The following is a 72,089-nucleotide window of genomic DNA, read 5'->3' as shown; positions in this document are numbered from 1 at the left end:
CAAAATGACCTAATATTTGAAAACAAATGGAAATAAATGAAAAATGGAAGTAACAACAGCCTTTAAAATAGACTCCTGACTGGATTAGGACTCTGGGACAGAGTCCTGATCAGACTGAAACTCTAGAATTTTTTTTTGGTATTTTCTGAAAAACAGATGAAAGAACTTGTGAAAACAGTGAAAACAATAACAAATATTGGAATAAAACAGAGTTCTGATTCAACTGAGACTCTGGGGACAGAGTCCTAATTGAACTAGGACTCTCAGATTTTTGTATTTTCTGAGAAAACAAATAAGAGAATTTTGAAAAACAGTTGAAAACAGGATAAAATTGAAGTTTTGGTTCAGAGTCCTAATCTGATTAGGACTCTAAGAAAGAGTCCTAATTCGATCAAAACTCTAAGAATTTTGGTTTTCTGATAAGCAAATGATGAAATTTAAACAAAGATCTTGAAAACCAGTGAAAATGAAGTGAGAAAACCAATTCGATCAGGACTCTGGGGTAGAGTCCTGATTTGATCAGGACTCTGGGATAAAACCTTAGAATTTTAAAATTCTTTGATAAAGGTGTAACAATTTTGATAGATGGAAAAGAATCTTGAAAGATTCTCTCGAAATTGAAATCAGGATCAGAGTCCTGATCCAACTAGGATTCTCTGAACAGAGTCCTGTTTTGACTAAAACTCTGAGATTTAACTCATTTTGAAAGATTTAGTTAAAAACAGGTAAAAATAATGACAAAAGACAGAGTCCTAACCCGACTGAAACTCTGAAGAAGAGTCTTAATCCGACTAAGATTCTTGAAGAAGAGTCTTAATCCAACTAGGACTCTGGGATTTTGGCCAAAACGGAATATTTTAAAAGGTTTTCTTCAAAAACATGTAGCAAAGATAATAAAAAGTAGAGTTTTGATCTGACTGGGACTCTGGAAAAAGAGTCCTGATCCAACTAGGACTCTAAGATTTTGACCAAAATGAAGAAAATGGACAAGGGATATGACCATAATTGGTTTAAAATCAAAATGGAGTTTTGAAAATGTTCAAAAATATGAAAATACAGAGTCCTGAACCGACTAGGACTCTAAATTTTTTGAGATTTTTTATAAATAAAGGAATCCAGAAGTGACACCACCTAAATGGGCCTCATCTGAGAATTAAAATTAGTTGAAAATTGAGTTTAAAACGAATCCAGATAGTCTTCTGAGAAAACATTTCAAAATATAAGGTCCTGGGGGTTGGCAAATGACAGAATGCTAATTAAAAACCCAGGTTTTAAAATTGATTTCGAAAGAAAAGTTTTTTTAAAACTCAAATCTTGATTAATATTTTGAAAACAGGAGTGTTGGATCTCGAAAATGAGATGTAATGACATGCAATGGTATGCAATGCCACATGAAATATATAAACACTGGATGAGAGTGAAAATTTGGAGTGTTTACAGAATCAAACAAACCCATTCTCTTTACACGTTGAGAATATAATCCTGGTGTTAGCCTTTTAGTAAGAGAAATCACAGTTATTTTCTTCATACCAATTTTATCAATACATACTAAATGATTCACAATCATTTCTTTAACAACAAAGTACTTTAACTTCATGTGTCAACACAAGGTTGAGCTCTTGTTGTTATTCAAGAAGGATATGACAGTTTCATTATCACATAAGATCTTTAATGGTCTCCTAATAGAGTTTACTATACTAAGATCCATAATGAAGCTTCTAATCCATATGGCCTAAGATAAAATCTTGTATAAAATCAATAATTTTTGCCCCAATGGATTTCAAAAAAAAAATCACTATCCTGCAGTGAGAGATGACACCTCGAATATTCTCAGTCACTCATGATTACAAAAACAACAGGCTAAGATTATTCGAACACTCTCACTTCTCCTAGACATCCTTTTAAGCGCTCACACTTCTCATAAACAACCTTCAGAGCAGTTGTTCTATTCTTCGTATGGGTGAGGGATTAATCGCTCTATACGAGATTTATATTGAAAAGGTAAATGTGAGGCCATTTATTATTCACCTTTTCTGAGACAAGCATAATTGGGTCATTATCGTTCTACTTTGATGGAAATGATAATACTCATAGTTGCTTCGTCTTCTCAATTAACAAGGAATTGACTTCAATTGATAAAACTAGCAGATCATATAATCAGAGGCAATTCAGCATTGTACCTTTGGGTATGAACATGCTTCATAGGCTGGTATACACATATACTATTGCACCATGTGTGAATTTTGAATACAATGACTTACCCTTAAGTAGAATCACTGTTTCATAAAGTCACACACAATCATAATATTGAATCTTAAATGGTCCTGAGAATCTTCAATCAATACAACTTAGATCACTTTGGTGATCGCATGAGTCAGTTGATCAAGATCTTTTACCGTAAACATATTTGTATTATAGAGCATGTTCATGCACACATAATAATGCATATATATTCATGATGAAATATGCATTATATCATTAAAAATACAGATTCATGCTTCACCTTATATGCATAAATAAATTTTGATGAAAAGGCATCGCAAATGTCATGAATTTAGTCATAATTCATGCTTAAATATCATACATAACTTAAAATAACATCAAATGTATGTAAAAAGTCATGCGTTTATGACAATAAACACTTATAAAGTATTAAAAAAATGACAAAAACATGCTCTTATGGGTAAAACTCGAGGCCCTCAAGCTGGAACCGGTCCCAAACTCCTCTGAAGCTGCCTCGAACTGATCAACTAAGAGTATGAACCAGTCCCAGAACTTATGAACCGGTCTAAAAAATGAACCAAAGCTCATAAAACCCTAAACCCGAATGAGAAAATCCCTTTTTCTTTCACAGATTCATTAAAACAAGGTTTCTACATCTCGAAATCGGTGAAAAACTGATAGAAACCAGTCAAAAATGACTCTAAATCAGTCTCAAAACATGCTATATCGGTTATAAAATGGGTTCATGTGTAAATCATGCATGGACCCTTTTTCTGATCTAATTTGATCCAATCCAGATCCTTATCCAATCCCAATAGATCTTGGGTTGGATCATCCTTTCCAGACCCAATCTGGATCCATACCCATAATGACCAGGTCCCGAATTAAATCCAATGATCCAAATTTGTTCCATAACAGGATCTGGGTCGATTTAGGAACCTAATCCAGTTCAGACCCGGTCCCAGTCCAAACAGGACCTAAGTTAGATCTGATCCAGTAATCTGGCTCGGTTCATACCCGGACCCGGTCCAAACAAGACACAAGTCGGATCTGGATCTCAACCTGGTCTGTCCGGATTAGACCCAGAACCCAAATGGGTCTGGGTCTATTCCAAGGGTTCGGGTCAAACCCAGATCCACAACCGATCCAGACCTAGTCTAAACAGGACCTGGGTTAGATCTGGATTCGGACCATGCAGGACCCAGATCAGACCTAGTAACCCTGCCAGTTATAGACCCAAACCCGATACAAACGAGACTCGGGTTAGATCTAGGAATTCGACATGGTTCAGAACCAGACTCTGTCCAACTTGACCTGGGTCAGGTTCGGACCATGGTCTGGTCTATCCCGATTTGACTCAGACCCAAAACCTTAAATGGTTCGAATCAGAACCTCCTCCAGGTCCAGAGATAGAACTGATCTACACCTGGACCCAAACCCGTATAGCCCAGTCTGACCCAGATTTAGAACCTCATATGGATTCGATCGGATTGGGATCTGATCCTAAGACGAACCCAATCTGCACCTAGACCCAGACCCGCCCGGTCAGACCCAGACCCAAAACCTTTAATGGGTCCAGGTTGATTCCAGATCCAAATCCCAGTCGAGAGCCAGATCTAATCCATAATGGATCTGGGTTTGGTCTGTTCGGATCAGACCCAAACCTGAAACCTCAAATGGTCTGGGTCAGATTCGGTTGACCGAGTACTAGTCCGACACGATCCAGACATGATACTTAATGGATCCAGTCTGGATTTAGATACTAGGTCCAACTAAAACCATATCAGACCTAGACCCGAAACCCAAATGGGTCTGAGTCTAATCGAGGGCCTTGGGTCCAATCCGGGCAGTGGCTACTGACCCAATCCACCGGATCAAGTCTACACCGGGACGGGTGGAGACACGATCCGCCTGGTTCGTAACAGATCCGGCTTTGTATCGAGTCGCTCAAGCTTAGATCCAATACCTGATCCACATGGATCGCCCACTCTCCAGGTCAGGTTTACATCCGGACCCGACCCGACCGGAATAGATAGTCGTTATCACCCTGCTTTTTGTTTATGGGAAACCAAATTTGGTGTCTCAGAAACCGCAAAGCCTCAGACGACCCACGTCGTCCCACGACGACCAACGGTCATCGGCATCAGACGTCGACCAAAAGGCCCCCGACGATGGCGACCCCCACCACACCAGACGGTCTCCGATGATGGCAACCCCCACCCCGACCGATGGTAGAGGGGAAAACAGAAAGGGGCACAACGCCCTGGATGTCGCACATCATCGGACTTACGATGGTACTTTGGCGAAGGTCAACCCCTTGGTTATTCTCATCATGCAACCGAGCCCCTTCTTATAGGCATCTAAGAGAGGCTTGTAGTGGGAGGAATGTGTGGATACCACTACTAGTGGTTATGGGCCCACTCCATGCTTTCGCTATGCCAGTGTGGGTGTGTCGGCGTTCTCGTGGCACTCGCCGAAATTTCATTTTTTCCCTTACTCTGGGCTGCAGCCAACTTGTTGTTGGCTATTTTTTGTCAGCATTTGGCCAGGAGACCATGACGTAATCGGTTGTGGGACGTCGATAGGTTCCCATTTCTGCAGATAGAGGACAGCATTAAGTTGTTGTCGCCGACGACATACATGATAGTGGCCCCACGACAACATTTGTGCACCCTATTTATAGGGCAGCCAGCAGAGCTGGTGTCGCCGCGGGACTGCGATGGTCACACACATGGCATAGACCGCGGCAAAATCGTGGGTTGCAAATTTGAGTCTACTGGGTACGCAAGCTGACAGTGCAAGGTATGGCAACCCATGATCGCCTTGAGGTCTGCAGGTCCAACGGTTGGTCCATCCACATCGGGATGGACCGCACCATCAACATGGGCCCATAACCCAATGTTGGTGTTCTTCAAAACATAACCGAAATGTAAAACAGGAATATATATCGTTAGATGCCATGGATGAAATGGTGTAAGGGTGTTCAACGTTCTCCTTAGTCTATCGATGCCCACGATGAGCCTAGGCGGTTATATCGATGGTGAGCAGTACCCTGAACCCAAAATGAGAAAGAAGAGGACACCCTTTGGTTGTTCTCATCAAGCAACCCGACCTCTTTTTATAGAGGTCTGAGAGAAGCCGTTACTACAATTCGTGGTTACCTTCAATGGGCAGCTGCAATAACGGTCCTGTAATGGGTCACATCAAGTTGATAGGTGCTCACCGGACGAGTGAAAGATGGATTCCGATGAACGACAACAACATTCCTCGCTCAATAACAGGTTCGTTCCAAGACAACGAGTTAATATGCAATTCACTCCAAATTCGTGCAATGAGGCGGTCTACCTAAGCTGATCTTGCAACTGTGCTCCTCTATCGACTTTGCCAAAAATCGGTGAGTCATCTAACGGCTGGATCGATTCCAATTCTGTAGAAATGCATGCCAGATATGTAAAAATTGTAATCGTATGCATGTTTGATGTTCTGCAATCAATCTATGCCTGTTGTTGCTGTGAAATCGGTTTGGTCTAGCCGATCTACTGAGTTCACAGCGTTAGCCGTGATTTCCGACCGTCCGACGGTAATATAGCTCACGTCAAATTTCGGTGAGCATTGGAACGATCAGACTCTGGATTGTCGATCTGAGTACTTTAGCACTCCGATCAAGCACTTAGAACTCAGATTTGTACGATTTGAGTGTATGCGGTGATTTAGTGGACTGTGCACAGTCTTCCGCACACATCCTGTCGATCATCTCATTTTTTGACCAGTCGCCGGTGAATCTACCAGCAATTTCTGTCAGATCCGTCAACAACCTACCTGCTGACTTTCCATTAGAGGCATTTGCGCCGCCTAGTGGAAGTTCTCCACAGTGAGATCGCCGAAGCTCCCTCTTGAGCAGCGTGCGTCAGGCGCACAACAGGCACTCTGTGCATGCTCAACCCTTGTACGCATGGCACAGCCTTAGGCCACCAGTGGCCTTTGGAAGCCCCAACCCTTGCATGGTCGTTCATCAGAGTAGAATAGCCCGCCAGCAGCGTTGCCACCGGCAGTGATTCCCTCCCTAACATCGTCATCATCGACGCCACAACAACGCACCACATGTGAGAGCAGATCCGGTCAGGCTGACAGCTCAATCAACATGCAACACACTGTTGCAGACTAGGTGACAACAACACTGCATACTGGGTCACACCCCTGGGAGCATCAGAGGGGTACCAAAATGAGGCATGTCACCTCCTCACACAGCAGAGCGCTCCACAACGCGCTCACACGTGAGTGCACAACACAGCAACAGCAGGCGACACAGTGTCTATGTGTGCGCACCTGCACATAGCCCGCCCACAAGCCTAGGCGTGCGGCAGGCCGACAAATCCACATCCTTGTGCGCACTTGTGGAGTTTTCCACAAGCGTTTGGTTTCATTTTTAGTATTCTGTTGGATTACTACATATTGGGTCTGCGTGCTCGTTTTGAGGCCCAAGAGAGGTTTGTAAGTAGGGTTTGAAGGCCTAAACTTTTGTGCTTGTAATCCAGCCCTAGTGTTAGACGGAACCCCCTACCCAGCTTTTGTGATTTGTTTTGGGGAGTGTCAAGCCTTGCAGAAGGTTGAACCTGTTCCCACACATACCCACACACCTAGGACACAAGCCCATGCATGGGAAGCCCTTAGCTAAATCGGCTTTGCTCTTGTAGAGCAGTCCGCTAGTACGCGCTTAAAGGATCACACTCACGAGCGAATGGAAATTCAGAACGATCCTAGCTGGTCCACACCACGGGGCAGCGCGTTCCTATCCCACGTTGTTCCGCTCTTTCCCTTGGAATAGTGTGGACATGGCAAGCGTGGATGTTTTATGAAACAAATATGGTTTTCAGTTTGCACGTCTTGAGCTGTCGACGGACAGGACAGGATAAGACATGAGACACTATCCTTGTCCTCCCCTACCACTAGGGTTGTCAATGGGTCGGGTTTGGTTTTGACCTAGGTTGAACCAAACCCAGACCTGATTTGAGATTATGGTACCGGGTCTGGACTCAGTTTCAATCATACCCATCATAAGAGAAACCATATATACCTGGATCCTATAAGGATTACATGAACCAGACCCTGACCATACCTGATAAAATAATATTTTTTTCTTTTACATTAAAAAATTGCAGATCTTAGTCAAAACTCGGGTTGGGCCCGAGTCTAGTATGAAATTTCACAAATTATACCCAACTCCATAGAACCCTTAGGGTCCAACATGGATCCTAATCGGACCTTCTTATTTATCACCAAACCCTTACCCTATAGGGTATAGTATGGGTCAGGTCTGGGTCAAACCCGACACATTGACACCCCTACCTGCCATAAATCAAACACTCCCTTAAGTGACACTGCTATGAAGATGTACTCTGTTGGCTTTATCGGTCAGTCCTCCTGAGGCATGAGGAAAGGTGGACTACCCAGAGTTTACTTCGCAGGAAAATGGGCACATTAAGTGATGCATGTGTCTAAGAAGATCCCCCAATTATTAAGAGTCTAATAGGACAGCCCGTCCAAGGGACCGGTAGTAATGAGAAAACTTAAATACATAACCAAATATAAATAGAAGTTTAATGTTGAAATATAGTGAATAAGAGGTAAAAAATGAAAACATATAAAATAAAAAATAAAGCACAGAATGCTTTTCTTAAAATCCTCAGGGTAACAACATTTGGATATAGATGAAAATAGAGATCTACGTCTAAATTAGATCAAACCCAAATTAGAACAAGCAATTAAACCCACAACAAAGAAAAAAACAAAGGAAACAACCATTTGTCCAACATTGCATACTTAAGCAACCACATCTAAACCTGTATCTCATACAACACATTGATCCAAACTCAAAAGTCTAAGTCTCACAAGATCCAAAAGGAAAATTTGAATCAGATCTAAATAGCCAAAAATTTATGATTTTTGCATATAACTAGAGAAACTGTCAAATGTGGATCATAAGTCTGATGAACCTATTTGTTACCGCAAGCATGGGGTTTAACAACTGTCAACCTGATTGACGATCATATCAATAGAAGAACAACAAGAACTAATCCTGTATTTCAGAATTTCATTCATTGGAACAAAATTCATCAAAATTTATACAATATTTGGTTTTCATCAAGAATACATTGGTAATCAAGAAAAGTAAAAATTTAAAAATAAAATAAGGCAGAAACAAAAATACAAAAAATATGACAAACAAAACTAATGTGCTAAGCATGTACGTCCATAATCGCCGTGCTAATAGTTGGTCCATTTGAATGGAATAAGGCGTACCTTAGGCTTGCAACATGTGGGATTGAAATTGACAAACAAGGCCTCGAGTTTGGATGAATAAAGGAATGATGGAGGCTTTAAATGGAGTGCATATGGATGTGGATGAGGAGGATGAACCAAATGTTTCAAATGCCAAAACTTGATAATTATATACTATACTAATTATTATTACTTTATCCAGAGAGAGAGAGATGTTGGCTATGATTTATGAAATGAATTGAAGAAAAGATTTATATTGAGAGAGAGATATCATAAAGATATTAGGGGTAGAGAAATGGTGACTTGTCTATTTGTCTTATAAGGAGAAAGAGAGAAAGGTCATGTGACAAGTTGAAGCCCTAGGATTGAATCCACGGTTGGGGCAAGTAAAACTGAGTGGTCGTATCCTTAACCCGGAGTTTACCTTGCAAGGAGGTAGACCTAATTCTTGGTGAGGGTTCCTTCGATATTTAAAAAAAAAAGGTAGGGTGTGCTTATCTGTTTAAACAGTTACTCATGATAAATGGTAACTACTCATTTTTTAAAATTTACTGAGGCGCCATGTAAGTAACACCTTGTTTAAAAGAAAAAAGTACAAATAGCCAAACAAATATTTAATGACATTTTCAAATCACATGGCACGACTGTCATTTAAAAAAAGTGATAAAGAGTTACTTTTTGCATGGTTGGCATTCTCGAAACTCATTATCGGATCCGCCACTTGTAACTTGGTGACCCAGGCGAGTCAACTTAGTGACTCCGGTGCGTCAAGTTTTTATTTATTTATTGAAATTGCATAATAAACATAGAAGTCATAATTCTCTATTATGAAAATTGCATCATCTGACACTGTTCTTCGGCGCTTCCACTGGAAATCTTGACGGTGAGTGTGAGAGGGAAACTGGGAAAGATGGGGCTAGGGTATCAACTATCAAGGGCCAAAATACTTTTCAACGCAAATCATCAACTGAGTCACTCATGACTCGGGTGTAACGTCCCACAAAATCCAACCTTTTAATTTTTTTTCCAAAACCTGAAATTTCAAGAAAATTAAAAAAAAAAATCTTTCGTGTAAAACAAAACATGACTTCCAAAAGGGTAATGAGTCAACAAGATCATCTAGGGCTACATTTCAATCATTTTAAATACTAGATGGCCCACATGAGCGCAAGTATGGGTGTATATTAGCCTTCAAGTATCAGATATAATATGAAACCACCCATGGACAATACTCGATTGAGTTTATTATGGTAAAGAAATCATATAATAAATACGAAAGACGAAAAACTTTTAGGTGAAGACATTAGGGAGTCACACAATAAAGTCGAGATTTATAAGATTTGAAGGGGTGAGATTAATAGCTTCACCTTTGGAATTAAAAGCAAACCAAACATAAAGTAAAAAAGGTTTCATTCCATTCCAAAATAATAGTATAATATTTACTACATAAATTATTTAAAATTCAGAAACTAATGTTTTGATCTCCTAGAGATCAATAGAATGGTAAAAGCAAGACCCTCACAGAAGCTACGACCCATCCTATCGCCTCAATCCTCTAAGATGATATCTGTAATTTATAGGGCATTAATACAATGTGTTCATAGGATACCCAAAACTAAACTTAAAAAATATAATCGAGTTTGTATTGGTACAACCATAATGTGATTCCCATCATTTATAAAATAAGGATCAAGAAAATCTACATTCATACATTTTTATTCAATCATTTATTCATTCTTAGTGAAATCATTTGCATAATGAATAAGCAATCAATCACATCAGATATAATTGCACAAGTAAAATAGGTCAAGTCTCATTGACCATTCCAGCGTGAAACACACTCACATGTTTTTCAAACAATTCAGGACCTATGAGTCCCTCACAATTATATCATATGCATCCGCAGATTGCACATAAATAAGCAGGTCAGATTTCATTTGACCGTTCCAGTGTATATTATATGTGCATGCTTTTGAAGCAAATAAGACATACGAGTCTGTAGCAATTTATGGCATTCATATTCATTCTTTCATAAAAGAATAAATAGGTCAATTCTATGACCAAATCCAATGTGAAACACATACACATGTTTTTTATATAATCCACAACCATTAAATACAAAAATAAGAAAAATAGGTCAATTATCACACCTTTTTCAATGTATATCACACACACATGCATCTTATGTGCATTTAAATCAACTCCTTGACTTGAATCATCTGGTCAATCCCATGACCAATTTTGCATTTTTTTTATTCACATGCATGCTCATGTGCAATGGCATTTGTAAATATTAGTAATTTATATATCATTATGTTTTTGCATATGAAAGAAGTGATTCTAAGAATCTAATGCATTGTTTATCTTAATTGTTTTAGACCCATCTGGTACAAAAAAGGGTATAGCTGCCCAAAAACAATCATCAGGGTGTTCATTATACCATATAGTTTCATTTTTTTCTAATGGCTTAACTAGGTCTATCTCAAGTGATCAATCCTGCAATGCAGTGGTCAAAAGATGGACACAGAGTCCTTGTATCAACCTACGATCAAATACATCACCCAAGATAAAATAAAAAATATTTTTCCTAACTCTGCAGAGATTTTGGCACTATCGCATGGAATCCACGAATAGTCATGTCCTCTAACCTCATGGGATGAAGATAAGGCACATGTAGTTCTCTTAACATTTTGTTTTCATGAGGCTTATATCACATTTCCCTTTCCAAGGAAGAGATGAGATCAGGACGAACCCAGCCATCTTGAAGAGTCTGGATTTACCAATGCCTTATAAGGAAAGTTGAGATCGAGACAAACCCAACAATCTCATTGAGATCGAGATGGACCTAACCATCTCAGAGAGCCCAGGTTTACCGGTGCCTCATAAGGATCATTGAGATCAAGACGGACCTAGACATCTCGAAGAGCCCAAATTTATCAGTACTCCATAATGAGATTGGGATGGACCCAACCACCTCGGAGAGCCCGATTGTACCGACGCCTCATAGGGATCCATAACTCACAATTATCTTTCATTAATGTAATAGCTCACCTCTTGGTGTCATTAATCTATGCAATGATCATATCAAACCCTTATGCATGACCTAATCATCCATGCCTTTACGCATGACTCATTCATGTTCTCATGGTCTACCCATGAGCGTGCAATAAACTCATACATCATGCTTCATGTTTGCAAACATGATATTTAACATGTGCCAATATACTAAAAGAATGCATCATGCACATAACATTCATAGAATGCATTGAACATGACATAAATGCATACATTGCATATGCAACATGCACAAACGAACAACATTTGTAAAAAACACACAAAGCAATATAGTATGCATTAAACAAGATATAATAGCACACATGACATACATATCATCATCACTCATTCATGAGTGCAAGGGCATTTCAACCTATGCATAAGTATACCTGTAGCACACACACTCCTTATTTTCACTAAGTTACATCATGCCTAGCATGACCCCAATTTCATGAAGGAAAAACACTTTTTATGCCCATACATTTAATTTATGCTCAACATTACTCTAAATCCAATAGGATATAGGCACTTCTATTCTCATACATTCAAATCATGCATTTGCATGAACCTCAACTTCTTTCAAGATTTGCATAATTATTTTCATCATGCACACTTACCTAGGGTCATTTACCCAGTTTCATAAACATTGTATTTTTCCAATGCACATAGGCATATTGTCATTTTGATACTTAGCAAAACTATCACTTATTTTGCATAATCTACATGTTATTTTACATAAACAATTAGTGCAAATATTTATGCATTATATACATATCCAAAACGAAGACTTATATGTGCATATAATCATATTCAATATAACACCCCAAAATTTTCAACTTAAAAATTTAGAATTTTTTTTAAAATATGAATCTTTTAAACAGTAGAAATGTTTGAACACAAGTTAGGCAATTCTGGGTGAGTTACAATGAAAAGAGAACTACATGGGACTGGATCCATTTTCTTAGGATTTGGATCTCAATCTCGATCTGAAGCCAAGCAACTCCATACATTCAACTTGATATTCATCCATTAAAATAAAAATGCAATTAATTTACCAACAGAGTATTACATCAATGTATATTGTTAAAATGGTTTTTGTCTAACTGGAACCCCAAAATAATCCTAGGAATAACTACTGTAGTGTTATGGTTTACCGGCCTTTATCCTGCATCACGCCATCGCTCCAACTAGTGTTCCTCACCTGCATTTCCCATAAAATAGGGTAAGTCTCTTTCGATCTAGTAAGATGCAACACAACATCAAGCATGTATGTTCTAAAGTATTTATTTTCTCATAGTGATCACAATTTCAATCAAAGCATTCACCTAACAATAATGTACAAACAACATGATTCATTCAGTGACACATCCATGATATGATAATAATGCAACAATTTGCATAAATCTCACAACTCATCAACTATGTATCTGTAATACAAGATGAATATCAACAATGGATAATAATTCTCAAATTGTATAAATAAGTCATTGTTTCATCTTAATTACTTACACTACAAGAATTTTGTGGATTAGTGACAGACGTTATCCATCGTAAATCCATCACTGAATTGTTTAGCGACCGATTGGTGATGGCTTAGCGATGGATAGTATTCGTCGTAATTTCTTGGTCGCTAATTAGCGACAGAACTGATCTAACGCTAGCTACTTTCATCGGTAATTCATGATGGGTTAGCGAATGTCATGATCTGTCGTTAATCCGTCGCTAAATAAGCACTGATTTGGTTTTGTGACAGATACATATCTGTCGCTAAAATTTAACGATAAATATGTATCCATCTCTAATATCCATCGCCCATTTAGTGACGAATTCATGATGGATTACATTCAATCACAAAACATTGACTGTTTCAGTTTTTTAGACAGATAAATATTTGTCCTTAATCCATTGCTAAATTGGCGATGGATATTATTTATCGCCAAATACTGTCAGCATTTTGTGACTCAATTTCTTTAGAAAATCCATCGCTAAATATTGGCGACGGATAATATACGTCGCTAATTCATCATAAAATTTAAAAAAAAATAAAACAATTTTGTTTAAAATATAAATATCGAGAAAAAAATTCATTATATAATTTATATAACCTGTGTATAAAAAATAAAGTACACATAAAAAATACATATACAAAGTAGGTGAAACAAATTTAACATAAGTTATAAGTGAAACAAATTTAACAACCCACTATAATCCTTGTCAAGTTCTAATTAGTTACAAGTGAACATATACAAAGAGTTTTGTTTAAAACAACAAGTACGTGAAACAAATTCAACACATGAAGCTAATCCTCACCAAGATTCGGAGCATCATCCACTTCATTGTCTCAATCTGCCCCTCCATCCATGCATCCATCACCTCCTCTACGCTGATCATCTCCAGCATCCTACAAGAGAACCAAAATATTAGTATTAATAAATAAAATATAATAAAATAAATTTATAATAAAATAAATTATATGCAATGCACCTAATCTAAGGCAATCAAAGTAACATGGTTGAATGACACAAACTAGCAATAAAGTGAAGGACATTAACAGAATTCAAAGGTTGTCAAAAAAAATTTATAGTGATGAAATCATGCTTATATGTGTTCTAAGGTTGTCAAAAAACTTTCATAGTGATTCAATCATGCATATATGTGTTTTAAGGCAGTCAAAAAAATTTTATAGTGATTCACTCATGCATATATGTGTTCTAAGGTTGTCAAAAAAAAATTTATAGTGATTCAATCATGCATATATGTATTGTAAGGCTATCAAAAAAATTTCATATTGATTCAATCATTTATATATTTTTTCTAAGGCTGACAAAAAAAATCATAGTGATTCAATCATGCAGATATGTGTTCTAAGGTTGTTAAAAAAATGTCATAGTGATTCAAGCATGCATATATGTTTTTTAAGGCTGTCAAATAAATTTCATAGTGACTCAATCATGCATATATGTGTTCTAAGGTTGTCAATAAAAGTTATAGTTATTTGATCATGCATATATGTGTTCTAAAGGTGTCAAAAAAATTTATAGTGATTCAATCATGCATATATGTGTTCTAAGGCTGTCAATAAAAGTTCATACTGATGCGATCGTACATATATATATTATAAGGTTGTCAAAAAAATTATATAGTGATTCAATCATGCATACATGTGTTCTAAGGTTGTCAAAAAAAATCATAGTGATTCAATCATGAATATATATGTTCTAATGCTGTAAAAAAAATTATAGTGATTCAATCATAAATATATGTGTTCTAAGGTTGTCAAAAAAAATTTATAGTGATGAAATCATGCTTATATGTGTTCTAAGGTTGTCAAAAAACTTTCATAGTGATTCAATCATGCATATATGTGTTATAAGGCCGTCAAATAAAATTCATAGTGATTCAATCATGCATATATGTGTTCTAAGGCTGTCATAAAAATGGTACAGTGATTCAATCATGCATATATGTGTTCTAAAGGTATCAAAAAATTTTATAGTGATTCAATCATGCATATATGTGTTCTAAGGTTGTCAAATAAAATTTATAGTAATTCAATCATACATATATGTGGTATAAGGTTGCCAAAAAAAAGTATATTGATTCAATCATGCATATATGTGTTCTAAGGTTGTCAAAAAAAAATCATAGTGATTCAATCATGCATATATGTGTTTTAAGGTTGTCATAAAAATTGTATAGTGATTCAATTATGCATATATGTGTTCTAAAGGTGTCAAAAAAATTTATAGTGATTCAATCATGCATATATGTGTTCTAAGGTTGTCATAAAAATTGTATAGTGATTCAATCATGCATATATGTGTTCTAAAGGTGTCAAAAAATTTTATAGTGATTCAATTATGCATATATGTATTGTAAGGTTGTCAAATAAGATTTATAGTGATTCAATCATACATATATGTGGTCTAAGGTTGTCAAAAAAAAATCATAGTGATTCAATCATGCATATATGTGTTCTAAGGTTATCAAAAAAATTTTATAGTGATTCAATCATGCATATATATGTTCTAATGTTGTCAAAAAAAATTTGTAGTGATTCAATCATGAATATATGTGTTCTAAGGTTGTCAACAAAATTTCATACTGATTCAATCATTTATATATGTGTTCTAAGGCTGTTAAAAAAAATTCATAGTGGATCAATCATGCATATATGTGTTGTAAGGTTGTCAAAAAAATTTTATAGTGAGTTAATCATGCATACATGTGTTCTAATGCTATCAATAAAATTTCATAGTGATTCGATCATACATATACGTATTGAAATCTAATGACATGAAACTAATGACATAAAACTTTAGGTATATATTAAAATAAATGTTATGCATACCTGACGGGCACCGAAGCTCATGTTGAAGGCAGACGGAGTTCCACTGTCCTGAAAAAAGTTGCACAACTCATTATGGACAAGGTTGGGAATGACTTCATGTAAAAAGACATGCATTGTGTCCTAAAGAAGCTGGCGGACACCATCTCAAGAAATAGCAGGGTCAATCAGACGCTGGGAGTTGATGCTGGTGGGAGAATTCTGAGAGCCCTGGTTGTAGGAGGCAACGACTGGTGTGGTGTTCATATTACTTCTAAACCTGAACGCACGACCTTTTTGGGGTTCATCGATTATAGTCACCCATGATGTAGGATCAAAATGTGGATACTGGGTGGAGTCATCGCCATATCGCTCTACCATCTGTTGCTCGTATGACTCCTACAAAGTAATGATTATAGTATGAATTAATAATTAAGAATTATAATGTTTATGATAATGTAATTCATGGTAACTTTTATATTATAATGTTTATTAATACAATAAATGCATATCATTATCGCTCTTGTCTTCTCTAATACAAACTCTTCCGTGCTATTATGTTTATGTGTTTCAACAAACACATCCTTATAAGGCCCATGGCCTCCTTTTTCGGCTTTCTGCATGGTTAAATGATAAAAAAAATCAATTAGAAAGTATGCATAAATACTTATAAATTTAACAATATATATATATATATATATATATATATATATATATATTGATGAGTTACAATTTTCTTCAGGTGGCTCCCAAAACTCCTAGAACCATATGTGCATAGATGGGAATCAAGCATCTTCACTAAGTTTTGTGCAGCCTTTGCTGAGCGGTTTCAAAATTCATGGCTCGCCCACTTGTCACATATTATATCCCAATAATCTGGCCTGATAGTAGAAGGGTCATGGCCCTTCCACTGCAATGGATCATCTATCCTACCAGCTGCTTTTATTCCTGCAGTTTTCATATTATGAAGCATGTCAGCAAATCGACTGATAGCCACCTTCTGCCACACTAGCCTCGAGTTCTGCTCCTCCTTTGCAGTCACAAAGCGATTTGAAGCCTACAAATAATTTCAAAAAGTTAGTACACATGACTACAATAAAAAATTAAATATGAAATACATTAGCTATGATAAACGATTGTATACCATGAATGAGGACCATAATCTATCCAACACCTCCTTTGGGTACTCTTTTTATTGAGCGATCAGTCCTGAAAGATGTTGAACTAGTAACTTCTTAATTTTTCGATTCACTTCTTATGGCTCAAACCTTGCGCTGTATATGAATTGGTACACATTAACAATCGACTATCGATATATACTATTTATAAGATAAGTATTGAACAAGTGACAATAAAATATTTACGATCGACTATCGATATATACTATATGAATGAGTCATTGTGTGTCAGACTGAGAAGACCCAGCATCCGATGTTGTCTCATGATGTGTATGAGTAGCTGGTGTAGGTGGGTCATGTGCAGGCGAAACATCATCTATAGAATAATGAGTTAGAAATTCACATAATGCATATTTAAACTAATCAAGTATATAATTATTTAAATGATATACCTATCGAAGCATTACGTGAAGACGAAGGCTGAGACTGGCTATCACTGAGCTGGGATCCTATAAAGACGATTAACAAGCAACAATTTTTATATCAATATATAAGCAAAAATATAATGAATGCCTATATTTAAATATAACACAAAGACATCTACCTAATGTTGTCCCACGACCTCCACTTGGTCCTCGACCACTAGGTGCTCGACCCCTGTGACCTCTATGAACTATATCCTAACAAATAAAAATGTTATTTGGATCAGTTACATAACTCTTGATCTTAGCACAGACATGATATATGCATGAAATATAAAGATTTAAAGGTCATACATGAATCAGTTTTATAATTATGCATGAACTGTGCATGTACATACTAAGTATGCATGGAATGTTACATGATATGCAATATATACTGTGCATGTAGATGGTGCATATGAGAAAGTAATGTGGTATGTATTATAAGATGTATTTCACTAGCTCGAGTATGCTTCCTCATCACTTGTTTGACTTTCATATTTTTCTTTTTTCTCCTCCTCCTTTTCGTCTTCTTCTTTATTGGGCGGCCATCCACTTTGTATATAATTTGGATCACATTCTTGCATACGTGTGCCATCGGGCAATGGAGATGTGACATGCAAACCATGTGTGACATCGTGACCATAAGAGAAGTCATACATATTATCTGATTGATAGTAATCACCCTCTTCAACAATCTTGTCTTCCTTTAACTGATCATACTCGGGGTATAGTTTAAACTTCACCTTGCAAACCATCCACCATTCATTTCTATTTGACTTCCTTATATTCGGATATGAAGTATAGTAAACTTGTTGAGCTTGTGATGCTAATATGAATGGTTCATATGTTTCAAACCTTGATTTATGATTCACCTCCACAATGTTTGAGGCTTTGTCGACTCTTGTTGTTGTGGGATCAAACCAATTACACTTGAATAAAGTTATTATGTTATTTATGCATAAGTAAGTCAACTCTATTATTTCTTCAATAACATCATAGTAGTCAAGTTCATTTTCACTGTAACTGCTACCCTTGACACACACACCACTATTCATCATTGACTTGTTTACACCGTAGTCTTTTGTATGAAATCGATAACCATTTATGATGTACCCGTTATAACATTGCACAACTTTGGGAGAACCATTTTGTAAATCACATATTCATTAGTCATTAACATCACCATGGCGGACCTACAAGCATAAACAATGACTGTAAACATGACCAATTAAGTAACATATTGTTGTTTACACTGAAAGAATGCATGTCATTGTCCTTACCAACTCTTTCAACCATGCTCCAAACTTATTTTCATGTTCTTTCTGTACTTCTGAATAAGTGAGATATGGAAGTTCTTTTTGCAACTCCAGATCAAATTATCTGCACTTAACAAATAATTATATTACAGAACCATGCACGTAGAGAACTTAGTGTAACATATTATGTATACCTACTCGATGTAGAAGTCGATCTCTAAGCAATTAAAAAAGATATAGATTTGTGTTGTGTCTTGCTCTCGATCTTCCAAGAGTCTTGACCGACAACTGCCAAAGGCATTCCCAAGTAGTTTAAATATCGATAGTTTGTCAGCCATAATAACTTGTTCTCCATCATCATTACAAGGTGGGCAAGTGTAACATGTTGGAATGTGAGGCTCAAAGTACATAGATGAGAAATTTGAAATCTCTTCTAAAGTATACGCCTCACAAATTGAACCCTTCACTCTTGCTTTATTTTGAACCTTTTGTTTTAGATCAAACATGCATCTGTCAACAATATACATCTCGTAATATAATAAATTTCTAATAGCATTAGAGAGAAAAATAAAAATAAAAATATACCTTTCAAATAAGTACATCCACCGATATTGCACAAGACCACCAACCCTAAGTTCATATGGCAAGTGTATGATCACATGTTCCATAACATTGAAAAATGTTGGCGGAAATATCTTCTCTAGCTGACAAATAGTAGTGATGATAGAATCCCCAAAATTCTTTATCTCAGTTACTATAACTTTCGATGTACACAATATTCTAAAAAATCGACTCAACTCGGATAATACCCCTTATATAGGTTTGTCTAACATATCATGGAATGCTAGAGAAATCAATCGTTGGATGATGACATGACAATCATGGCTCTTCAACCCATATAATTGTCCTTCGTCTGTCTTCACAGCCCGAGCAATGTTAGAGACGTATCTATCTGGAAATCTCAACTGTCTCAACCACTGACATACCTATTTTACTTAATCTGGTCTAAGTACGTACCTTGCATTTGGTTTCAGTATTTTGCCATTATACTCTTGGAGTTTTAATTCTGGTCTTTTATATATTACTTTTAAATCCATACGGGCATTTGGATTATCTTTCATTTTCCCTTTGACATTCATTACCGTATTGAACAAATTATCAAACATATTTTTCTTCGCATACATCATATCCAAATTATGTCGTATAAATAAGGTTGGCCAATATGGTAGTTCCCAAAATATAGATTTCTTTGTCCAATTATGATCCTTCTCAAATCCAAGGAAGTGTGTCACACTATGGGCGTCTGTCAGTCCATATGAAAAGTATCACAATCGTCTTAAAATCTTTATGTCAGACAACCGTGTAGGTGGACTTTCTATTTCAGTTGTGTCTGCTCGGAACACATTCTTTATTGTCGAAATGAATGGTCACTGCGTAGAAATCGACGATGACCATCAAACCAACACGACTTCCTTCTATGCGTCAATCTAAAAGATTTTGTATCCTCCATGCAGTACGGACATGTCAACCTCTCATGTGTGCTCCAACCAGATAACATACCATATGCAGGGAAGTCACTAGTTGTCCATAGAACACCAACCTTCATATTGAAGTTTTATTTTTTATGGACACCATACATGAGAACACTGTCATCCCATAATATTTTTAGTTCATCAATCAATAGCCTTAAATATACATCAAGATTTTGGCCCGGAGATGTCGGACCAGGGATCAATAAAAACAAGAAAAGATTTTGACGCTTCATACACAAGCTTGGAGGAAGGTTGTATGGGGTGATAAATACCGGCCAACACGAGTATGGGGTTGATCTACCCCTAAATGAATTAAATCCATCTGTACATAAACCGAGCCTAACATTTTTCACTTCCATTGTGAAGGTCCGATGAGTATGATCAAAGTGCTTTTAAGCTTCCGCGTCAACAGAATGTGTGATCTTGTCTTCATCGTGTTGAACTTTATTTGCATGCCATCTCATGTATTTAGCTGTCCTCGAAGACATATACAGTCATTGCAATCTAGGGGTGAGAGGGAAGTAGTGGAGTGACTTGTACGGCACTTCTTTTGACCTTGTGCTAGCATTGCCCCTTGTCTTTGGCTTGAACCGAGAATGCCCACATGACGGATATGATTTGTTATTTTCTTAATCTTTGAAATACAATATACAGTGATTTGGACAAGCATCTATCTTTTGATACCTCATACCTAGAATGTTGACCATAACCTTCGCACGGTAGAAATTTTGTGATAATTTCTTATCTTTGGGCAACATACTTTTCACAATAGAGCACAGACAATCAAAACATGATTGACTCAAATCATACTCTGACTTCAAATTTAGTAGTTGAAGAACTGCAGACAAGATAATATGACTCTCGCAACCATTCCACAGTGGCTCATCAGCATCTTTAAGTAAGTCATAAAATCTACAACCCGCATTGTCTGTTGCTTCTTCCTCTACCCCAGTTGGTACATCACTAGGACCTATAGCAGAACCCAGTTCTGGTCCTGCGACATCAAATATCAAATCCGCATATGGATTATTGTACACTATATCCACCCGTGTGTCAAAATTGGTTTAAAATTCTTTACCATAAAGCGTCCAATTCTGATAACCACTAACAAAACTCTTCTCGTATAGGTGATGTCTAACGCCATGAGATTCTATAAATTGATTGTTCTTACACATCGTGCAGGGGCATCTGATCCGACCGGTGGGATCCATTGTATTGACACTTGCCATTGCAAATTCAATAAAACTTTCAATACTATCCATATATTCAAGCGACACCTCATTATCAATTATCCTATGGTACATCTATTCACGATTTGCAGTGATTTTGTCTTATAATGTTATGGATATTATCTTAACCAGTTAAAAGAGAATCATAATAATGCTTTGATCAAGAAAATATTTAATTTATCATGCATTGATAGTGGATGTAATGATTTGATATATATATATATATATAGATATATATATATATGATGTCATTCACCTCCAAGAAGACTACTGTCAAGCAAAAGTAGTTTTTTTGTTTCAGTTAATGCATAATTTTTCTTTCCCTCTCTACCACAAACATGCTTAACATAAAATGCAATTCTATGAATTATTATGCATGCATTGATAATTTAATATTTTTGTGTGTAACACCATCACATCATATTTAGACATATCATAAGGATATTTAGAAAGATGAAATCACATTCACAAACACGATACATGCATTTTAAGCATGTTTTCATGATACAATTTCACATAGAATGCATAATCAAATCGAAAATAACTTCATGAAAGCGTGGATAGTCATGTCAAACATTGTAATACATTCAATCATTCATATCACAACAATGTCAAACATGTACATGCAGAAAACACACTCCAATATCCCGCTAATTACAACCATGACTAGCATGGAATCTGAACTATAAAATAAGAGCACTTCTATTCTCATACGTTCAAATCATGCTCAGCATGATCTCCAAACTCCAGCAAAACAGTTTTAGATATCCACAACTAAGTGTGTGTGTGCAGGAAAGTGTTGCATCCAAGAAAGTAAATAACATGTGATGCATCACTTACTCACCACAGGTATTTACCCGATTTGTATGCTTTTGCATTTGCATTTTTCTTGTTTCTTTTCGTATGACATTTTAAGCTGCATGCGATGCTTAGCATTAAACATCGTGCATTTTGCCCTGTTACGCACCTGCAATGCACATTTATATAGGCAATACAATGTAATAGAGAGAGAAAGCGAGGAGGGTGGGCTTGCCTGAGCCCGATCAAGAGCAAACGACGGGGCCTGGAGCTAGGGTGGGCTCGGCAACCTGGCCGAGCCCAACCTGAGCCTGACCCTGCCAAACGGGGGGGGGGGGGGGGGGGGAGAGAGAGAAAAGGGAGGCAGTGACAAAAGAGAGGGAAAACAGGGAGGGGGCTGAGCCCCTCCCCTGTCAAACGAGAAGAGGGAGAAAGCGAGGGGTGTGGGCTTGCTTGAGCCTGACCTAAAGCAAGCGAGGGGGCTTGAAGCTGGGGTGGGCTCGACAACCTGGTCGAGCCCAACCCGAGCCCGACCTTGCCAAATGGGGGGGGGGGGGGGAGAAAAGGGAGGCCAGGGGGGCAATGCCCTCCGGTCGGTGCCAAAGGAGAGGGAAAACAGGGAGGGGCTGAGCCCCTTCCCTGTCAAACGAGAAGAGGGAGAAAAAGAGGGGGGTGGGCTTGCCTGAGCCTGACCCAGAGCAAGCGAGGGGAGCCGGAGCTAGGGTGGGCTCGGCAACCTGGCTGAGCCTGACCCTGCCAAACGGGGGGGAGAAAAGGGAGGTCAGAGGGCCAATGACCTTCGGTCGGTGCCAAAGGAGAGGGAAAATAGGGAGGGGCCGAGCCCCTTCCCTATCAAACGAGAAGAGGGAGAAAGTGAGGGGGGTGGGCAGCGATGCCCTCCCCTTTGCCGCAAATGATCGGAGAAGGAGAAGAGAGACGAGAAGAAAGAAGATGAAGAAGAAGACAACAGAGATGGGGGAAGAGTTCACCTGAGAGGGCCGAACGCGGAATGGGGGTCGCCTACGTTGGGTGGCTGGAATACGGCGAGTGGGAGAGAGGGCTCACCCGAGGGAAAGGGGCGATAGAGGGGGGAACGAGCGAGGGAGGAGAACGGGAGGTGGCCGGTGAGGTCTCTAGAGGGAGCTATCTAATGGTGGGTCGTCGGAGAGTGGGGGTGGAGAAGGCGAGCAAAAATGGGGGCGATCGACGGAAGAGGGGAGAGAGAGAGAGAGAGAGCAGAGGGAGGGGAGCATTTCGTGCCCTACATGCCCAACGTCACTCAAGGTTGTACCTTCTACCTTCTCCAAAGTAGATCTGTGTGGGAAAAATTGGTAGCATAACCCCCCAAAATCTCGAAATCCAGTAGTATAGACCTCTTTCATGGAATACCCAGAAACCCAAATTAAGGTTAGGTGTGTAATTAACATTTATCATATCCTGCACCTCATTTTATGAGACCAATCAGGAGCCATAAGCCCAGGTACCCCCTTAGGGCACAATTTCAACACTATGGGTATCCAACCTAATCCCACATATGCTTGGGCATTTTTAGCCCATAAGAGCACTTTGTCGATGTAGGCGACTCATATCTAAGTGTGGATTTCATTTACGTGTTAATTGATTTATGGTATTTCCTTATGCACCTCACGGGTTCTTAATAAATCCAAGCTCACCCTGAGCTGACAAACATGTACATAAAAGTTCACATGAATCACAACATCAAGATTAACAATATGAGTGTCCACACCAATGTGCGCATTCACACTGCGAAGGTCCCTTGAACCATTCATGCAAACATGAGCAAGACAATATAAGCATGCATATTACACTAGGACATTTAAAATCACATTGTTTATTCATAACAAGTATCATCAACTCATGCATGCACCCACATGCTTACATACGCAAACTTTCAAGCACTTACAAGTACTTATTTGCATGTCTACCTTCTCCAAGTTATGAATGTGTGTATATATATACATATATTCTGACCTTTCTCTAAACGTGCACAACATATATTTACTTGAATGCATGCATTTGAATTTCAAAACATATATGTACATTTTTTTAAAAGTGAGTACGATCAGATTTTTAAACGCTTCAATGGTTCGAGTTTGAAATCCAAAATTGGCCTAATGAGGCCTAACTAAAATCCACCACATATGATTAGATTTTCTCTCAATAACCGATCAGATGTTCAACCAAGATATTGATCAGGTTTAAAGAAATCAAACTGATCAGACAATCAAACTAATCAAACTCTCAATGATTGATCAGATTTTTATCTTTAACAATAATAAACATATCGGTCTTCAAACGACTGATCAGAATCTTAAAGAAAAATCCATTGATCCAACTATTAAGCAAACTGACCAAATAAGTTAAAAGTCAAACATATTAAAACTTTAAAATGTCAACTAATCTGATTTTAAACCACCCTGTACAGATCTTTAAAACACTATTTGGTCTTGATTTGAAAATGCCAACAAATATTTTTTTTTACATTTCAGACCTGATCAGGTTAACCTTGATCAGACCTTGTTAATATGATTAGAATTTTTTAAAGTTAACCACGATCAAAATTTTGAAATTTGATCGGAGTCCAAATAAATTGTTTTTTACTTGCAGGCTTGCCTGCCCACACCCATGACCAACCAGGGTCTGAACGCCTAGCATTCAAACTTTGGTCTAGCACTACTAGATTCAAACCGAGGTCTGAATCTACCCAGTCCAGGTTGGGACGGTCCAACTAGGTGGCCGACCATGGTCTGAACCTCTTTGGTTTCAGTCGTGATTCACCCACTCGCCAACATCAAAAAAAGCAATACACTTTTTTTTTAACAGAATCATCACCACCCCAAGTGCTAGTTTGAACCTAGCCTATTCAGGGCATGGTCTGAGCATGGGCCAAACATTACACAAAAGCCCAAGGATATAATGTACATAAAAAAATAATAAGAAACCTATCTAGGCTTGGGATCAGATTCTAGAACTCTTGCCTAGTTCCAAACCCGAAACCTAAGCAAGGTTCATCATAAAGTCACATCAGTTACATACAAATATTATATATATCAAAATCAACAATACCTCTTAGTCTACAAAATGAGATCATCCATTGAAATACATCCAGGAACTAACCATAGACCATGGAAATAAACATTAACATATATTTAAAAGATGAAGAACAATCCATATAAATCCATATTAACCAAAAGCTAGCCATGAATAAGGAGTACAACTAGAAAGACTAGCCTTAAGATGCATATAAATTAAAACCAATCAAGAACATGAGTTTAGAAATTAAAGATCAATGTTAAAATCACATAGGAACGGAAATCACCATCAAATGCTTTAAAAAATAAAACACATCCTTAAAATACATAGAATCTATGAAATGAACAATGAAGGCTTCAAAACATGGGCATGGTTTTTGCATCCATGCATACCCATGCATTACTAGAATGCATGCACGTATGATGGTTTAGGAACTTTAGAATGTGCAAGAAATGAGGTGGATTTTCTTACCTCTACTTAGAACTGAAACAAGAACAAATGAATGAGCGGGGCATGTGGATCCCTCTTTCAATTCGTGTAGGGAGGAGTTCAGAAGCACCTCTCTCTACACAGATTTTGGTTTGAGTGATGCTCCTCAACCGAATTTAGTTCTTTGATGAACCCCAAGGCTGCTCCAAAAATGAAATAAGAAGAGGAGAATGGAAGAGAAAGTAGAGAGAGAGAGAGAGAGAATGTTCAGATGAGCTTTTCTAATTTTTCTCAACTATATATAGAATTTAATTAGGGTTCTTAAGGTTTTGGGTGACGAGTGGCTGTGGTCTAATCTTGAAGATGGAGGACTGAGATTAGGTCCAGTCACTCTCTCTAAAAATCGATTTTTCAAAGAAGGGTGCATTTCTCAAAATGTCTTTTGCATATTTTTCAACTTAAAAAAAAACAAATGACTTTTGTTCTTTGAAAAAGGCTTTATCCTCTTTAAGAAGGAGCCTTAGATTCCACCATTTTGATTCCTAGGAGGGTGCATGAGAGGAAGATCCTCTCATGTGGTTTCCTAGGTGCCCCTCTTTTCCATGTGCATAAAGCATAGAGAAAAGGCCCACCTCGGAAATTGACCAACATCTTGATGTCTGGTTTGAAACATGCCTCCCAATAATTTTTTATTTATTAGGATATATATAGTTTTGTCATCTTTATATTTTATTTTCTTTTGAACCTCAATACTCTTGGTCGACTATCTCATTGGTCCCCAATTGAATCCAAATCCAGTTGGGCCTCAACCTAATTTAGTAAAAACTTCATCATCAGGATAAATCTATTTTTTTTCTTTCTTTAAGTTACTTAAAATTTCATTTTTTGGCTTACAAATTCAATTATCATCACAAATCACTTGGCACACTCTATTATGTTTTGCTGAACAATTTGCCACTAATTTAATGAATTAACTGATTAATTAAATAGTTTAATCACCATACAAATTATCAAAAATTCTTGATTTAAATGCCAAATGAACCACAAGGTTAACTGCACCAAAAATTAAAGCCAGAAAAAAAAACAATTCAGATAGAGGTAAAAAATAAGTCAGAATTCAATAATTCACAATGACCAAGAAATTTTCCCATTAAAATATTATAGATTTTTTTCATTTTTTACATTTAAAGTATGAATATTAACTATGTACGACACTTACATAAAACTGAAAATAAGATGTGCATGTTAACTTATTAACTATGCACAACCACACATGCACATAGGCATTTTCAATGCGTATAATGGCACAATCAAAACCATAGCGTAAATATACATAATAACCATTTCAAAACTGAGTTTTAAATACACATAAACATCACTTAAAAACTGGTTTTGAAGCATGCCCATTATGAAATTCAAATCTGGATTTTTTTTCTCTTGGGCATTTCATCAAATACTTAGCGTGCGGCAAAATTCTCAAGGCAAAACTGAAATTCTAGCATATTTAAAGCATAAAACATAATTTATTATGCCACATAAATAATTAAAAATGTGTATTATAATGTCTCAGGCCGATCTTTCAGAATGGGGCATGTGCAGTGCGGAGCTCTATTGAGTAAAAAAATGCATCGAGTGTAGGAATGTATGGCATGCATTCACTTGATCAGTGACATGCAGTGGTAGCACGACATGTGATAGGCATTGATATCATCGTTAGTGCATCGCTATGTAGCGGCACAGATATGGAACATTGTTCGGTTAAGCAGTGCCAACGGATTAGAGGATGTTGCCTTTAGAGATTTGGTTAAGGACCTCTCGGCTTGCAAGATTGTCCAACGCGTAGCGGTTAGACGCATGAGGGTTAGGGCTAATTTCCCCAGAGATCACATTAGGTGATTTCAACCGAGTATGGTGACTCAGAGCTAGGCGAGTGAATGCCTAGGCGCTGATGAATGAGTTTGGGTGGTGCTCTTCGCTATGGTGTTCCATCATCAACTGGTCTTCAGACTGAGGGCCACAAGGTCTTGTTCCTTCAGTGGCGAGATTTTGCTATGTCGTACACATGAAGTTACAATACACTTTATGGCACGCAAGGCTAAGGCAAAGTTTGTGCCTCTTTTGGAAGTGATAGCTGGTATGAGACGGCTATGCACTAAGCGGCATGGACTACATGGAATGTGCATTTGGAAATGCGCTTGATTAGCTTTCGCTAGGCAGTTGCGCACGGAGTGGTGCACATGACCAATGAAAATGATACAGCACATAGAAAGATTATGGGTTAGCGGAGTACCCACGTTGAGCGGAATGCTCATTGTTTTGGTCTCTTGAGTTGACAGATCCTCAATAGATTATGTGTGCAGAAAAAGTTGTTATTTGTGGCTCATTGGTTCTTGTGAGAATGTTTTGCTGACTCTAAGAGATAGTTACAACATGATGGCTTTGGGAGGAGAGTTTTATCGTTGGGCCAAAGGTGCCCATGTGAGGCCGAGTGCTCAGGAAGACGCTTTGAATGACCACTTTGGGGTGATACGCATGAAGGCGTCCCCCACTTGAGGACTAGCTTGGATTGTTAGAAAACTGCAAGTTGGTACTTAAGAGAGTTGATATCCTTGTGGCACGCATTGGTGGTCATCTTTCTCTATGAGGACCACGAAGGGCTTGGGCTTGGGCTTGGGCTTGCCCTTGCTGGGGTTGGAAGGCACCCCAGTCATGAGCATATAGACAACAAGTTTGTCGTGCGGGCAAGGATGACCCGTTTATGTTTGAGATTGCACTAGTGTCTCATGAGCAGAGAATGCTCGACGATGGTAGATGTAAACCAGAACAAGTTGAGTAGGCAGAAGAAAAATAGTAAACCAAATATAAGTACAAAGGAAAATTGACATATCAGTGAAGGTTGTGTTCTTACCTGCATCAACATTATCGAAGACGACAATGGTTTTGGGTGGGAGAGAGTGTCTCAGGCCGATCTTTCAGAATGGGGCATGTGCAGTGAGGAGCTCTATTGAGTGAAAAATGCATCGAATGTAGGAACACGCAGTATGCGTTTGCTTGATCGGTGATGTGCAGTGGTAGCACGACCTGCGATAGGCATCAATATTGTTGTTAGTGCATCGCTGTGTGACGTCACAGACGTGGAACATTGTTCAGTTAAGTAGTGCCAGCGGATTAGAGGATGTTGCCTTTGGAGATTTGGTTAAGAACCTCTCGGCTTGCAAGATTATCCCACGCATAGCAGTTGGATGCATAGGGGTGTGTGTGAGTTAAGGCTAATTCCCCCAAGGATTACATTAGGTGATTTCAACCGAATATGGTGACTCGGGGCTAGGCGAGTGAATGCCTAGGCACCAATGAATGAGTTTGGGTGGTGCTCTTCACTATGATGTTCAATCATCAACTAGTCTTTAGACTGGAGGCCGCAAGGACTTGTTCCTTCGGTGGTGAGGTTTTGCTATGTCGTGTGCATGGAGCTGCAATACGCTTCATGGCACGCAAGGCTAAGGCAAAGTTTATGCTTCTTTCAGAAGTGATAGTTGGTATGGGATGACTATGCACTGAGCGACATGAACTACATGAAATGTGCATTTGAAAATGTGCTTGATCAGCTTCCGCTAGGTAGCTGCACATGGGGTGGTGCACAGGGCCAATGAAAATACTGCAACACATGGAAAGATGTTGGTACACGACCTTTGGCCGTTACGTTGGCCAGCTTTGGTAGCTTGGCGCATCGCGAGTTTGCGAAGCATTCTATGCTCATGACATAGCGATAAAAAGGCTTGTGGCGCTAAGGAAGGATTGTCGCGCCACACTAGCTTATTCAAAAAAGTAAGCCCATGGCAATAATGCTAATTAAATCTACAATTAATACAATCAAATCATTAGGTATGCATATGACCTATTTACGCAAAGCTAGTAACTAGGTTACATGCATCAACCTAATTACGCAACAAATAAAACATGCTTGCAACAAAATAAACTAGATATCCATTCTATAAATTCAATTTAGGGTTCCTACCCTCGTAGAACATAAAACAATGCTACGAAACCCAAAATGTCAAGGGGTTTTGTAATCCGCAAAGACCATAACAACGACAATACACCGAACACTTGGTGTGTGGTTGCAAACTCAAAATCCCCAAAAATGTGGGCACATAAGGGGTTGGCTGGGGCATTTTGCACACTAATGTGACCTCTTCGATGCTGCATGCAAACCGATGAAAAAGGGTGGGTTGATTCCCATAAAAATTGGCAAGAGGGGTACTTTTGATGGCCTAACACCAAAATCGACCTCCAAAGGCATCTTTAACAATGGTGGTGGTGTTCTACCAAGCAAATCGATGATGAGAAATGCGAAATTGTCCTCCAAGAAGGGCGTCCTCCATGAACAAGGTGAGAGAAGAGGGTAGATGGGTCGGTTCTAGGACTTTCTTCACCAAAAACACCAACAAGGAGGGTTGGCCTCCACAAATAGGGGTGAGAAAAGAGTGAAACGAGTGAGATAAAGGGAGAGTCTCATGGTTTTCACAAGGAGGGAGGTACAAAAGGGAAAATGAGTGTGAGAGAGGTTAGGGTTTCAATTTTTCTCGAAACCCAAAGATGAAGGGAGGAAGGAGGGGTCAACTATGGGGTTTGAGAAAGAAAAGGAGAAGAGAGGGGGAGTCGGGTGCTCTAGTGGGCCCCACTCATTCTCTTCTTTCTTCTCATGTGCACCCCTCTATCTGGGTTTGGATCGGGTCCCGACCCAAGTGGGTCATTTCACATCCAAACCACACCACACGCCAAAACAATAAATAAAAGAAAAATAAAAAAGAAGAGAGAAAAAATTAGGCAAATTAAGAAAATAAAATAAACTTAAAATTCCCAAAAAATACAAATCCATTAAGAATTTAAACATCATAACAAGAATTGGGTCGACTCACTGGGTCCAAATCCATTTGGACTCAAGATTCATAATGAAAAACCATTTTATGTTTTAAAATTTTCCAAAAATATGCTAAAACCTAAAAATCTCTATTTTTAAATTGTTTTTAATTGCAAAATCAAATATTTAACTCATGTCAGTGTTCGCATAATTAAAAATGCACATTTGTAGGTGAAAAGAGAAAAAGTGTCAAGTAAACATTAAATTGTCCATGTTTCTTATATTTTATAACTTGCAGTTAGCAATGGTATTTCTAACAAAAGCAAAGACAATCTATGTAATTGCCCATAAATTTTAAGCTTGGCTCGGCTCGACACAAAACATGAGCCAAGCTGAGCTCAATCTCGTGCTCATAATCAAACTAATTTAAATGAACCAAGTTTGAGTTGACTTGTTTATAAGGAAAAATACATTCTTTTAAAAATGGAAGAAAGAGGATTACAAAAAACAAGCACGTCAAATAGATATAATATATTTTTTACTACCTAACGAGCTTACGAAGGAGCGAAGCAAAAAACCCAAGTTCATAAGGATCCATTTGGATCTTATTCGCAGTTTGGATTTTTATCATTTGTATCATTTTTGCATTTTTGAGTCATTTATAATAGATATTGAATTTATGTATTAGATCCACTATCCAGGTTTCATTATATTAGGATAAATTTATATTTTAAGAGGGTTATCAAATTAGGTAGTTTATTTGAATTAGAATTAGGTAAAATCTCATCTATTTATAGATGAGAGAGCTCTGTAGATGTAAATTGAAGTTGGATAATTGATGTATTGTTATTTTCTTGAATTTTTGCATTAATTGTTCCTTATTTTTCATTATTTCTGCTTCTATAGAGTAAATCTATAGGAGTAGCTGATAACTTGCTTTTTCATCAATTGAGGGTTCATTTTGGATCAAAGTGGTATCAACCAACCCTCCTAGCCCCTTCACCACCATCGTCCTCCTGCCATTCTCCTCTACCCACCCTCACCGACCTTCTACAAGACCCTCACCTAGCAGCGCCCAAGCCGCCGAACCCATCAGATGGATTTTGGGAGGGCAGAGAGGTGATATCTGCCCCTTCTCCTTCCTCCTCATTTTTGACTACACACAACTGACCCACTGATGAGTTGCCATAAAAGCAAGCTCTTGCCTGGCAGTTTTCCTTGCTCATGCGCGCTCTCGTCTTCCCCATCTTCCTCGATTCTTCCATCCCCCTCAGACCTTCCTTCCAAAAACCCAACAAGGACAAGGGGTGCCATCGACCAGAGCTGGGCCGACAACTTGCCACTAGTCTAGTCTGGTTGGGCAGAACCTCCCTCCCCGACTGAAGTCCCCACGGCCGCATATCCCCCTCTTCCTCTCCATGACTATCACCGCCCCCTTTCTCTCACTCATTCTCTCTTCTTCTTAACTTTCGGTCGTTGTCGTCGAAGACATTGACAAAGATCCAGATGACTATTGGCAGCCGGCCACCAACCGATGACCATGGGCATTGTTCGGTAGCTCCACCAGTGGCACCGACACTTCTTCCTTTGCCCTTTGTCCTCTCTGTTTGCCCCTTCTTCTTGTTCCACCAGACCGTCATCGGTGTTGAGCACCCCGCTGGGCACCACTCGTCGATTGGCCAACACCGGTGGGGTGGTCGCTTGCTGACCGATCGACTCCCAATGGCACCAATGTCGTCAGTTGTGGGGAGGGGTGTCTTTTGCCCTAACTCGGGCGGAAGCCCCCACCTGATGGACACATGTGGAAAATCAGTTCACATTTAAACTAGTTCCCTCCTGTAAACCGCGATGCTAGTTCAGGGGTCCCAAACCCAATTCTTGTGGGTCTAGACTTGGTTCTGGTTCATGCCCATTACCAATCTCCTGAGGTCAGGTTTGGTCCATTTTTTCATCTAGATCAGCCCCAAACCCAATATTTTGGTTCTTTTTATGTCAAACCGACCCAAACTAGATCTAATTAAACTTAAACAGAGCCCCAGTTTCAAGCTGCACTGGGTCAAGACCAAGCCCATACATATTTTGGATTTGAATCAAGGTTAAACCAGACCTATTCCCATCTAGATTTCATCCAGTATCTGACCCAACCCATTATAGGTCCGATAAATCATTATGTTCCTGTTCTGGTCGTGATCCAACCAAATTATCACCAAGTCCATTATCCTTAACCAACCCATTTTACCCCAAATGAGCCCCCAAAACCCATTTTAGACCCAACACCCTTCCTAAACTCATTTGGACCAATCCAATGTAGACTTCTTTTAAAGACAACACATATTGCAAACATAACCTATCCATTTGACCCTTGACCTACCACAACTCACTTGGGTCTTATTAAGACTAACTTGAATCCAGTTGATTCTATTTGGATTCAAGTACATCTTAAGATGGATCTTTTTAGTTTGACTGTTGTTCTACATGAAAACCAATTCAGTTACATGCTACACCAGCCATTGGATGATTGGTTCTTTATTTCGCACTTGCTTGAGCATTCTTCATATCAAATCACACCCGTGCTATCAGATCTATGTCTTTCAGAGGTTCCAATGATTCATTATTCTATATAATTAGAGTTAAATTGAAAGAGACATAGGAGAGGTCTAGACTTGAGGGCAAGACTTTTCCAACCCAAGGAGAATGATACATGAGTGGAGAAGAAGACCCAAGGAGAATGATACATGAGTGGAGAAGAAGACCCGGATCTATAAGGATATATTTGAATATGATTCTTAGTTTAAATTTTTATTGAATCTTTTGTATTTTGTATTTGAATCATTTTTACATTTTTTAGTCATTTGTAATGGATATTGAATTTATGTATTAGATCCACTATCCATGTTTTATTAGATTATGATAAGTTTATCTTTTAAGAAGATTATCAGATTAGGTAACTTACTTAAATTAGAATTAGGTAAAATCTCATCTATTTATAAATGAGAGAGCTCTCTAGAACAATTGAAGTTGGATAATTGATTTATTGTTATTTTCTTGAATTTATGCATTAATTATTCCTATTTTTCATTATTTCTGCTTTCATAGCGTAAACCTGTAGGAGTAGCTGATAACTTAATCAGTTTTTCATGAATCGAGGATTCTATTTGCTCGAGCTAATATGAGTTGAGCCGTGCCGAGCCCTATCAGCCTCAGCCAAGAGCACCATTAAAATTTCTGTGGCTAATTCGAAGTGGAGTGCAATCCCAAGGTTTTGTTGTCAAGTAGGTGGCCGATCGACATGGGTTTCAAACCCACATGCAATGGTCCAACACCTTGGACAGGTTCCCTTATCATAATTCAAGAAAAAAAATCCATTTCAAAAGTGGACATTCTCACGTGGACAACAATATAAAAACTGTACCACCGAGGTGGTATCCCATGTGGTAAGCGGAGTCCTGTGCCAAGTTGAAGGCTCAGGTTCGAATCCCTCTGCCACATGAGGCTTAAGATATATCTGGTAGGGGTCTGCCTAACCCCATTTTGCTTATATATATATAAACTGCTCTTGGTAAGAGCTGTCAGTGCAGGTCTCCCTGTGGTGGGACGTTGCAGGTTTAAAGCTACAGTGGTACGTTGAATAATAACTGGTGGGGTCTGCCTAACCCCAGCTAGACTTAAAAAAAATCAATAAAAGAACTCACATTATATCAACTAGGACATGGTGTCCTTGTTATTTCATAAGCCCAATTTTAGGGAGTAAGGTGACTATGCGTAAGCTAAGTTAGTATCATTCCCTCATTCTGAACTCACTCTAAACACACATGGCTATTTATATATTAGCTTGATAGTTTTCTTATATAGAAAGGCCTGTGAAAACCGAGACAAAGAGTTCAAATTTTGGAAAAGAGAAAAACATAAATAGTAAATATACACATTTAGAAACTCTTTAACTTATATGGGTCAGTTTTGGAGTTAATCCAACAAAACCCAAACCTGGTCACTTGTTATTTGAACAGGTTTGGGTGCAACCTGATGGGTTTGGTTGCCCGACCCGAATAGTCCTACGTTTATTCATTAGATCGTTTTCTTTTCAAGTTTCCTCGATTGTAAACATCTTTTGAGAGAGAGAGACAGTACAAAAGCAATATATATATATATATATATATATATATATATATATATATATATATATATATATATATAAAGAGAGAGAGAGAGAGTGAGAGAGGTGTACGAATGGGGCTGTAGTTGCCACGTAAGAGTCGGTGCGTAGCAAGATCTTCTTCACGTTGCTCAAGTTGAAGAGAGAGAAAGGCAGAAGAGATGCATCTTTAAATAGAGACGTAGAAAACTGTCGAGCGCTCGAGTTTCGGTCAGAGTTGGGAAGTTTCAACAATCAAAATCCGATGGAAACCCAAAACAAACACCAAACAGCAACCAAAGAACCCCCAAAAAGACAAAAAAGAAGGATGAATAAAATCCGGTGCAGAAAAACTCAGTTCGATCCCAACACTATTTTCCTCTTTTTCTTAATCCCTGAATCCCGTGGTAAAGAAAAGCCCCCAGAAAAGTTCTCCAGGTCTCTCTCTCACATACCACTCTCTTTTTTCTTCCTTTTGTTTTAGTAACAATTTTCTTAACTCCCCATTTGTTTTCTTCTCTTGATTCTCATTTGTTGACCTTTTTGTGCGTCATGTGCTTTAGAAAAAGAGAGACGAATGAATGCGCACCTACACACATACCCACAAACAAAACCGAGGCCAACCCATTCATCCGTCTTTGACAAGTTTCTCTTTATTCTCGTTTTGTCTTTACTTTCAATTCTAATTTTGTCATCCCATCGATCCATCCTAGAAATAATGATGATGATGTGGATGATCCGGAGATTTAATTGCTTTTAGAGTGCACCGTCTCTCCTCTGTGCGTGTTTATATTGGGTGATTTTTGGGAGTTGTGGGGAGTCTCGGGTTTACTGTTTGGCTTTGCTTTCTCCTCTTTTTAATATTGTTGATTCCATCAAGTTTACAGCTCTCTGTGTGTGTGCTGCTCCTTCCCTTATTTTTCATTGCTTTTTATTTTCCTCGATTTCAGCTTGGTGGGTACGCTTGTTTTGGGGGGGTTTAGTTTTCTCTCTGGGTTTTGATTGTGGGTGGGAGAGTTTGGGGCTCGGTGGGGAGGAGGAAGGGAGTTTTGAAGGTTGATTTTGGATGAGATGGGAGATTGTTAAGAGGCTTTTAAGGGTGTGGGTGTGGAATAACGGGGGTTTTCTTATGGATTTTGGTGATGAATTAAGAAGGTGGTGTGTTCGGGTTTGATTGGGATTTGGGGGATCTTTAGTTTTGGGAATTTTTAGTTTCTTCTTCGATTTGCTTAGGGGTTTGGTTGCATGTGTCTGCTTTGAGGTTTAGTTCTATGGGGTTTCAACTCATACATCGTTTGGTGAGTGCCAATTGGTGTTCTGGGGTTGGGATCAAAGTTTGTTGAGATTTGATAAGATTTGCGCATGAGTGGTGCATTGTGTGAAGAATGGTGCATTTGGGGAGAAATTGATGGTTTTAGCTGTGGTCCCTTAGTTGGTTTTCGGTTTTAATCTTCTGGAAGAATTGGGTTTGGGTGTCAGGAGTGCTTGAGTTTTAAGTTGTGGAAGGCGCAGTATGTATCTTGTTTGCTGTCATGTATAGAAGATGTGGCAAGTTCAAGGAGGTTCTGCTCTTCAGAAACAAATATGTACCCTTATGGCTGTGTTCTGTGGGAAAGGATTCAATAAGAAGCCATATGAGACTATAAGCGATGGACCAATTTATGCATTCCCAGATCTTGTTTCTGCCGGCCGCCTACAGGCAAGTTTTTTTGTTCTTATCTTCCTGTTGCTTGTAATTAAGTAGTCTGTTGAACAAGATAGTTCTCTGTAAATTTCCAACAATTAGGTGTCCGTTTTCTATGCACAATTTCGTGTACGATGCCGTATTTAGTTCTAACGGCATTCTAGTTATTATAATCTATTGTAGAACTTAAATATTGAGGTTCAATTGAATCTCTGTGTTTCTCCCTTCTTTATTTAGTTAGATATGCATTGTTGAAGAGGATTTGAACTAGGTTTTGTTGAAGGTTCTTTTTTCTTTTTTGACCAACGTCAATATGTATGTTGGAGAGGATGTGAACCAGCTTTAGTTGAAGTTTCAGGACTGCATTGCTTATTTGAATGAGTTTTGAGTTGTTGGAGAAGATTTGAACTAGCTTTTATTGAAGTCTCAGAGATGCATTGTTTATTTTAATGAGTTTTGTATTGAAATATAAATTGTTGGAGAAGATTTGAACTAGCTTTTGTAGTTTCGTTGAAGTTTCAGAGCTGCATTGCTTAGTTTAATAAATATGCTTGCTTTCAATATGATATAGCATCTCTTTCCTGTTACTATGTCTGTTGGCTGATCTGTTGAAGGCGATAAGAATTAGGTTTCTTTCAATTTTTAAAAATTCTGTGCCTTTTTTATTTAGCGTGTCTAGCTTGATGCAAAGTTAAGGTTTCACTTTTTATGGTACTTGATGGATAAATTTTGTAGGTTCATACCCTTAACAATCCCAGCACTGATGAATTTAGATGTTCCGTGGAATCACTGGCGCCTGATTTTGTTTATTTGCAAGGAGCATGGTCTAATGAAGAGAAGGAAGAGGTTGGCTCTCTAATGTGGGGGGGTGTTGATTTATCAACTGTTGATGCAATAACTGGCCTTTTTGGTTCTACATTACCAACCACTGTAAGTTCTCCCTATTTTCAGCAATACTGCATAACTCATGGATGATGTGTGTCTCCATGATCATGAGTCTACACTATTTGGGCTCAATGTCCATGATTATCAAGCGCTATTTTCTTTGATGTCCATTCAGAGGCTCAACTAAATGGCCAGATGAGATTTTGATGAAAGAAACTTGATTTGAAACCCTATGCTCCTTAAGCCACACCAAAGGAAAGATAAAAAGAGTCAATTTCATTGGGTCTGCTTCTGTAGGCTTTTTGCAACACTTGGATACCTTTTTTGTTGTTTTTATATCTGGAACTTGGCAATTTAGGCCAAGTCTTAGTTTAACTTGAACACATTTGTGAGTTTGATATCAAAAGGATAGTCCATCATAAAAACAAAAGATATCAAAAGGATAGTTCTTGCTTCTACTTTAGGGCATTCATCTTTTGGCCTATTCAAACAAAGAATGTATTTGTCCCCCCCCCCCCCCCCCCCCCAACATACTGGTGGAGCTTGTGTAGATTTCTCCTATATCAGATCACTTACTATATTTTGTAGTTAATCCACAATCAAGTCTGAATAGTTTACTTGTTGCTGTTATACTTAGCTAGTTAGCTGTTTAAAGAGGTTATCATCTAGCATTTCTAGCTTGATTCTTAGGCCAGCATGCTTGTTTCCTCTATGTTTGCTGTTATGTTGCGTAAGTCAAGACCGTACCAACATTTTGGAGAGAATTAGATTGCTTGTAGCATGCACTTGAAGCTCAGTGAGGGTCTGAGAATGTGAGTGCAGGTCATTTTTCTCCAATGAACTATAATTTTTTCTACACAAAAAAGTGAAATATGATCTTCATCTGTTGCATGTTCTAAGTGTTTGAGAATGTGAGTGCAGGTTTATTTGGAGCTCCCAAATGGTGAGAAGTTGGCAGAGGCCCTTCGGTCAAAGGTAAAAGCTCATTTTATTTTCACTTAATGCTTTTATCTTTTCATTTCTTTGATCATTTAGTGTGAAATATTCTCTTGAGTTGAACTGTTGATTAGAAGAATTGTATTCTTTATGTGAATGTATCAACCCAAGCTGACATAAGGAGCAGTGCAGCTAACCCTATGATACGTCAAGAAAGAAAGGGAAATAGTAATAGGTTGGCTGCTCCATGTTTATAGCCTATGTTTTTGGTAGAGAACCATGCTACGACATTCTTTTGATTGAAGATGTGGATATAAAGAAACAAGAATCTTTCAATCACATTCAATGTGCTCACCAAAGATTCAAAAGAACACGCATAACAAGTGTCCATAAAAGAGCACACTCAATACCAAACCCACACAAGGGGTATTTCATAAGAGGGTTAAAATAAATATTATTTTATTCATCATCATGCAAGAAGCATTGCATTACAAGAAAAGGGGAACACCCCTATTTATATACAATCAAGAGGCAAGAAGGCGAGGGACTCAAAAGAGTTGTTGGACTAGCTCCAACGGCTGGAAATAGAGCCGTTGGAGCTAGTCCAACGACTCCTTTGACTAGTCAACAAAGTGTTGACTAGTCTAACTCTAGTTCTAAGTGAACTAGATAAAATAAAAATAAACTAAAGAAAATAAAAAATATATACGTCAATAATATATATATATATATATAATATATATACACATATACATAGATGACAAGCAAGGTTGCTAGACTAGGAAGCGGAAGCAGGAAACAATACAATATAGGAAGCAGAAGCGAGAAGCGTGTTAAGTTTGTGTACCAAATATATATGTATTTATATGTATATCTATATATGTGTGTGTATTTAAAAGTCTGTAAACCAAAATAACCATAGGGGTATTTCGATCATTTCGAATTTGTAATAGTGGTCAGCCCATTAAGGGCTGATTGTGTCTTTTTTATTTTATTTGTTGTCTTGAAATTGGATGGTGATGGGACAGCTCCAACTAGCTGTTGGAGCTACCCCCCAACAATCACATATGTGACCGTTGGGGGCTAGCCCAAGAGCTAGTTGGGCTGGCCCCACTACCCCTCTCTTGTTATAAATAGGGGATCACCCCTTGTAAATTCTCACGCTTTCTCAAGCATTTAGTAATACAAAAGCATTTATATTTTACACTCTTGGCCCTTGTGTGGGTGGTGTGAATTGATCCATAAGTGAGTCTCTGTGGGTTGGTTGTGTTCTTGTAATCCCATAAGAGTATCTCATTTGCTTTTGTTTTTATTTTATTATATGGTTTCAGAGCTTTGGTGCTCTTGGGTTGTGATTCATTCAGAAAAGCCAAAGAGAGGATCGTGAGATTGGTGGAGCATCGGTTCATGGGATCGTTTTATTGGAAAGCGCACCATTAGAGTTAACTTCAACAAAATTCTTGCTATTTTCTTTTTTTCTTTTCTTCTGTCTTTATCTCTCTCTTTCTTTCATTATTGAAAAAATAGAGGATGAAAGAGAAGTGGTCGTCTTCATTCCCGTGAAACTTAGCAATACTAACTATGTGATGTGGGCATTAATAGTGAAACATAAAATATGAGAAAATGATTTATGGGGTTTGGTTGATGGCAACAAAAGAGAGCCTAAACTTATACTTACCAAGATGGAAGAAGGAAATGAAGTGTCTCTTCAAGAAGAAGCGATGTCTAAGGTTGTCACCGAATATGAGAAAAAATGGAAAGAATGGAGGATGAGTCATTCCAAGATAATTGGATGACTCATCAATAGTGTTGACATCAAAAAATGCTCTAGCTTAGCAAAATTTGATTTTACTAGTGGTGCATGGAAGTATCTTAAAGATATGTATAGTCTCAAGGATATTGCTCACATATGCAATGCGCAAAACAAGGTGAAAACTATGACCCAAGGAGAGATGAGCATTAAGAAATATTACAATGCCCTCCCTCTTTTTTGGGATGAATTGGCTCGTCCCCAAGATGTAGAATTCTGTGAAAAACAAATTAGAACGGAACATTTCTACTAATTTGTTAATGGGCTTAGACCTGAATTTGAAGGGACCAAATTTTCTTTACAGAGGAGGTTTACCTACTATAGTCGAAACACTTGAAGAATTAACTATGGAGTAAAAATAAGTTTAAAAAACCATTCTCTTTAAAAAGAGGAAGAATCCGTGCTTGCTATGCTAAGACTCGAAAATCACACAAGGGCTTATAAGCCCCTCACTTTGAAAGAAATAATGAGAATGAAAGAAATTTCAATAATTATGGAAGGAGCCAAAACGATAAAAGAGGCGATCATGAATACATGAAGTGTAACAAACTAATATGCTATAATTGCTATGAGCTGGGTCATATTAAGCCCTTTTGTACTAAAAGAAGGAAAGAAGATCAAAGAGATGAAAAGAAAGTGGCTTCTGTGGGACGATCTCTTGAAAGAAATGGTGTAGATAACTCCAAATGCATCGGTTCATTATCCTTGGTACAACTCATAGAGGCACTATATAACCAATGTTCAAGAATCGAACTTCTTCCTTCTTGGGCACGATCGTATCCATATGCATTGACCCCGGTAAGACTTCTTAGATTCTTGATTCTGGCGCTTCTTTTCATATGACCCTAAATGAGTCCACACTATTCGAATGTCATACTAACCCAAATGATTCTTATGTTTCAACCGTCGATGAAACTTCTTTAAAAATCAAAGGTTTTGGGTCTTTACAAAAACATCAAACCTTTTTTACCAAATATTAGAGTAGTGTCAAAATTAAATTTAAACCTCTTATCCATTTTCTAAATTGCGGATCATTGATGCAAAATATTGTTTTCATCTAATGATTGTTTGATACAGGATCTTCAGTTCGAGAAGCTGATTGGGCGAGGCCATAGAAGAAAAAATCTCTATGTTATGGACAATCTTGAATTATCAAAACTTACTTTCTGTAATTTTATGGAAAAAAATATATAAAAAATTGGCACAAGAGACTAGGACATCCTAGTGTGTCAAAATTACATTTGTTTTCATTTCTTGCAAGTTATAAAGAAAGATATTTTGTTTGTGAAAGATTGCATTCTTGATAAAATGAATTCTTTACCTTTTGGGCTTAGTCATTTTATATCGAAAAAACTATTTGAGTTGGTACATTCAGATGTATGGGGACCGACTCTGGTTATATCTAAAGGAGGAGTATTTTATTATGTTGTTTTTGTGAATTATTATAGTAGACACCAGTGTTATTAAAAACGCGCCTAAAGGCGCAAAAAGCGCGCCTCGCCTCAAGGCGAGGGGCTTTATGCCTTGAGGCGCAAGGGTAAAGCGCAAAACCCCCGAGGCGTGCGCCTCATAGGCCTTGAGGCGCACGCCTCGAGGCGAGACGCGCCTCAGGAAGAGGCGTATACGCCTTAATGCATTTGGTCAAATGAGGGTCACCAAAAGTTAGGGCTTAAATAAACCGCCCCGACTCTAATGAGGGTGAAAACCCTCATTTTTTTCTTACGCCTCTTTCTGTCTGTTTTTTTTTCTCACAACAGTCACACTCTCTCGGCTCTCACAGCGTTGTCTCTCTTGTGGTGGAGCCCCAAAACAGGTACGCTCTCTCTCATCTCTAGTTTTTTTTCTTTCTCTTTCGTTTTTTCTCACACAACCTCGTTTTTTCTTCTCACGCAGCCTTTCTACTCCTATCATCCCTCCCAACTCCTCTCCAACACCAACTTACAAATAGAGTCTCTCTCTCTCTAAAGTGCTTGTGCTTCTGACAACGGTAGGGTGTCTTTTTTCTTTCTCCACACCAAAAAAGAAGCCAACACAAAGGCCATGCCAGCGATAGATGAGGCAGTTTGAGATTAATCAAAATGAAGAGTGGCTCTGGTGCCATAAAGCTTGTATGGCTCTTGTTCTGGTAGGGGTCCTCTAATCCCAACTTGCCTTTAATAAAAAAAAGGCTCACTTCCCATCTCAAATGCCCAGATTCCAAACGGGACGACCATGAGCGTTTGACCAAGATTTTGCCTCTGGCACGCACATCCCAATGCCGAGATTCCAAACAGGCCCTTAGGCCTTTGGTGAGGAGGTACCTTCAAGGAAACTAGACGGACACTAACTGAGGTATTGATACGATGAGCGGTTAAACATGAAATGCTTATTAGTTAGGTGGCAAACTACTTTTATATTGTACTATTTGATATGATAAAAAATAAATTGAGAATACAACCATGTGATCATATACGTAATAAGTTGGCTCTGATCCAACAACCAGTATCTGATGCACACAGAAGGGTATGAAGCTGGGGTAGGACCAGATTTGTGGTGGAGCCCCAAAACTGTTATGCTCGGTTTTAATGCAGATCACTTGTTTAAATGGATTTGTCAGACCTTATAAGTATACAAAAATAATGTAGCACATCCCAAATTACCTTGTCTACCCCATGCTATAAGTTGCCTTAAGTTTTAAATATTTAAGATGAGCACCCCATCTTTTCAAGGGCAAATTTCTCCAGAAACTATGGGTACTATAGACCACGTAAAGTTGATGAGGTCCATAGCTTAATTTGTACTGATAAGTTCGAAAACCAACGTCGTGTATTTTTTGGAGCACATATTGGTTATATCATCCTCAAGGACCAGTGAATTCTGGTGTTGAGCTGAATTTGAAACAACGTACATATACTGCCAATGAATTTACAGTGTCCCCATTGACCGCTCTGGCATCAACCCAGGAAGAATCAATTTAATCACCAAGTTAGTCTTTATCAGCTGGTAATGGCAAGACGTTCTAATGTATTTAAGATACAACTCACCTTAACAAAATTCCTTGCATTGAAAAAGTGAAATCAGAAAGGCCATTTGCAAATGTCCTCAGATACTTGAAAATCCCGTTAATAAAAGTTGATGTACCCTATCCAGGCCAATTGGGTAGATTGTTGTTATACCTGTTTGCAAACCCAGTGTAAGGAATGCTAGAAACTTACTGGAGGTAATTGCTACAACTTGAGGGGCTTAAGTCCACCCATACAACACACAAAGCTCCAGTTGAGTGCTACCGGAGGAATTTCAAGGATGACCAAAAACATGAAAGACACATTTGAGTATAATATCTGAGATTAGAGAACTTAGCGACTTTGAAATGATATTCACACAATTGATCACAAATATATTTACACAAACACCACATCTACTTCACTGTCTTGTTTATCTAAGTAATCGAACTTTCTTGAAGTACAACCAACAACAGTTTTGCATCAACAAGAATACACGACCCTGACCCTTTCCCTTTACCTACTCAGGGTCCAAAGAAACAACCAAAATAAAAAGGAAAGAATTAGTAAACTTGGATAAAAAAACAGCAGTTGCTGCTTCATCAATAAAGCATTTCTTATTTATTTATAATTTTAGATAATTTTTATAGTTTTTCTTAAGTTTTAATAAATTTTTTTTGAGGCTTACGCTTTGCGCCTCGAGGCTTACGCCTCGCCTCAAATTTTGGCGGAGTGCCTCGCCACGCCTCAACGCTTTTCACAACACTGGTAGACACCCTTGCATATTTTTTCCTAAATACAAATATGAATTATTTGATTATTTCTAAAAATTTTATTGTTATACAAAGACTCAATTTAAAACTAATATTAAAATCTTTAAAACCGATTCCGGAGGAAATTTGTATTAAAGGATTTCAAAAACTATTTTGACTTACATGAGATTATTCACAAAAAATCATGTCCTTATACTCAACAAAATGGGCTAACTGAAAGAAAGCATAGACATATTGTTGAGACTACTAAAACACTTCTTATATCAATAAATGTTCCAAAATTGTTTTGGGTGAAACCACTCTTACAATGATTTATTTGATAAATAAGATGCCTTAAAAAACTATCGAAAACATTTCTCTCATTGAAAAATTATTTAAAACATCTTCCAATTACAAAAGGTTGAGGGTCTTTGGTTGTAAATGCTTTGTCCTTACCGACAAAAATGATAAACTTTTTCCAAAAGCTGTTCCTTGTGTTTTCCTAGACTATACCGAAAATAAAAAAGGGTATATATGTTATGAAATTAAAAGGAACAAGCTATATGTCTTAAGAAATGTCACTTTTCTTGAAAACGAAAAATGGATTTGGTAAAGAGAAAATCCAAGAGCAAAGTCATAGGAATGATAGAAAGCATTGGGTGCAAGTGTACTTTAATGACATATTTATAGTTCAGACTTCTAGTTCGCAATGTGCTGAGAGTATAAACAACAACTTAGAAAAGATTGTTGATAGGCATATCCCTTTACATGAATTTGTTAAAGCTGTAGAAAGGAACATAGCAAGAGTATGTGACACAGAAAATGAAAAAAAAAATCAGAATGCACAACAAAAAGCCAAATTCTATCACCAATTCTCCTCTTAAAGATGATATAATTAGAATTTATACAAGGGGCACATTAGAAAATTTTCAAAAAGAGATTGAAATGACACAACGCTGATTTGGAGACCATGTTATATGGTAAAAGATATCTTATTAAAGAATATCTAAAAGATGACAGCATAAATATTGATATTTAATGATCATGCTAAAGATATATCTGTTAAAATGTATCATTCAATCTTTGTAATCTTGTATATATTTTATATATTTAAAGGATGATACATGTACATATATGGTATATATGCATATGTATCTTCCTAATTATATATATAAAATATATATTTCTCTATTATTAGGCATAGGGGTAGTTTAGTCATTTCCCCTTTTTACGCATATTCCATTTGGAATATGTTTGTAATTTTATTTTTATTTTTTCATTTTTGTGGTTTGCGCCACCTAGGGAGGCTCCCCAAAGAGTCATTGGGGAGCCCCCGTTGGGGGCTGGGGGCTCCCAACGACTCCTTTGGGAGCCCCCTATGTGGCTCCTCTCTTGTTATAAATAGGGGTTTCTCCCTTGTAATTTATTCACCCCCTTGGAGGAGCTTTTGCTCCATGTAATGAGTGTTACACCCTTCCTCTCTTCAATAATATCAACTTATGCCTTATAGGCATTTTTGCCCCTTTGTGGGTTTATGTGTTAGCACATTATGTGCTTGTGTTTTCTTCTTTAGTGGGTATATTCGCACTTTATGTGCATGTGTATTGGTTCATTATTGAACCTAATATATTCAAAGATGTTTTCTCTAAAACTAAAAGTAATGGAACATTATAAAGATATAAAGCTAGACTAATAGCTAAGAATATGAAATAGACTATGATGGGACATTTGCTTTAGTTGCTCGAATGACTATTGTTAGAACTCTTATTTATATAACATCAATTAAAAAATAACCAAATTTTCAAATAGTTGCAAAAAATGCCTTTTTGAATGGTAATCTCAATAAAGAAGTTTACATGCATCCTCAACCAGGATTAAGTTTGGCACATGGAAAAATTCTTCGGTTATGAAAAGCCCCAAAGGCTTGGTATGATCGATTCAGTAGTGTGATGACACAACTTGATTTTAAATATTGTTATACTGACACTGTATTGTTTGTTAAGTCTTTAAATGATGATATTGCTTTTCTACGTTGATGATATGATTATCACAGGAGGTGATAAGCAAGGAGTAGTCATATCAAAGATGTGCTCAAAGCCAACTTTGATATAACAGACCTTAGTTTTTTGCGGTACTTTCTTAGAATAGAAGTGGCTTAGTCACCTCGTGGTTACTTGTTATTGCAGACTAAGTATGCAACAAAGATTATCGAACAATCCCAACTCTCAGATGAAAAACGAGTTGATACTTCAGAGGTCATCAATGCAAACATGAAGAAAGACGATAGAGAACCTTTGAAGGATCCAACTCCATATAGACAAATGATTGAAGCTTTATCTTATCTCTCTATTACTCGTCCTAATATTTCTCATGTTATTCATTCTGTTAGTTAATTTCAGCATGCTCTCATTACAATACATGTGAGTGCTGTAATGAGAATTATTAGATTTTCTAGAAATTCTATTAATTATGAGTTATTTATTTCATCCTCTTTTTTCGTTAGAAATTGTTGCATATTCTGATTCTGATTGGGGAGAAGATGTAAATGATAAACGGTCAATCGTTGGTTCTTGTGTTTTTGCAGGTGATTCTCTAATTTCATGGAGATGCAAGAAGCAACAAAATGTGTCCCTCTTTTTCACTGAAACAGAGTATCGTGTCATGGCAACAACTAATTATGAATTAGTATGTTTGAGACAACTGTTAAAAGACTTGGAAATTCACATTGCAGAACCCTCGAGATTATGTTTTGACAACAAGTGCGCAATAATCATACATTCTATGAAAGGACCAAATACATTGAAATTGATTGCTACTACATTTGTGAGGAATTTTTGCAGAAGACCATCACATTGCCATATGTTCCATTTGAGTATCAACTGATGGACTTCTTTACTAAAGGGCTTCCGTTACCTAGATTTCACTTCCTACTTGGCCAACTCTCGGTTGTTACACCATGAGTTTGAGGGAGGGGGTGCTAAGATTGTGTACCAAATATATATGTATTTATATGTATATATAAATAAATATATCTATATGTATGCATTAATATATATGCGTGTATTTAAAAGTATGTAATCCGAAATACCTATCAGGGGTATTTTGGTCATTTCATATTTGTAATAGTGGTCAGCCCATTAGGGATTCACTGTGCCTTTTTTATTGTTCTTTTATTTTATTTGTTGTCTTGAAATTGGATGATGATGGGATATCTCCAACTAGCTGTTGGAGCTGCCCCCAACAGTCACAAATGTTACCAATGGGGGCTAGCCCCCCAGCCAGTTGGGCGGCCCCCACTCCCACTCTCTTGTCATAACTAGGGTTGTACATTCTCATGCTTTCTTAAGCATTTAGTAATACAAAAGCATGTATATTTTACTTTGTGGCTATGTCACATGGGTGCGGGTACGAGTGGAGCAATTTCAAAAATTTTGAACACGGGGACACAACTATATATATATATATATAACAATAATAAGATGTAATTTTTAAAGCAAAAATAAAAAAGTAATTCTATTGAAATAACAACACAAACTTATCAAAATATAACACATAAAGAAGCTTGTGAGTGTGATAACAACAAGACTTATCATAAATCTGCCTCATCGTCTGAATTAGAGGATAGAATAGGATCGAGGTAGTCCATGTTGAGAGCATGCAAATCATGTTCTCCCTCCAAGTCAAAATCTTCTGGATTTACATCCTAATACTTAAATGGTCCACAACTGCATCAAAATATGATTAACTTAGTATCTAACTTCAAACTTTGAATACAAATATTTAAATACAAACTTTGAATACAAAAGAAAAAAAACTATTTATACTCATCTTTGGTGCAACAAGAAATTAATCGTATATTAGAGTGAACATAAACCAAATTCTCCACTCTTTTACTATTGGTGCTTAGGTATGATGGGTCCTTCCAAGTGGTACATGCAATTATTTGTGGAGCCCACTATCTAAAGGTACCCACATACTCAATGGATGTCGAACCTGGGAGAAAGAGGTCAGCACGTTCTCTCCAAACCTGCTACCACATGTGTCAGTTGGGCAGGTGTTGTGTATTGCCAAACATAGCCAAGTAGTATTCACCAATCACCATGGCTTCCCACCTTTAGAAAGCTCTTAGAGAGGCTTTAGCATACATACTCTATGTGTGTGTGAGTGAGTGCCACATAACCATTCTAAAGCCTGTAGAAAGACGCGTTAATTACGGCCAGGGTTACCGAAAACACTATAAGAGGTTGAAAAATGTGTTTCGTAGGAGGCCATTTTCAAAATGGGAAATAAAAATGTTGTGAACTTGAGCATATCTACTTCAATTTCTTTTACAACACGATAATGTAGTAGGTTGGGATAACAATTTCATTGCAAGACGTTGCAGATTTGGTGTCTCTGATCCATATGTTGCCCACCAATTAAGGGGATCTTCCTTGTTCCTTACCATAAGTGTTGCAAAAGAATCAAATCTCCAGTAGAGAACTTTTCAAACTCACTATTTACAACCTTAAACATGTGAGGATCATTAAAAAGTCTTCCCAAACATATAATTTTATTCCTTGATATCTCAGGATCTTCATTTGGAGAAACACGACCAAGACCTTCTCTTAACCATTTTGTTGCATAATATTTTGAATTGAGAGTGTGTGTCATGCAATGCAAAAATGTATTGCTTTTATCACATCTTCTCACTAAAACTGAATGTACATGATTGTAAAATTCTGAATCATCAAGTGCAACATCTTTCTTTTCATGTTTGAAAATGATACTTTGAACTTTTTCAATCATATTATCTTACATTTCATAAATTCTATGAAGCATGGGTACATTTCTGTCAACTTCTCTCAACATTTTCCAAATAAGCTCTGTAAATTCAACAAAATATGTAATTTTATCCCACCAAAAATCATCACAGATGCATTTTTTGATAGCTTGAGCCTTAACATCATCTTCAGTACGATAAAAATCTTAATCTTGATCAGCCACCATCATCATTAATGCATTCTTGAGTTGCTTAATTTCTTTTCATCATAACAATGAGAGAAACAAAACGAGTTTCAACAACTTTCGGTAACTTGAGATCAAAATGCCTATTAAATATAGAAAGGGCATGATGATGGTTTACAACAAAATTTCTAATATTTCGAACATCATGCTCTATTTTCTCAATCTATAAACATATTTCACGTGCATGTGCATCATCTTTTGATGGATTGCATATACTCTTAAGTGTCAAATTTAAACTATGTGCTGCACAAGAAGTCCAAAAAATATGTGAATACGTATCTTCAATTTCCAAATTCATTCCTGCATGTCTGCAAACTGGAGCGTTGTCAGTAATGATTTGCATCACACTTTCTTCACCCACTATCTCTTTAAATATTCAATATCTTTATACTCTCCGGATGCATCAACAGTCTTAAAAAAATTGACTCATTAAGTAAATAAGCAATGAAGTTTATCAGTGGTCGCCTTTGTATATTAGTCCACCCATAAGAAACAATAGACACTCCATGTTGTTTCCATGCAAATTTTTGGGTCTCTAACTTCAATTGTATTTTTTTCTTATGCAAGAATGACTGTTCTTAGTTTTTCTGAATTAGGAGGCACATAACCACTCAAATTACAATTAGTCAAAGATGTAATCATATCTTTCCAGTATGGTCTTCTAACTACATTAAAAATTATTGAGCTTGAGTAAAAGAATCGACCAATCTTTTTATCAATTTCTGTTCTTGCCATGTTTTTTAATGACCCTTGCATAGTTTTATTGCCTTCCATCTTTCTTTTCTTTGAAAGCTCTTTTTGTTCATCACTAGCAATAGCAAAAGGCAGATTAATCGAATCACTTCTCATCTCTGCAATTTTCTTCTTTTGAGCTTCCTCTTGTTCTTTCTTTAATTGCTTTAACAAGTCTTTGTCAACCCTAGAACATGCCCTAATTCTTTGACCACGAATATGCAAAAGATGTGCTTTTCACATGCGTATAAGAACCCGTGAAAGCAGTCTTATATAGATTATAAAGAAACTGCACATTCCACCACCACCACTAGCTTTTATCCCTTTTATCACAAGCCTCCAAAGTGGTGGAGAAACTTCTAATTCAAAGTTAGAACTTGAACCAACTGTATTGACACTGCCACTAGAACTCACCATTATATCTAAAAAAGTAAAAATTGAAAAGAAAAGTGAAATTGAAAACTAAACACAAAATCGAAAAAGTAGGAAGGGGCCCTTTGCGCCTGCCTGCGCTGCAGGAGAGAGAGAGCGACTAGCAGGGGCGTCGCTTTTGCCAATGCTGAAAAAACTGAGCGGCAGGGGCGAAGCCCAGAGTTACTGGAAACTTCTTAGGTAGGTGGGAAGCTCGCTTCTCGGAACTCGCTTCAGAAGCACGATACTCCTCGCTTCCGAAACTTCATGGGAAGCTCAATTCCCCCATGCTTCTTCTATGCTTCTCATACACATGGTCTATGCATACTATATACTTTTCTCACATTTTTTTATATCTTTTTCATGTATTTTCTCTCACGCTTTCACTCACTTTTCATGTACTTTCTTTAAATTGGCAACCATCATTGTTAGATTTTAACAAAAAATTAACTATTTTACAGAAAAATCATGAAATATGATGATCAGTTTTATTTTAGTTTTTATTTGTTTCTTGTTTGATTCCATATTGCTTCTTTTTTTATTCATATTTCACTTTTAAATTAAAACTTCGCTTCCCGCTTTGTATAAATTTTAAAATGCATCACTTCTCACTTTCGCTTCCTGTATCGTTTTCCGCTTAGTTTGGCAACCTTGGCGAAGCCCCTACCAGATAAGATGCAGGGAGGCAGGGCGAGGCCCCTGCCTACCTAAGGGTGCTCAGGGGTAGGGGCATCGCCCCTGCTGAAAAACCCCAATCGGCAGAGGGCATCGCCCCTGCCAAAGACCCACGTGTGGCAGGGGCGATGCCCCTGCCATGCTGGGCAAACGAGCAGCAAGGGGAGGCAAAGCCCCTTGCCGAACACGAGGAGGGGTCGAGCCCCTCCTCTATGAACAAAGGGTGCAGGAAAGGGGAGGGGGGGGGGGGGGTCGAGCCCCTGCCTATCCTGCAATAAGGAGGGTCGGCAGGCCCTACCTATCGACAATGAAGGAGAGGACGAAGAGGGGAGGGGGAAGAGACGCAGAGAGGAGGTCTAGGCCCCTCCCTTGCGTACAAAAGGAACGGGGAGGCCGGGTGGGGATCGGCCCCTCCCCTATAGAAACAGGGCAGCAGGAAGGGGCTCAGCCCCTCCCCTGCGAAAATGGGGCACCGGGGAGGGGCTCGGCCCCTCCTCTGCGCAAACAGGGAGAAGAAGAAGACAACGAGAGAGAGAGAGAGAGAGAGAGAGAGAGAGAGAGAGAGAGAGAGAGAGAGAGAGAGAGAGATTACTTGAGAGGTGGCCGAAAAAAGGGGTCATTGGCGTTGGGAGATGGCGCACGGGGGGTGTTGGCGTCGGCTGTCGGAATACGACAAGCGAGAGGGAGAGTCGAGCATTGGGGGTTGTCGGCGCCGGGTGGCCGGGAAACGGGAGAGAAAAGGGAGGGTCGAGGGGCGGTGGCAGAGGTGGTCGTCGGAGCTCGGATGAGAGAGGACCCTAACCCTCAAATTCTGTTAAAAGAATTCGGGGGGGGGGGGGTATTCCCCTCCTCCCTGCGCCTCTTAAGGGTCGGGCCCCAACCCCTCGACTGTTTTGGAACCGGGTTTGGATCCGGACTGATCCGAGTCCAAATTAAATTTTAAAAATGGACAAAAATAGACTCAGTCAAAGTTGTCCGAGTCCAAAATGTGGATGGACTCGGCCCCGGTGCATTGACCGAGTCTGACTCTTCGTTGACCGTGTCCGCCTCGTGTCCGAAGCCGCACTCGTGTTGGGGCATGTCGACGCGGGTGCGTCGACCTTATAGCCGAGTCCGTGTGACTTAGCTTTGTGGGTGGTGTGAATTGATCCATAAGTGTGTCTTTGTGGGTTTGTTGCTATGTCACATGGGTGCGGGTATGGGTACGAGTGCAGAGCAATTTCAAAAATTTTGGACATGGGGACACAACTATATATATATATATAACAATAATAAGATTATAAATTTTAAAGCAAAAATAATAAAGTAATTCTATTGAAGTAACACCACAAACTTACCAAAATAATGAAATATAACACATAAAGGAGGAAATCATTTTTTTTTTGTTTTTATACGTCTTTTGACCTAAAAATAGACGAAAATGGACTCGGTCAAAGTTGACCGAGTCCAAAATATAGATGGACTCGGCCTCGGTGCATTGACCGAGTCCGACACTTAGTTGACCATGTCTGCCCTGTGTCTGAAGCTGCAACCGTGTCGGGTACGGTCGACGTGGGTGCGTCGACCTTTTAGCCAAGTCTGTGTGACTTAGGTTTGTTGTGTTCTTGTAAGCCCATAAGCGACTCTCATTTGCTTTTGTTCTTATTTCATTACAAAGTGATGCATTTTAAAATGTATAGGAAGCGGGTAGCGAGGAATAAAAAAATCAGTATAAGAATTGAATGAGAATAGAAATGGAACACAAATAAAAACTAAAATAAAAGTGACTTCTTAAATTTCATGATTTTTTAGTGTAAGAATTACAATTTTAACAAATTCTAAAAATGATGACTTTCAATTTAGAGAAAGCACATGAAAGTGAGCGTGCAAGAATAGAGATTCCCATCAAGTGAGCGCGCGAGAATAGAGAGGAAACACATAAAAAACATGAAAAGTAGAGAGAAAACATATATAATAAGAATAGATGAAGTGTGTGGAAAACATAAGAGAAGCATGGGAGAATAGAGATTCCCATCAAGTTTCAGAGGTGAGGAGTATCACACTTCCGAAGTGAGTTTTCGGGAAGCGGGCTTCCCACCTATCTAAGAAGCTTTCGGTAACTCTGATGACAAGTCTATACTATGAATACAACATTAAACAATCCTATGATATTCATCATTAAATAACACAAAAAGGTAATTCAATTCTATCTAAATTCATCAATTATGACAAAGGTGATAATAAAAGGATGGTTCTTCTTTTGAGTCATTGTTTCTAAGGTGATTTGATCCAAAAGACATAGAGGAGAGATGTTTTTCTTTTTGTGTGAAAATGGGGTCGAAATGAACCACACCCTCTAAAAAACAAAGGTTGGCCACCACTTCTCTGACCACGGTGAGAGTTGACTCATACTATACGGCATGTACCATACAAAATAGTAGGATAAGACCTATATAGAGAGGTTAATAGTTTAATCTGATGATTGAATACAATTTTTACAACACTAGTTTCAATCAGTGAGAGCTTAAAACAATTTTTTTAGAGTACATTTCTTTTTTTTTTTTGGTGAATAAGAGATTAGAAAACAAGGATTTGCCTCTTCAATGGAGAAATTTTTTCAAAAGCTTAAGTCAAATGATCCAACTATAGTTAGCTATTACAGTCAATGAGTTCAGGGAGACGAAACTGTATGTTGCTGTCATATAAACTGTCACATGGATATGGCTGTAGTATGGCCATTTTTATGGAGTTTTCCAATACAACTGATACATAAAGGGATAGGCTACGATTGTAAAAATTGGGTGTCTGTGTGACATAGCATATAAGTATCAGGCGGAAGTGATTTTTAGAGTTAACCAATAGAGTATGTGATTTGAAATTGAATATTTAAAATACTTATTAGTCATTCTTCATTTATATGCTTTTGAAGTAGTTGTATAACCCAGCTCCCCTCAATAAAGCATAATAATAATAATCATACAACAAATCTTATTCCTTGCATGTTTGCAAATAAGTTTGTGAAGGGACTCTCAAAAAGTTAGTTCTCTATGAAAAATCTGTAAACATGGATAGAGTTTTCTTAACAAAAATATTGTACTTCTCCAGAACTTGGAGAATTTTCATGAAAATTATGGAGATATTCCTTTTTGAGAAATTCAATGTATTGCTTTTGAAGTAGTTGTATAACCCAGCTGCCCCCCTCAATAAAGCATAATAATAATAATAATCATACAACAAATCTTATTCCTTGCATGTTTGCAAATAAGTTTGTGAAGGGACTCTCAAAAAGTTAGTTCTCTATGAAAAATCTTTAAACGTGGATAGAGTTTTCTTAACAAAAATATTGTACTTCTCCAGAACTTGGAGAATTTTCATGAAAATTATGGAGATATTCCTTTTTGAGAAATTCATTTATATGCTTTTGAAGTAGTTGTATAATCCAGCTGTCCCCCTCAATAGAGCATAATAATAATAATCATACAACAAATCTTATTCCTTGCATGTTTGCAAATAAGTTTGTGAAGGGACTCTCAAAAAGTTAGTTCTCTATGAAAAATCTTTAAACATGGATAGAGTTTTCTTAACAAAAATATTGTACTTCTCCAGAACTTGGAGAATTTTCATGAAAATTATGGAGGTATTCCTTTTTGAGAAATTCAATGTATTGCAGTATTTTTATGAAATTTATTTTTCTTAATTTCTTGCTGCCTGATATTTGTCACATGGATTTAAATTGCCAAATGGGAATGAGGTGTTGACAAACATATTTTCAGCTCGACTTGGAGTATGGAAAACTACCACCAGATTCGTCAACAATAATTTTTGGTGTAGCCCTTTGAGGAAAATATCTATTTATCTTCAGTTTTGGCACAAACCTTCTTGTGGCTCTTTTCAAAATATAAGCTTGATTATGAATATTATGGTTTTTCTCTGGCAGGGTATTCCATATGTCATTTACTGGAAAAATGGATTATCATGTTATGCAGCATGCCACTTTTGTCAGGCACTGTTGTCAGTTTTACAGAGGTAATATTCCTTTGCTTATCAATTCTTTGTTGTTTTCTGCAACTGTTTCCTTTTTTTGTTGTTATTTTTGCATCTGTGGCTGTGCCTTATTTCTTTTCTTTTGGAAACAGTTCTATCAGCCATACCTGGGATGTGTTTCAGCTTGCTCTTGCATCCTTCAGGCTATATTGTGTTCGTAACAGTCATGGGCCATCAAATGGCCAAAAGGTTAGTGCTAAGCTTGTCCCTCGGCTTCTTGGAGAGCAGCCAAAAATTGCCATCAGAGATATCAATGAAGGAGAGGGATCACCTAGTATGCTTCCTGCTGTCAGAATATATGACGATGAAGTGACCATGAGATTTCTTGTCTGTGGAGTTCCACATGCACTGGTATGCATTACTTGTCTGAGTCATCAGTCAAATAATGCTAATATTAACATAAAGGGTTCAAAGTTAGATTAACCTATCTATCTATCTATCTATCTATCTATATATATATATATATATATATATCTGTGTGTGTGTGCGCGCGTGTGTGTGTTCATTTTTCTACCTGAAACCTGAGACAGCCAATGTTTAACTTTAGATCTTGAGCTTTCCCATTCCTATAGATTGATGATATTATTTTCTGGGTTTCTCCATTTGGTGTCAGGCTGTGGACTTGTAGTTAGTGTTTAACTTGGTTTAAATGGTTCTCTGTCCATGAAAATTTGGCAACTGATCTTGAATGCATTTTGTCTGGCTTGAGAGTCAGGGTTGCTGTGTCAACAATTTATGAGTGATTGGTTGGTTTACACTTATGTGCACCCACCTTGGACCAGGTCAACAACCTCCCTCACTTTATCTCACCATACAGATGTGCTCGGCATGGTTTATTTGCTAGGGATCACACCTTGGATCATGTTTCTTGAAGGTAAAATCATGATGTTTTGGGTCCTAAAAGTTTTGATACATTGTTGGTCACTGATTTTTGAAGCCTCTGAATACACATCACAATCACATGATTGAAAACCTAATCTTTACTAAGTAAGCCATGTAGGTCACATCTGTGTGGCTTTTGGACCATCCAGTCATTTGATTGGACAGTCTAAGGTGGGGGCACACACATGAAAATCTGGTGCAAAGCTACCATTTTTTTTAATATAGCATATAACATCTTTATTAAGTTTATTCTTTGCAGGATGCGTGCTTGTTGGGATCCCTGGAAGATGGTCTCAAGGCTCTACTGAACATTGAAGTAAGATGGTTATAAGCACTCTGGCTGGTGACTTATATTTGAGTTCCGTCACTTTGTTATGAACTTGGTTGTAGCTGTCGTTTCCCTGGAGTCTCGTGCTATTGTCATCATCCAGTGGGTTACTCCCCAATTCTGGTTTCCAGCTTTGTCCTATGTGGTTTCTGTTAGAATTCCAATATAGTTAGAAATATTAACCACAGTTCCAAGCTCAATCACCCAACTCCCTGCAATCCTCACAGCATCTTGGCTGGATATCCATTGGGCTGTCTGCATCTATACCATCCTGGGTAGATATCCATGGGGAAAACATCTACCACAGAACTTGGAAAGCCCAATTGTTTCTGGCCAAGTTGGTTCTAGAAGATATGAATGCCATGCTACACAAAAATCAGCTGCTTGTCTGTATGACCATGCACCATGGATGCGACTTGCTGTGCCACACAATTCATTAGATGGACTTTCATCTGTGCTAAGCCGATGTCTGTAGTAAAGTTTCTGATGATCATAAATTTTAATAATGGGTTATTAGGTTTACATTGTGCACCACTTCTTGAGAAACAAAAATGAAAGGGGGCAGTCCTGAACCTTTTTGGCTGTACTATGATAACCCAGCATCTAGTGCATTAAGCATTTCCATGGATGCATAAACATGCCAGCATCTGTGACAATTTAATTGGTACATTTATTTTTTATTTGTTTCTTTTCCATCCATTGGTTTTAACTTGTCTCTTGCTTTATGCCTCAGATACGTGGGAGCAAGCTTCATAATAGGGTCAGGTAGCATGTTGCTTCTCTCACTATAACTTTACATCTTGTCCAGTAATATAGAAAATGGTTTTTAATATTGCAAATGCATTATTAGTTAGCTCGTCATTTAATGTGTCAGGTTCACCAGCCTTTTATTTCTTGCTAAAATTCCTGTTAATTATCATTTTCACTTTTTGAAAATTTTTGCCATTGTGGTTATGAGATAGTTTCCCCTTTCAAATAGACTTTTGCTGACGGGTGTTTGATGGATGTACTACCTTGATGACACTTTAAATTCTTTTCATATTCATTGGCTGGTGAATAATGTCTCAGTGTGGGAGCAATACGATTGAATTGTTCATTTTGCATCCTTCAGCAACTGGACGACTTAGCTGTGTTTTTTGAAATCTGGAACGATGTTTAATAAGTTGAAGAAAAAATGTGGTTGTTTTCTGCTTTGTGAAGATAGAATTGGAGCTTGTGGTGTTGCTGTGATAAGTTTAATGTGCCCCTTTACGTATCCCCTCTTCCACTCCTAGCATGATGAAGGCTAGTTTGCCCCTTTTCCTGGTTTCATGTTAACTGGTGACTCTTTCATAGACCAGTTTTTATAGAGAGATTCTCTTTTGATCCTATTTCACAGGCTAAGCATTCAAATTATCTGTTAGAAAGTTCTATGGTCTGGGTTTTAAGCTAGCTACCATATTTGCTGTATCTAGAACCTTCAAACATCTTGCAGAAATGGCATTGTGAGTCTTAAAATAGTGTATTATCTGGAATATTTTGGGATAGCCTGCAATATTGTTTATGAATCATCTACTCATGGAAACACAAGTGTCAAGCTCAAATGCTAAAAAATGGAAAATGTATAGGAACAAAACTTGACCAATTCAAATTCCTGAAGACATCTCTGTACGGTTCCCCTACCACCTTTATTATTTTCTGTTTCAAGGTTTGCATTTTTTATTTATTTTTCTATATTTTTGCTTCCATGTTGTCCCCTGGTGATGACTTTCTATTCTGCTCTGAAATGATTGCCACATTCAAAGGTGATGCTTTTGAAATGCATTTTTGTGCAAACTCTTGAAATTATTTTATCAGTATCTGGTCTTTCATAAGCATTTAATTGTGTCAGGCTGTCAGCTATATCACCTATGTGCCTTTTCCATTGGACTCTGTGGATTGTGAGGAACCAATTCCTTTTCTTCTATTAATACCTTGGCTTTTGAACATTGATGCAATTCCAATGTGTCTTGGCAATACTGCAATAATTTGTGCTATCCTTTTCTTTTTAATATTTTCTGGACAGTGCTGTGCCTCCACCTCTTGCTGCTGGAACCCTTTCTCGTGGTGTCATCACAATGCGATGTGATATATCCACTTGTGGTTCTGCCCACATATCATTTCTGGTTTCCAGTAGCGCAGAGACTTGTTTCGATGATCAAGTACCTCTTCCTCTAAACATTAAATCTCATTTTTGGTTAACTTTTTCTTTGATACCAAAGCACAATTTCTGTTTTAATACTGTTAAGAGGTAAAATTTTGATGAGGAATTATATTCTGTTGTCAGCTGCTGGAGAGCCATATCAAGAGTGAACTTATTGAGAAAGGTCATCTGGTTCATGCACTGCCCTGTTGTGATGAAACAAAGCCATCTTTGTGTGATCCCCGTAGATCCACATCAATTGCTTGTGGAGCCAATGTTTTTGAAGTTTACATAAAGGTTCCAATGTGGGCTGCACAGGTTCCCTTCATTCCTAGCTCTTGTTGAAATTTGTTGTTATTGTTATTACTGGTTTGCATGCTGCTGTCTGGAGCAATTGGGAACAGGAAACCTTTTTCAGGTGTCATAATCTACTATTATTATTTCTTTTTACTGGTTCAGATGCTAATGGGGGCAGGAAGCCTTTCTCAGGTGACAAGATTAATTAGGTGTGATATGGATCATGGCTGTATGAGTCGGTTGCATCCGCCTCAATGCTGTGTAACAGTCCTGGTTGGATGGCTTTTTAATAATTCTGAATAAAACCTTGAAGAAGAACTATGTCTGTGTTTCCAAACCATGTCAGTCTCAGATGAGGCAAGAAAAATCGCCGAGCCGAGTCCACCTGAGTTTTTGTTGCCAAATATAAGGCAAAGTATGCATACTTTGATGTCAAGTTTGCTGAGCATCGTGGTACAGGAATCTGTGTGCCCAGTTCTTTTCTTTCAACTGCATGTCCATTTGTAGCCTTGACAACCAACACCCCTCCCCCCTTCTGCTTTTTCTTTTCTGCTTGATTTTAACCATGTTATTATAAAGGTAGAAAGGAAACATATTAGAAAAGGAGTTAACTCATGTCCTATACCTTAAATTCTATATTTCTGTGGCATTCATCACTTCCCCCTTATTGATGCTAAAGTAATTGGTTTAGAATAGATCATCTATGTTGGTAAGGACATACAAGTGGTAATTCATATTCTTGCACACAAATTTCTAATTTCAGTACTTACCAATTTTAGACTTAATTTTGAATCAATTTGGATTTTTCAGCCTCTTTTTTTTATTGAAACATGTCTACATTTTTCTTGAGACCTATGTTGGTTAGATTTTCTTGGCCTGAGAACTCAGTGATCGGGGGGGGGGGGGTTTCTTGTACTGATAATATGTCATGAAAACTTAAATAACAGTGCTGTACTTCTATTCAGGTTTTGAGGCAGCTAGCACCTGAAGCTTCTTACCGTAGTTTGGTTGCACTTGGCATTGCAAGCGTTCAGGGTTTGGCTGTTGCTTCTTTTGAGAAAGAGGATGTTGAACGCCTTCTATTCTTTTGTAACAAAAAATCAAAAGACTCTATGGCACCGGACTGTCATGTGGAGCTGCCAACCTGGCTGAGGCCTCCTGCTCCTTGTCGGAAAAGGCCCTCTTTACTGCAAACAGCAAGACCCTCTATAAATAACTGTCCAGTTGATGGTAAGGTTTCTAGAGGTGCAACCACTGAGATGGACCTTGACTTTAATATGCACATTGAAACAACAGAGAGCAAGTGTATCCCCTTGATACCAAGTAAACAAAGACTAAAAATTCCAGCAATGAGGCCTATTCTCCATACCAAAAAGCATAAGTTCTTACCATTTTCTGGTGTTTCTCGAGTTGAACGGCAAGAAGGAAGCCTTGCAAACACTAACATCTCCAGCATGCCCTCCTTGAAGCTCAATAATGTAGCATCTACTCCAGTGCATCAGAAGTCTTTAAATTCTTTTCAGGCACAGCAAATAATTTCCTTGAATCCCTTGCCGCTGAAGAAGCATGGATGCAGTAGATGTCCCATACGAGAGTGCTCTGAGGTATTACAGCCATTACTGCTGTTGTGTTTGAAATTGTCCCAAAAAACACAATTACTTCTATGTAAAGAGGCTTGAATGGTTGAGTTGAAAACTTGGATGAGGCGAGTGAATAAAAAGTGACAGTTGTGGTATTATTGAACTTAGGAGCTGGATGTGAGCCTCAAACCCAACCACTGAAGATTTAGACCCTAGACTTATGGTTGATGGCTTCTCTGCTCTATCTTGTTTGCGCCCTTTTGTAGATTATCAGAGCCTAGCTTTTCATCTTTTATTAAAAGAATTTATTTATGATATCTTGTTAAATATTCATCAGCTTTTTTACTGGAGATATCTGGCTAAGTAGGAATTTTTGTGGATAAAGTATTGTGTGTGTATGGGCATGCGTGCATTAGTTAGTTAGTTATATAGCCTTGGTGGAATGTGGGACCTTAACCAGAGACCACCTGGTCAAGGACGATGTGTATCTACCAGCACCTATATGCTTATTCTTTACAGTATTTTCAATTTATTAGTGATGAAACTCTTGTATTTTGATCTTTATTTTGTAACCATCTAGTTTCATTTTCTCATTGTATGGACCCCAAGAATAACACTTCTTAGATTGTTGTAAATTATTTGAAGAGTAATTAGATAATTGGATTATCGTTTAGGTAAATTAACTGCCTGTCCATTGCCTTGCTCTACCCTACACACTTGAGATTACTTAGCAGTTGTGCACTCCTGGACTTCCATGTGCTATCTTTTGCAGGAAGAATTTTTAAGGGATGTCATGCAGTTTCTCGTTCTTCGTGGACATGCTCGGCTTGTTCCTCCTGGTGGACTTGCTGATTTTCCAGAGGCCATACTTAATGCAAAACGCTTGGATCTCTACAATCTATATAGAGAGGTGAAATACTCATTTTCTAATGCTACTTCATTTTGATATATTTTTCCCCCTTTTATGTGGATCTGTTTTTGTTTCTGTTCATGTCAAGTGGAATCATTTTGAAGATGATGGATAGTATCCTGGTATTTCTTCATCGCACATATGATAAACCCCTTGTTAAAAGGTTCTTTTTGGGTTACACTTGTATATAAGGGGGTATAATCATCTTTTGCCACTTATGTATACATATGGTATTAGTAGGATGTATATGGGGCATTCTTGTCTTTTTTTAATATACTCTCAATTGTAAGAATTAAGAGTTAATGAGAAAGGTATGGCACGATAGTGTCTAACCCTCGTTTTTCTCCTCACTTCTCTCTTATTCCCCATCTTCCTCCTCATCTTCATTTTCTTTCATTCTCTGTTTTTTCTTTTACCTTTGGAATATTGAGATGTAGAACCATGCTGTTCACGATCACTTTCATCAAATACCATAACTTTTCTTGTGCTAACTGTTTTGGTTGGATCTGAATATGATTTTTCAGCTTTTTGAAAAGAGCCTTTTTTATCATATTGAAGAGAAACCATTTTATTAATATGGCACAGATTCTGCTTTAAGGTTTGGTACTCACAAGAAACAACCTATTGCTTTGATGTGAGACTCTGGAATAAAAGTGCAGCATTCAAATTTTATTAGAAAGCATTCAGTAAAAATGACTCAAGTGGTGTGCTCAAGGAATTTCATGCAGTACTATACTTTGACCAAGTAATGTTTCACATTCTCACTGCTGCCATTGACATCACATTGGATGAATAGGTTGTTTCAAGAGGAGGCTTCAACGTTGGGAACGGCATTAACTGGAAAGGGCAAGTCTTCTCAAAGATGCGGAACCACACGACAACCAACCGAATGACTGTACGTTTTATATCATCATCGCTGATCTTTCAAAAGACAAAAGGAAAAGAACATTTCTTTTTATGTCTTTTCTCTCCCTGTTGTTACCAAAGTTTGAACTCACTGAACCTGATTGGCTGCTAGATTTGCTTTTGTTTGGGTATATGCCAAATAGGATTTGGTTAGAAACATGCCTGATTTGTCTCTTTGTCTGGCTGGCATGGTTGATAACTACTTGGCTTTAGCCATTAAATCCATAGTTTTCTTTATTTTGGTCTCTACACTCGACTGGGTTCTTCACATCAACCATGGTTTGGAATTTGACTTTGTATCTTTCGAGTGTTTATCAAGTTGGAATTCACATACACTTATCCCAGATCTAATCTTTTCTATCTCAGGGTGTCGGAAATACATTAAAAAGGCATTATGAGACCTATTTACTAGAATATGAACTTGCACATGATGATGTTGATGGGGAATGCTGCTTACTTTGTCGAAGGTATGATGAATATTTATTCAATCAGGATTTTATGAGCATGGCTGTCTTTCGTTATAACTCATGATGTTGCTGCTGCTTTAGAAAAACTAAGGGTCGACCACTATTTGATTGATGTGGGAGCTGTTAACATGGTAATTGTGTTTCAAACATGCATACACTTTTTTGCAGTAGTGCAGCTGGAGATTGGGTGAACTGTGGTATGTGCGGTGAGTGGGCCCACTTTGGTTGTGACAGACGGCAAGGTCTGGGTGCCTTTAAGGTAAAACACGACTTGCTGATACTTGCCTTGTGAATAGAATTCATAGTGTTTGTAACGTGCTGGATTTTAATCTGTTCATAATCCAGGACTATGCAAAAACAGATGGATTAGAGTATATTTGCTCTCGGTGTAGCTTGACCAATTTTCATGCACAGTCGGGGCAGAAGTTCCGGAAAGCTGCAAATGGATGCTCACAGGCAGTAGCATTGTAGCCTAGCTTTGTACAAAATTTGCCCCCTCCCCTTCAATTTTTTTTTCCATATGAGAGAAGTCCCCATTGTGATCTTGTGTCATAAAAATTATAATATATTAATCATCATATTCATAGTCATACAGGTAGTCTCCTTTCCTAACTTGTAAATTGAAAGTTATGGAGGGTGGATTTTCTGCTCCTTCGGGTTTCCCCATGTGCCTTTGTTGGAGCAATCTTCTCAATCTTTTTGTTGAAGAGAAGAAATCTCTCTCTCTCTCTCTCTCTCACACACACACACACACAGAGAGAGAGAGAGAGACCTGAATCCAGATAATAGGATATGAGTGAAAATACAGAACCATATAGTACTGGGTTAGATTTGCATTGACCCAAATATTATTGAGGTCAGGTTGAAGTAATTAAGCTGTTAAAGTAATTAAGCTGTTATTCTTGAATTGATCTCGTAAGCTCATCCATCACAATAGGAAAGGGCTTAAAGCAGATCCTTGATTTTACCCAACCGTTATAGGAAAATTGGTTGTCACCCCTCCACAAGTGCGGACATTGGAAGTAGTAACCAATGTCCGCACTTGTGGAGGGGTGACAACCAATTTTCCTATAACGGTTGGGTTACATCAAGGATCTGCTTTAAGCCCTTTCCTATTTGCTATAGTGATGGATGAGCTTACGAGATCAATTCAAGAAAATGTGTCGTGGTGTATGTTGTTTGCTGATGATATTGTTTTGATTGATGAGTCTAGAGCTGGGGTTAATGCTAAGTTAGAATTATGGAGACAAACATTGGAAGCAAGAGGTTTTAAGTTGAGTAAGAGTAAGACAGAATACATGGAATGTCGATTTAGTAAGCAACGAAATAGAGATGGGAGTGTAGTGAAGTTTGATGAGCAAGAAATATCGGTGGATGATTCTTTCAAATATTTGGGATTTATCATTCAAAAGTATGGAGAAATTGATGGAGATGTAAATCATAGGATAAAGGTTGGGTGGATGAAATGGAAGAGTGCAACTGGAGTGTTGTGCGATCGTAGAATGCCATTGAGGTTGAAGGGAAAGTTTTATAGGACGACTATTAGGCCCGCTTTACTATATGGTACGGAATGTTGGGCTGCCAAGAGACATCATATTCAAAAAATGAGTGTAGCTGAGATGCGTATGCTGAGATGGATGTGTGGAAATACAATAAAAGATAAGATTCGGAACGAGGAGATACGTAAGAAGGTAGGTGTTGCACCCATTGAAAATAAGATGAGAGAGAATCGTTTACGGTGGTTTTGACATATTCGACGAAGGCCTAATGATGCTCCAGTTAGAAGGATGGAGAAATGAGAAAATATATTAGTTAAAAGAGGTCGGGGTAGGCTTAGGAAGACATGGATGGAGGTGATAGGAAAGGATATGAATGCTTTGAACCTCACCGAGGACATGACATTGGATAGAAATGAATGGAGGAGAATGATTCATGTGGAAGACCCAGAATGATTTTTTTTATTGGTTCATATCGCCGACCCCAATTGTTTTGGGATGAAGGCGTAGTTGTTGTTGTTGTTTGTTGTTGTTGTAATAAAAGTACAGAACCATTGAGCTCTAAACCAATGGTAGAAGCTGTGCCAACTTGATCCGACTGCATAGATACATTCAACATGGTTTGTTTGTCTTGGATCTTGTTTTTTCGATGTTAAGACAATGTTTTAAGTCGTGAAACTTTACTAATCATTCGGCAAAAACGTGTTGGCATGAGTCTTAACATTGTTGGATTGGCCCACAGAAGCTGGGGTGCCTAATGTTTTCTGTTAAATATTCCAAACTGGAAGGGTATGAGACTCAATCTCCTTGTATGATGCCACCAGTTTTGTTGATTTCTCATCGTCAACTCTGGTTATGTTGTACCAACGGGGCCTCCGCTTGTCTGGTAGGATCGCGTCCGATGGTATAGTTGTGTAATTGGTAAGGGTTTGCCTAACCCCATCTTGCCTTTGAAAAAAAAACTCTGGTTGTGTTGCTGTTATTTTATATTTTTGAATAAATTTTCTCACGTTTTCAAAAATAAAAAGAAACTTTACTGCGACCATTGATTTTTTTTATGCCCCTTAAAAACCTGCTTATATTTCACAATCACATGATTCAAAATCCATTTCCTATGAAACAAATATTGTAGATCACATCCACAAAGATTGATCTAAAAAAAAATCTAAAAAATAAAAAAAGGTGATTCTACTAAATAGTTCTCTACCTTCGTTAGCACCAAATATTTAGCCTTTAAATATTCACTAATGTATATACTAGAGACCAATGGTGCGTGGTTGGTAGGAGCTGTCAAGTGCACGTCTCCCTGTGGTGGTACGTTGCAGGTTCAAAACCCCAGTGGTACGATGAATAATAACTGGTGGGGGTCTGCCTAACCCCAACTAGACTTAAAAAAGCGAGTATATACTAGATGGTTTCGGGATCTCATTTTCTCGATTCAATATGACCCAAATCTGAACTTGACTGTGTTACATGGATGGATTTGGTATGCTAAAATGGATTGGGTAAGCAGGTAAACCTATGCATGGCCATATGCTCGACTAAGATATTAACATTTTGAGGCTACGATTCTGCTGAAGCACACAAGAAATGCAGCCTTGAGATCCTTTGCTTCTACAGATCTATCATATGGTTAGATAGATAGAGGGACATGACCCAAACCTCACTGTGTTACATGGTTGGATCTGGTATGCTAAAAATGGATTGGGTACATAGGTAAACGTATGCATGGCGAAACGTGACCAAGATATTTACATTTGAGGGCCAAAATCGTATTACGATTCTGCTGAAGCACACAAGAAATGCAGCCTTGAGATCCTTTGCTTCTGCAAATCTAGAATATCGTTAGATACAGAGATGCGTGTAAACCGACTGAAATTTTATAGAATTACCTTATTTGGGATCTCATTTTCTCGAACCAACATGACCCAAACCTGAACCCGACTGTGCTACATGGTTGGTCTGATGCTAAAATGGATTGGGTACACAGGCCAACGTACGCATTGCTATACGCCCGTGTAAACGTGAGCAAGATAATAACATTTGGGGATCAGAATCGTAATAAGATTCTGCTGAAGCACACAAGAAATGAAGCCTTGAAAACCTTTGCTTATGCAGATCTAGCATATAGTTAGATAGATAGAGGGAGACATGGAGATGCATGTAAACCGACGAGATTTTTATAGAACTACCTTTTTCTTTTACAATTTATGTGAGAGAGAAAGAGAACACATTTTCTCAACTCTGCTAATCATTATTTTTTAAAATCAAACTATTGCCATTAATCATGATTAATGAGAGAGAGAGAGAGAGAGTAAAACCATGTTAATTGTTGTTTTTAAGAATCAAACTGATACCACTTATTGAATAGCATATCACCTAACGAAACATTTTAAATTGGAATTAATAAATCAGGATTAAGGGCATGGTTGAGCCCCACTTAGTACCCGAAGTCCTTAACCCAACCCAACAACTTATCAGGCCAGGCTAATTTGACCCGATTCCCTAAAAACCTATAATTTTTTATATTCTCCCGATGTTCAAAATCGTAAATATTCAACATTGTTAAGACCTTTTTACCCTCCACAACAACAAATTTAGGCCTTTTTCAATAAAATTGTACCATCCGTCGGCTATCTCGAACACCCACTTAAATACATAACTACAAGTTTTTTTATATGAATTTAGACCTCACGAACATCACGTAAATTTATTTGCAAAATTTTGATAAAACTAAAACCACAAAAATCACAAATATCCTACTCTTTCACATATACGTCAATATTTTGCATAAATATATTTGTGAAAAACCTCTCGCAAATATTCTATTTTTTCGCATATACTTTCTGAAATCACATAAATTTATGTGTGAAACACTTACCACTAATTTCATAAATAACTTATTTTTTCTCATATATTGCACACTCTCGTATAAAGTTATTTGTAAATCTCAAAATATTGTAAATATCGTACTTAAATATTTGCAAAACTATGATAAATATGTAATATTTTTTTTGTATGAATTTCTCGAATCATACTTATTCACATATACGTTCAGAAATCTCGTGAAGTATATTTGTGAAAATCCTACTGATCGGCAAAAATCAGATAGTTTTTGCAAAATTGTTTCGCCATGTATAGACAAAATATGATTAACATAAAACTAAATCTAGTAGGTTTGCACAAAACCAGATAACTTAAAGTTTAACAATTATAAATTTATATTCAATACATGAACTTCATTACAAAGTTATAGTCAAAGTTTAACTTGATCCATTCAATTACAAAGTTTAACCTGATCCATCAAATTAAAAAATGTAAGTTTAACTTGATCTATTACAAATGTGTGTAATTGTCCACAACTCAACTAGTTGGACAAACTCTTTCGACACCTCTCCAACTGTTGACTCCACCTTTTCATTATCTTTCGTATCCTTGAAAGCCCTTTCCTTTATGTGCTTATAGAACTTGATCATACAATTTCTTATATATGTGACATCTTACTGAAAATAACCTTTTATTAACAAACAACTAATTATAATAAACATTTCAAACTAGTGAATAATTGACATATAAATGCATACCTTCATGAAGTTCAATCTTCAGTTTCTGTCAAAGTATTGTATATACTATGACAAATATACTATAGTCATACCTCTAAAACAAAAAAATACTAAGTGAAAAATATGTATATATACGAAATAATTTAACAAACAAATGCAAAGTAATTACTCATTTTCTTGTTGAGGAATACCCTCCATCCTTTGCACCATCCAATCTTTGTAATAGTCGAACCCAAATTATGCTAAAAAAAATAAACATACAATACATATATACGAAAAGAGATAACATACACAAAAAAGGCGATAACAAACATATAAAAAAAGTGAGTATATTATTAAGTAAGTTATGTTATCGTACTATTTGTTTGACATTTTTATCTGCTAAATATATGTTCAACATGTAATTGTATAGCCTGAAGTCTTTTTTCTATATATATATATTTTAAAGAATCTAGTGCTCGTTGCCCCAATTAAAATGAATTAAGAGTTGTAATATAAATATAGTGCAACGTCATTGTGCATGTGAAAATTTATTTGTAAGTATGCAAAATTGTGTAAAAATATACCTTATCAGCATCAAAGAAATGATACAGCAAGTCATTGCTCTCCAAGCAGTCAGTTGTGTCACCTCGCTGCCCTTTAGTTACGACCATTTGCTGTGAACAAACAAGGTTTACTAGTTAATTTTTATTAATTGATAGTAAAAGAATATAAACATCACTTTAATAACTTACAAAGAAATACGAGGTAAGGTAAATGATCTTCAACAAGTTGTCTTTTTTATTATTCTCGTTGTGAACCACTTGGAGTTTTTCTACGAATCTTGCTAGATACTACATAATAAATTCAATGGTAACAAAAGAACAAACAAAATTATGTGCAAACATAACAAAAAAATAAATTAATTAATGTGCAAAACTAACACTTACGTCACTTGTCAAAAGAGTTTTTCTGCCAAACTCATAATCTTTCGGCTCTGGGGTGTTCTCTTCTATAGCTTTTTCTTTCTCATTAACTTTGTTCTTAACAACAAAATAAATTATATACGACTAATGTCAATTATACATACATGATTCAAGATATTTTTTATATCTCATGCTCTTCGAAACTCAGGGTCCTTTGAATCTTTTTCTTTTGTAAGAACGTGTATGATCATTCATCTCGAACTACCTAGATATACACATAAAAAATAATTAATTAAAATATTAGATATACACATGAAAAAGCAATTAATTAAAAAATATTGGATATATACACAAAAAAATAATACATTAAACAACATTGGATATATATACATATTGTTATTCGTGGTACCACATGTTGTGGACAACCTCACTATATATATTGTAGTTGTATGGCACAACATTCCTATGTTCTGTTCTCTGCCTATTAACCTTAGGATGCTCTGCTTTGCGAACCACTTTTGGTGGATAGATAACTATAAGAGTAGGTAGAGTGATTTGTGGGACATTATCCGCCATAAGAAAGAATGCATATTGATTATATATAGCGCGATATGATTCAACTTTAAATAACTTATCACAGTAATCCTCTTGTATGTTGACCTTATAAAAAATGCATGCGATCACATGTTTGCAAGGAATCTCGCTAACTTGTCACTTTTCATAAGAGCACAAGAGTCTCTAGTCATCAACACTATAGCCGTGAGATAGATCGTGGACTTTGTACCGTTGTCAGAGGCAATCCACTACTTGAACACATATTTGTTGCACATTTTTCTTCAGTTTCTTTAGCTTTTATTTTACCTTCAGCATCATAATATTTGACATATACTGCCCCATAATCTTTATTTTCTCAAATAATTTCATTAGCATGCAATGAAGTTTTTCAATAAATGAAATTAGGGGCTTGTCATGTATGACGAAGATCGATGAATTGAAGTTCTTTGCTATATTAGATATTAAACAATCATATTTTTTGCTTGAAAGAGACAGTTAACTCAATGTTTTGAATCCACGTTAGTGGCAATATAATTGTATGTGTCTGTACTTTATTCCTTAACTTTGTTAAAAAAATAATTGTATTATTGTTTTGTGACTGCTCAAGCTGCACTCCACCAAAGTGCACTGAGTGATGAACTAAATTTCTTTAAAAATTCTCCATCAAATGCTTTAAGCAAAATCCAACATGTCATGTAGGCCATGTATGGGGGACAACATACTTTAAACCTAAATGCCTATAAACTGTCAATACACATCTCTCTCTAAACTCATCAAAGTGTATTAATTTATACTTTAATAGCTCTAAAAACTAAGCCCATGAATCTTTGGACTCCTTGTCAATAACTTCAAATGTTGCCAGAAATATCTCACCACAAAGATCAATATTGTGGGTCGACAACAATATACTTGCGTATCTTTCTTTTAAGAATGTATCATCTACCATAAGAACTGGAGGGCATTCTTTCAAAAACCTATCGATGCTTGGTTGAAAGGATAAGAACTTGTACTTAAATCGATCTTTCTGATCGATCTTAATATACCTTAGTAATCCTTAGTTAAAATTCATCATATGATCCAAATAGGTGAGAAGCATCTTGAAGGATTATTCAAATGAATCATATAATGTAGCTTTAGTGTGTTCTCGTTCACACCATGCTTTTTTATAAGTAAGCTCCATACATTTCTCGCGGCTAATGTCATTTATGATTTCTCTTGGAGTTATCTTTGGGTTATTGTGAATGCATTTGTGAATAACACTTGAAATTCACTTTCTCAACTACAAGATCCCTTAGTGATCCACCACATGTATGCTCTCTATCATACCTCGTTACTTGAAAGAAACCTACTTTGCGTACCTTTGTGCAATGGATCTTTCAGGAACAATCAACCATCATATACGCATTTTTCCTCATAAATACGACAGTAACTATGTTATTGTAACTCTTTAAATTTTTTGTTTTATAGTTATTTTTTATCACATGATCTTTCAAAAACTTGTGGCAATGCTAGAGATCATTAAACTTTTTGTCAAAATAAAATTTTGATCATTTGAGTGTGTTGATAGCCATTAGAATTGTTCATAATCATTAAGCCTTTCATTACACAATTGCTCATACAAATAAGATGTCTCCACTTTAATGATTTTTTAATTGTTCTTCATTGTATGAGAACCCATTGAACGAGAACCAAGGATTTACATTATCTAATGTCATTGGTGCATCAATTTCATTTGCCCTTATTTATTCAATGTCATCAATATCTTTGCCATCTTCTATCAACATGGTATACTCATCATCATCAATATCATCTAATTCTACACTGTCAACATGATCGTTGCTATCACTAATTGACTGTTTGGTTGAAACAACTAAATCAAAATTCATTATATATATCGCTTCATTTGCTTCTATGCATGCTTCATTCTTGCATTTTTAATATTCAAGATTAACCATCAAAATATCATATTCATCATTACACCTACATCTCAATCATAAATTATATTGAAATTATAACTTGTACCTAGCATTGTCATATGCCTGAGAAAGCTACATGTCATTCAAATTATTGTGATGAAGATCATTGACACTTTTTTTCTCATGTACAACATCAATATCATTCACTGTTTCGGTAATCAACAAAGGACTTTGCTCGATAGATGGTGTCTGAGATACATGCACATTCCCTACGAGATTCACATCATTTCATTAATCAACTCCTTCATTTAGATACTTCCAAATAAACTTCACTACTGGTTGACATTGATTCTGCATCCTACTCCTCAATATCTATCTGCATTTTTTGGTTGTTTGGAGAATAACTATATTGAATGTTCAATAAATCTACCACATATTCAGTTTTACGAGATATCAAAGTTGCAAATTCCTTAAAGGTAATATTTTTGGAGACTAGTAAAAATTTTCAATTAGTATTATCAGACCTACTGTGTACTTTAGCCATTTCAGATACCATCATTAACTATCTATAACAATCATAATAGTGTACTTTATCTCTTTTAATGCTTGTGCAGAGTAAACCCTAGCCCCATTATACCAACATAAGAATAACAAATATTAACTAAAAGACAAGCAAACAATTATAAATCATCTAAAATATTATATAAATTTCTATGCAAAAAATATAAACATGGTAAACCCTAAACATTAAATCCAATGGTTAGGGACATCAATGACAACATAAGAAACATGCAAAAACATCCATAACAACAACCAAACACAAATACACATGAGGATATTCAATGATCGTGAGCTGAATCCGTTCACACTCTTTATTTTAGGCTATCATATTAAACAAAAATACGCATGGATACCCACGTATATATTCTATGGAACTCACCTTTCAAATATGTAGACAAGGAAGTAAATCACAAGGATAATACTGCAACTTTCTCGAAATGCAGAAATCACTATAAGGGTTCTAAAGAGAAGTTATTTGTAGACATAAATGAGAAGAAGAAGCCTGGAACAAAAAATGATTACATATATGATTCTACAAAATCACAACTATTAAGATCAATCGCACATGATAAAAATTTTGCAAATATTTAAGTATCATATTTGTGATTTTGTTGGTTTCGTTTAAGTGAAGTTTCACAAATAAATTTATGCAATTTTAGGAAGTATATATAAAATAATAAGATATTTGTGAGAGGTGTTTCACAAATATATTTATGTAAAATATTTTATTATATGCGAAACAATAAAATATTTACAATTTTGATGGTTTCAGTTTCACCAAAATTTTATAAATAAATTTATGCGATGTTTGTGAGGTCTAAATTTGTATAAAAAACCTGAAATTCTACATTTAAGTGGGTGTTGGATATAGCGGACGAATGGTACAATTTTATCGTAAAAAGGTCTAAAT

The 72,089-nt window shown here is 37.3% G+C and overlaps 1 protein-coding gene across 2 annotated transcripts; it reads left to right on the top strand.

Moving 5' to 3' along the window:
• The first annotated feature begins 35,009 nt into the window (after positions 1–35,009).
• On the top strand, positions 35,010–62,849 carry LOC149834302 (AT-rich interactive domain-containing protein 4-like). Of its 2 annotated transcripts, none has more exons than XM_090011324.1 (15): positions 35,010–35,194; positions 37,176–37,370; positions 38,247–38,300; positions 54,546–54,634; positions 54,745–55,003; positions 55,794–55,850; positions 56,596–56,627; positions 57,907–58,042; positions 58,168–58,341; positions 59,286–59,924; positions 60,673–60,810; positions 61,607–61,705; positions 62,083–62,183; positions 62,352–62,442; positions 62,529–62,849. In XM_090011324.1, exons 2-15 carry the CDS (start codon positions 37,299–37,301, stop codon positions 62,652–62,654), a joined length of 2,067 nt encoding a protein of 688 aa, XP_089867450.1. In that variant the 5' UTR covers positions 35,010–35,194; positions 37,176–37,298; the 3' UTR covers positions 62,655–62,849. The 2 variants fall into 2 exon arrangements, with proteins under 2 accessions (XP_089867450.1, XP_089867449.1); XM_090011323.1 differs by lacking the exon at positions 35,010–35,194 and adding an exon at positions 35,264–36,455.
• Positions 62,850–72,089: the final 9,240 nt, after the last annotated feature.

The sequence above is a fragment of the Nuphar pumila genome, chromosome 6 (genome assembly GCF_984573655.1).
Source record: "Nuphar pumila chromosome 6, dmNupPumi1.hap1.1, whole genome shotgun sequence".
NCBI classification, from domain to species: Eukaryota; Viridiplantae; Streptophyta; class Magnoliopsida; order Nymphaeales; family Nymphaeaceae; genus Nuphar; species Nuphar pumila.
This window is presented reverse-complemented; position numbering and strand designations above follow the sequence as displayed.

Bases quoted from the DNA above. Each gene is read 5' to 3' on its own strand.
- LOC149834302 (XM_090011323.1), top strand. From the start codon at position 36,300: ATGTGGCAAGTTCAAGGAGGTTCTGCTCTTCAGAAACAAATATGTACC. The intron at 38,301-54,545 runs GTAAAAGCTCAT...TTTCTCTGGCAG, and splicing joins CAGAGGCCCTTCGGTCAAAG to GGTATTCCATATGTCATTTA. The intron at 55,851-56,595 runs GTAAGATGGTTA...TTTATGCCTCAG, and splicing joins AGGCTCTACTGAACATTGAA to ATACGTGGGAGCAAGCTTCA.